This window comes from Dermacentor silvarum, unplaced genomic scaffold (genome assembly GCF_013339745.2).
Source record: "Dermacentor silvarum isolate Dsil-2018 unplaced genomic scaffold, BIME_Dsil_1.4 Seq633, whole genome shotgun sequence".
NCBI lineage: Eukaryota > Metazoa > Arthropoda > Arachnida > Ixodida > Ixodidae > Dermacentor > Dermacentor silvarum.
In genome coordinates, this window is record NW_023606551.1 from 1 (window position 1) to 60,001 (window position 60,001).

The 60,001-nt window shown below is 44.7% G+C and overlaps 2 protein-coding genes, 1 long non-coding RNA gene, 1 other non-coding gene and 1 pseudogene across 5 annotated transcripts; 3 read left to right on the top strand and 2 right to left on the bottom strand.

Moving 5' to 3' along the window:
* Window positions 1-6: 6 nt before the first annotated feature.
* LOC125941924 (uncharacterized) lies at window positions 7-5,230 on the top strand. The gene is made up of 3 exons (XR_007464681.1): window positions 7-645; window positions 3,710-3,801; window positions 4,918-5,230. It is a non-coding gene; the product is annotated as an uncharacterized LOC125941924 (long non-coding RNA).
* A 4,681-nt stretch (window positions 5,231-9,911) lies between these two features.
* Window positions 9,912-9,983, top strand: Trnat-cgu (transfer RNA threonine (anticodon CGU)). Its single transcript has one exon. It is a non-coding gene; the product is annotated as a tRNA-Thr (tRNA).
* Window positions 9,984-17,670: 7,687 nt separating this feature from the next.
* On the bottom strand, window positions 17,671-21,533 carry LOC125939674 (uncharacterized). 2 transcript variants are annotated; one of them, XM_049659801.1, is made up of 5 exons: window positions 21,428-21,533; window positions 20,379-20,581; window positions 20,016-20,175; window positions 18,023-18,160; window positions 17,671-17,788 (listed from the first exon to the last, which is right to left on the bottom strand). In XM_049659801.1, exons 1-5 carry the CDS (start codon window positions 21,531-21,533, stop codon window positions 17,778-17,780), a joined length of 618 nt encoding a protein of 205 aa, XP_049515758.1. In that variant the 3' UTR covers window positions 17,671-17,777. The 2 variants fall into 2 exon arrangements, with proteins under 2 accessions (XP_049515758.1, XP_049515757.1); XM_049659800.1 differs by having other exon boundaries at window positions 17,694-18,160.
* Window positions 21,534-21,637: 104 nt separating this feature from the next.
* LOC119435330 (uncharacterized) lies at window positions 21,638-23,312 on the bottom strand. Its single transcript, XM_049659802.1, has 4 exons — window positions 23,062-23,312; window positions 22,780-22,986; window positions 22,299-22,361; window positions 21,638-21,826 (listed from the first exon to the last, which is right to left on the bottom strand). Exons 1-4 carry the CDS (start codon window positions 23,249-23,251, stop codon window positions 21,750-21,752), a joined length of 537 nt encoding a protein of 178 aa, XP_049515759.1. The 5' UTR covers window positions 23,252-23,312; the 3' UTR covers window positions 21,638-21,749.
* A 13,079-nt stretch (window positions 23,313-36,391) lies between these two features.
* LOC125941925 (uncharacterized) lies at window positions 36,392-37,032 on the top strand (annotated as a pseudogene).
* The last annotated feature ends 22,969 nt before the right edge of the window (window positions 37,033-60,001 follow it).

A 60,001-nucleotide genomic window follows, 5' to 3' on the forward strand; every position in this document is an offset into this window, starting at 1 on the left:
GTTTCAAGATGCACTGATGTTGCTGACAATTTAGTTGGTCTTCTATTGGCCCTTGCAGGACATGCAGCACAGGATGAGCTTTGCAAAATTTAGGTGTGAGACTGAGCTAGGTAGGAAGGGGGGATTGGGAGTGTTGCAATACAGTCTCGGCCTACAAGGTTGCAAACAGTTCCTTTCATGACTGACAGCAATGGAAGCAAGCTAGTATAGTCCTTCGACTTTCACTTGAGCCGAACATGAAGTTCTTTACCTGACCAAGTGCACAAAAGTAGAGATGTCCTTGAAAGTTTGAAGCCCATTCCTTGGCCATGTTCAGTGTTGGGTCATGTATGAAATAACATACAGCACCAGTGTCAACTTCTAAGGGGCTCCCTCACATCACATCTAGTAGCAGGGCTCTCTTGTTGAAGTGAGGTCACTCGCAGATAGTGCATCGACTCTATGCATGCATGTATTAAGTGTGTGTCCTTGTTCTTTTAGGAGATACAGGCACCTTCTACATCGTGCTCATATGAGCAGAAATGGCACCCTCACTTTTTGAACTTGCAACTGGATGGTTCGTGCAAGCTCTCACATCAAAAGAAGCATTGTGGCGAGGCTACTGTCTTTGTGTTTCATGCTCAATTCCTTGTTAATTTGACCAGAGTATGTCCATTGTTTAATTACTTGCTGTTGTTTTGAAGCACTTTCCATTGACAGGGGCTAGGTCTAAAATGCATTTAAATAGGTTAGCTTCGCTTCAGCAAACATCCTCTGTTGAAGCTTGTGTTTCTTGTAGATGTCGCAGAGAAACCTGTCGCAGACCATCACAGCCTGTGGCATGATTTTAAGGTTTGCTCACGAAGCAGGCAGTCGGCCACCTTATGATGTACATCTGATACAGCGAACACTTTTTTTCTGCAACCTGCAATATACAGTAGACTCCTGTTAAAATGAACCCATTCAGTTAAGCCAAATATTTAGGTATGAGGAACAATTTGTGAGCATCTGGTTGGCTTTCCATAGAACCAGTGTAAAAAAATCTGCTTAACACAAACCGCTAATTTGGTGAAGCCAAACTTTGGCAGCCACCATTACACCGCTACTCGGCTTGGCAAGAGGCAGACTTAGAGGACACGACTTGGCTAGCTACACAAGAAACGAGTGATGTTTCTGTGGACGTAAACAGATAGTTACACTAATGTCGACGATGACGTGGAAACCTGCTGAGCTGACACCATCAAAATAATAATTGGCAAGGTCCTAGATGCGCTCCTACAGGGTGGTACTTAGGTGCATGAGGGCACTGCTCAGGAGCCACAAGGACCTGCTTCACACATGATGCAGCTGATGATATTTAGAGTACTTTTGTGCATGTTTCTCAGCATGAGGGCAGTGCTGAATTTTTTTTGCAAGCTAGGTGAAATTTCAGCTTCTGTGACAGCACATACATTTGCACAGCACTGGTTTAAAGCAGTACTTTCTGTAATGCATATTCAATAAATGTCTTTTATTTTAATGTCTGCCTTTCATTTTATTGGTGTTTCCTTTATTACTTGGTGTCATGCATATTTGGGTGCTGCAGTTCTGAGTTCCTTGGATCAATTCTGATAAGATTAACAGATTTTCACAGTCCCTTCGAGTTCATCTTAACAAAAGGCTACTGTATTTCATATTGTAATGCACAAGTTATTACCTAAGACAATGCACTGCTGATATGCAAGCAAATCCATGAGCACCACTGCTTTTATATGGAAGGTGCTGCAGTTTGGAAATGTAATGCTCAAATATTAGTGTGTGATGCCTTTGGTGATCAACATTGTGTCCTTGCATGTTTTCAACTGTAAACAGAATAGTAATGTGTGACAGTGCACTTTACATGGCTGGTGCATGTAAACAAATGGAAGCTTTCAAATGAACACTGTTCACATGGACAGAATAATCCTTTGGATGGCTTCAGACTCTCAGCCTGTGCAAAATCTTAGTCGGAGAATACTTGCAACTTTACATGATGTCGAGCACTGCATCTACAAAACACTGTTTAGTGAAATGGCAATGTGGGTAACTATCACGCAGAGGCGTCATGCCATGTTTGAATATCATCTGAGGTCTACTAGTAAGATGGCCACATGGAAAGCTCCAGGAAGTGCGCATATGCACAGTAGGTACGATGAGATCGGTCTACATGTCAATTCAAGAAAGAGGACGGAGGTGTCATTTTAAAAATACAAGAGCCAGAGAACTTATTAGACAGGTAAAGAGAAGGAACAAGAACAAGATGCAGAATCAAAATGTATCGCAAAAAGGCACATTGCAAAAATACACCATTGTGTGAGACAGATAGTCGGAACATGTGAAAAAACCAGAAGCAGGAATAGTTGTAGTCTAACGAGGTTTACCAATATTTTCATTGACGCCTGCTGATACTGCGTTGCGTTTTTAAATCAAGAATGGCTTGCAAATACGAATTTCGCGATTGCAATGGGATGTATATATATATATATATTTGCAATGCCTGGGTGGCTTGTTAAACAGGTTATAAATTATACACTCTGGAATATGTGTTGAAATTACAAAATGGAAGCCAAGAAGTAAAGAAGTTGTGTCTGCTTAGCAGAAGTCCTAAGACTATAGCACCAATTTCAAAATATCTGCCCTTGACATGTGCTATGAAAAGCATTGAAATTTCATTTAACAGCTTCCCAAAAGCCTCCCTCCCGCAGTTTGGGATGATCTTAACTGGAACGCCAATGCATATTTTAGCAGGTTTTGGGGACAGAAATGCTGAAAGTGGTGCTAACTTATTATTTCTGCTAAGCAGACATTAGCTTCTTTACTTCTCAGCTTCACGTATATGGCAAAACAATGCTGGTAACATTTTTTGGAAAAAGTCGCCACGTGGTGGCCCAAAACGCTCCATTTTTAGCAAAAAGTTGTGACGACTATACTCCGTTTCATACATCAGGTGCAACGCTGTGGAGGTATGAGAGACTTTTTGCAGTGTCTGCGTTCGCACTTGAATATAGTTTGATGTTTTTTAACCGCAATTGTGCGCAACCGTTTTTATATAGGCTCAGTATTAAATGAAGCAAGTTTTAGCCCCTGTGGTATACACGTTGTGGTATACGGCTGCTAATGTGTTGTTTTAGAACATTCTGATTTTTGTGGTTCTTTTCAGGGTTTTTTATTTGCAGCTCGTTGAGGGGAGGCTCACGCGCATGCTCGCACAAGCGAACTCTGTTAGCGTGCAGTGAAGCATGCACGGAACGCCCGGAGTAATAAATTTTTGTGACCGAACTTCTTGCATATCTTCCATAGCGTTGCAACTTATGTCTGAAACAAAGTATAGCTAGGGACCAGATGTGTAGGTACTAAAAAATGCTGTTTTAGGTCTTATAACAGGCATTAATTTAAAGCATATATATGCACCAAAAGCTGTTCTTTAGGCATGCATAGGCTCAATTAATAAAAACTTCCACTGTGCATCTAAAGATAAATTATGATTTTCTAAGGAATACAACCCACTAAACCCTGGCTTTATGAAATTCATTTTATTTTCTTCATAGAATGAAATGAGAGTTGCATAAGTTACAAGATTTATTTGAAATCTAGTGTGACTAGACACCACCAGAAAAGTTGTGAAAGCAGCACTTGACAAAGATGCGCCATCTCAAAATGTTCGGGCTTCATGTTGAGCTTTCTTTTGCTGAGTATATCAGTTCGTATGCAGAAAAGAAGCACGCTCAACAACCAATGAAGCTATTGGCACATACTTGTACTTCGGAACATTCAGTGCCCTCTGGAATTGCAGAATGTTTGCCGGTTAGAACTTTTCACAGTTTTTTTAGTAGTGAGAGCCCAGGATTTTCGTCCGAGACCAATTGAAGTTTTGAACTAACTCTTAGCAACAGGTCAATTGCGGGTGGGGACGAACCTTTCCTTAACGTCCTAAATGAACCCCACATTCTGCTTCAGGCTTGCACCCGAGAATTGGAGTTTCTCTGTGATGGCTAAAGATGTGAAGTGAGCGTGCACAAGTATGCTAAGTCACCTTGTGTCACGTCGCGCAAGTCACATCGCGTAGCTCAAATTGAGCCCTTCTCGCAGCGATACTCTCGTCTGCTGCAAGGCTGTTAATAACAGACTTTACATCGGCAAAGTGTCTGTTTAATAACCTGGTGCCTTCAGCCAAGTCCTGCAGTAGGTGATACCATTATAAACAAGATGAGGCTATGGCAGAACATGGAAAAGGGTGTGTTTAGGTCCTTAAAATCTAATATAGGCTCGATAAAGGTGCAACTAAAGTGTTTCTAGATCCATGGTTCATGCTTATATATTAAAAAGGCACGATAAGGACATAAGAAAAAAATGGGCATTTTGCCTAAAGTTCCGGTCTCTACTGATAATGATTATTACTTGCCCTGAATTCTGTTTTTTTATGTTTTAATGTCTTTATTATTATTTTTTAATATAGCTTTAAGTTACCTCTTGCGGTGGCGAGTCACCGGTCAGAATGTAAAAAGGAAAACAGTTGCCCTCAATTTTTTTAAACTATACCCCATCTCAAGGCTATGCTTCGTCTAGAAAAGAAGCTGTGATGCCGCCCACATGGCTCACCAATAAGAATGTCTTTAGAAGCAGTGACAAATGAAAGCGCATATATCCCCCGTAGAATAAAATGGAGGCAAGGCATTGAACTTAGCCAAAATCTCTCGAGAAATTTTACCAAGGCAATTTACATAAATAAAAAAGCCACTAAAAAAAAGAAGCTAGGACTGCAAAAACACAAAGTTGCCGTTAAGGTGACTAATACTTCGCTAAATTTAATGACTTTCTCACTAAGTTATCAACACTGTGGCAAATATGCCAACACACTCCATACTTAGTGGAAATGCCCTACAACACTCTCTTCAACTCCACATTTATTAATCCACTCAGACATCCTCTTCTCTGCACTTGGGAGAGCTGGACTGCTCCACCACAAGACCCGCTCTGCTCTATATCCACTGCCGGTGGGCCACACAAAACACGTTGATGAGTCCAGACAGATGAACTCAGCATCATGACCGGGAACTCAGCTGGACTCCAACATCAACAAGTCAACTCAGAAATAAAGTTTCTTTATTTTCCTCTTGGCTTCAGTTTTGCACTCTAAACATGTCTTAAAGTGAATAATGAAAAAACTAATGGCTTTTCATAATTAACTACCTGGACATTGCAATATCTCATGCAGGTAATGTCTGCCTCTTCCAGTAATCCACCTGGAATCAAAGGTGGAAAAGCACTGTCATAAGCGATATTTTAAAAATCTGTGTGAACTTTAAAATAAGGAGGTATTCCTCACTGATTTGACTGTGTCAAAAATATGTGACTCACAGTCTGTTACCACTTTTGACAGGAAGTTAGTGGTTGGCTGTGGAGCAAAAGAAAAGAAAGCTTTTGTAATAATAAAATGTAAACTTTGTGAGACCAACCAAAAGGAGCAACAGATTGAAGATACCAGGCATGAGGGAGAAGTACAGGAAAGGAAGAACAAGGAATGCATGACTTGCCAGATGTTGCTTAGCTGCGCCGCAAAAGGGTGGATGATGTAGTAGTACGCAATTGGAGAAGCCATATTCTTCATTTCTCAAAATCTTCCCAATCCACTTGTGTGCCCAAGGTGACGGAAATTGTAGATTGACGAGTTGTTGGGAACAAATGCGTGTGTATTGAACAAGGTTTGAGACTGGGCTAGTATGTGTTCCATGTTACTGTGAATTACAGTGCACACTGAGACAAGGACCGGAAATGAACGAGAAGAAGGAAAGCTTGTTGCACAGCGTCTTCATCGTTTCCTGTCCTTGTCCCGGCGTGTGCTGTAATTCACAGTAACGTGTATTAAAGCTTGCTAAATGCCTTTGGTCTGTCAACCTTATGTTTTATTTATCAGTCAATTTAACCACTGAAATGTGCGCCAACTACACTAGCTTGCTGTATGCTTTCAGGGTTCATTTATTTCCGCGTGCGAGTTGTTTGAAATGAAAATCGTGCTGCCGATCGAGCTTAGCACATGAGAAAAAAAAAATAATAATAAAACAGAGCAGCCAAACGTGCCACCCTACGTTCTTGCAAAGAGCTCGTGTGGGTTGGCATCTGCCATCAGCTTCAACACTGGCAGAATTCCGCGCTCCAAAACAGCAAATCACGGTGATTATTTCAAAAGTTTTGCCAAGGCTAGATTGGTGAGGATCCCATCTACAGGGTGTTCATTTTTAAGTTTTACAGAATTTTTTAATATCGCCTGTGGCAGGTATCATAGTTATTGTCATTGAGCTGGGTTATTCGAAGAGGCGGACATTAGTAGCACGAGAAACCGAAACACATATTCAACTAATTAAGAAAAATTGAATTGAAATCAACTGCTTAGTTAATTACTTTACGACACATTGCAATTTACGAATTGTAACTGGTGAGTTTGCAAGACGCATCCACTTGAAATGAATTTCCAGGATGACACCAGTTTCGAGATATTATTTCCCGAAGTGTGGGATGAAGTAGATGGGCATTCCAGTTACTTTTGTGCTCCAGTGTATAAAACAGCATTTTGGTAAAAAATAAGTGGAACAACAGTACATTTTTATGGCAAGTTTGATGGCGCATATCTCCCAACTGGTGTCATTCTGTAAAGTCATTCCAAGTGGATACGCCTGACAAGCTCACCGGATACAATTCGCATTTTGCAGTATGTGTTATAAAGTAATTACCGTACTTTCCGGTGTATAACACGCGTTTTTTCTCAATTTTTCGGCGGTGCGTCTTAGAACGGTGCGACTTATGTACGTTTTTTTTTTTTTTCCGGAAAAACTGCCATCAAAATCGTATTCGATGTTATGGCCACGCGAAGCTCACTGCTTGACTTAATTGCTACAGGTTCTGTGCACGCTATCGAGGTGGCGGGTACGTTCTTCTCGTGATCCGAGTTCCCGAGCATCGTGCGAGAAAGACGGAGCAGCAACGCAAGCGGCGGCAGGCCGACCCCGAATTCGTCGCATCTGCAGATCGCTGTCAAGATACGGCGCGCGCCGCTGCGCAAACTACGCAGTTGCTACCAGAGTACAAGCCCCCCACTCCCTCCCTCCCGCGCTGCCTTCCCGCTTTCCTCCCTTGTGCGCGATTCCGCTCACCGTCGGACGCTCTCATGCACTCGCACATACAGCATATGGCGCGCGAGGACGATGTTATCGCCCGGAACATCGCGGCAACCACGACGGCAGAAATGCGCCTGGAGTGGAAATATATGGCCCCGGCGTTCACGGAGTGAAGCGTCACTGTAACAGTTTTTTTTTTTTTTTTTTTTTGTATCGCCGAACGAACAGGTGCTTCTTATACGTTTTTTTTTTTTTTCGGAAAAACTGCTGTTTTGAGGGGGGTGCGTCTTATACAAAGGTGCGACTTATAGACCAGAAAATACGGTATATAGAAGTTAATTAGTGAATTTTTTATTAGTTTAATATGTGTTTCGATTTCTCGTGCTACTAATGTCCGCCTCATCGAATAACCCAGCTCAATGATAAGAATTATGCTTCCTGAGACGGGTGATTTCTAAAGATTCCGTGAAACTTAAAAATGTACACCCTGTATATGCGAGCATGCAAAACCTGTCTTTGATAGATGAGTTGTAGATTAATTGAGTACAAATCTTTTATAGAAGCTAGTTGGACATATGGTGTGTTAGATGTCTACAATAGTAGCTGGGAGTTTCATCGGTAACAGTAGTGCACCCAGGATCTCTGCCAGGGGGGGTTGACAGTTTGTCTTAGTTTGCCAATACCATCTAAATAGCACTAATTTCAATTTCTTCACGGGAAATTGTAAAAAGCAAATGCGCTTTTTGCGCAAGTTTGCGAGTGAGCAAACGATTGCGCGTCCTACATCTTAGTTGTAGTACTCAAAGGCGCAAGGAAAGAAAAGGGGTTAAACAAAAGGGGGAGTCAAGTCGGCCTCAGGGGGGGGGGGGGGGGTGTTACAACTCCCCCCGTCGGTGCGCCACTGATCGGTAATATCTATAGTCTATACTAACCAAGCGGTATTATTGTGTAACAGAACGCCGTACAGAGGTTGTACTTCTGGGCCCCCGTGTACTTATCTGTTTTATATCGTCTGCATGTATAGGGGAACCATATCAAATTTATGTACTCTTGTGTGAAAAAATGGACCTCTAATGCGGGCGCAATGAAATCCTAGACAATTAAGTGAAATATTCAGCTGAAAGCATGCACACATATGTATGGAATGCCGGTAGCCTTTGTTCGGCTACCGCTATCGAGAAACACGTACGGCTTCACGCATTGTGTAACGCAACCAGACGAGCCCGTTGCGCCCGTCTGAGTGCACAAAGAGAGGCACGTGCAGAGGCTTAGCTCTCGTATGAGATGGAGGCATGTGCGCATTCTTCGCTGTCTTCGACGTCCAGAAACGATGGCTCGATAGCACAGCTACGCTGTCGGCAGAGGATCCAGAGGACAGACAACGCGTCTTGTGGCGGTGCCGACGGGACCGTGAGACCCCGCGCGCGCCGAGTGTTCCTTGCGTGGGGTGTCGGTTGACCCTCGATCGTTTGTCGGCTCACATACCGTCGGGAAGGGAGAACAAAGGCTCGGAACGGCCAAATCGCCCACCTCGTGTCTCCTATGTCGCATGTACCTGCTCATGTACGAGCGTCCATGTGCGCGCTGCAGCTTCCTCTGTAGGCGCCCTAACTGTGTCAGCTATCCCGTACGCAAGCGTACCTTCTGACGCCCGCAGTAGGCGCAGGTTCGATCCAACTATTGCGAAATTCCCTTTAGGAACATGTGTCCATCTTCGATGTGCATGGCTGCTGTGAAAACATATATTTATTGACAGAGTTGACCTCGCAATATATGGGCTAAGTATCGCACGTCTCTCAAAGAGTCTAAATTTAGCTTTGATTTATATATGTGTGAGAGAGAACCGAGCACATCGAGAAATTGGGCTGGTAGGTATTCATTCATCTTGCAATATGCGCACTGAGGCTACTATGAACCTATATATGAAGGGAAAGCTACGGGCACGTGGCTGCTGCATGTGTGTTACCGCGCCAAGTAGTCCGGCAGCATTTGACAGTGCTTTTGGTAGCTCGGAGCAGACGCTAGCTGAATCGACGCAGCTACCACGTGCGACGGTTTCACGTTTGCCCAGACGGGGAAGGCAAAATAAGTAAGATTTTACACGCAGTTGTGTGTTCTATCTTATTTAACTGTTGCTAATAAGATGTTTATGTTTTCTCTCCCCCCAGCCTAAACTGACGTGGATTAAAACGCGGGATTCTTTTCAGAAGCACTCTCACTTAATTGTGGGCGCTTTGCCTCCGTAGCTTTCCCTTCATAGCCACAGAAAGTTTTACACGCACAGACACACGCATGTCGTCCTTGTCTGGTGTGTGCAGCTGTTGTGGTTATTATTGTACTCGAAGAAACGTGCAAAAAAAAAAAAGAAAAAAAAAAACAGAATGCACTGTTTTTTTTTGTTTTTTTTTTGTGTATGAAATAGTGTTCTGTTGTTGTTGAAGGTTTACAAATAATTTTGCCGCGCGCAGGCGCTACTCTAAAAAAAAAAAAAAAAAAAAAAAAAAAAAAAAAAAAAAAGCGAGGCGTTTCGCCATTGCCGTGTGATATCACGCGCAAGCCATTTCCAAGGTTTTGCACTTGCTCGCCACGTTACACCGCTCGACGAATCCCGTTTCATCACCAAAAAGAGAGGGCAAAGCAGGCACCAATCCTAACATACGCTGCAGTGATACGTTATCCGCTGCAAGTTGTCGTGAGCTGCAAGAAGTCGTAGTAAAAAAAAAAAAAAAAAAAAAAAAAAAAAAAAAAAAAAACACCGGCCTGCTTGTTTTCCTTTGGCACGGAAAGGTACGTGGCGTGTGTGCCGCTATAGCTCAGTGGTAGAGCACTGGTCTCGTAAACCAGGGGTCGTGAGTTCAAACCTCACTGGCGGCAGTGCTTTTTTTTTTTGTTGTCTTTATTCCTTTATTTTTTAAGTGCGTAGACAATCAAACGTAAATTCAATATTTAAAAATGCTAAATATTTGCTATAGCAATGAATAAACCTAGTAAACAGGGCAACTATAGTCCCCGATCGACATACCGTCTTCTGACACGCTCTAAGCGATGTGGCCGTATCACAGTGAAGACAGTGGCAGTTTTTGTAATGTTTCTTGGAATTGGGCAACACAGTCGAACCCTGACGTGCTGGTGATATTTGCATCACAGTCCAACACTGCCTGAAGCAGGGCAGTCATTGTGTTGTGCGGTGAAGTGACGGTACGGAACCATGCCAAGCGTACGATGCAGAGGACAAATTTACAAATTGATACCTTATTGCTAGATACGAAAAAATTAAATGAGATAACAACGGAAATGGAACGCTCACAAATATGGTATCTAATGCACTTTGTGTCATAGTTTTACTTTTCAGAAAATACCTGCAATGTCGTGCACGACGCGCACAAACATTTCATTGGGAAGGCCCTGCGTCCAGCTCTATGGCGCAGATTAGTAACAAAACATAAAAAAGGAGAAGAAAGAAAAGGTAATTGTTTTGCAAGGAAAAAACGAAGAAAAAAAACCGTTAATTTGGAAACTTTTTGTCCGATATTTTCGCTCTTTACGAACCAATTTGTCTTTCCGTCTAATATAAAGGCCGCACGTGTGAGGCCGCACGCGTGATTCAGTTACATAGCAAAGTTGGCAAAGTTAAGCTTTACGGAATTTTTAAAAATCGTTTGTGGCAGGTAGCATAATTCTTATCGTTGCGAAGCGGAAATGCTGAATTGCAAGAGGATCGTGTGTACAGTCGCTGGACAGAGGACTTCGTAAAACTGACTTGCTGGCACCTAATACAATGCGCTCTTTAGCGAGGTCTTGTTAGCTTGACGGATGCATGGTAGCGGTCATTATTTTCACAAATAAAGAAAACAACGCAATAATGTTGACTCCTAAAATAATTTAAAATGATTCTCACCATTTTTATCCACGTAATCACGAAAAACACCCTTGTGCTAAAATGCTACGTTATTACTGTTACCACGAAAAAAAAAAAAAAAAAAGCATGTGAAGCCACACGGTGATCCTGTTGCTGCGCTGTCACTCATTGTGCCGTACTAAGTAACTTCATTTTATTCGACCGATATTCGAAAAAGAAGTAAAATGTAGTTATGTATGCGTACAAGCGGTGAAATAGAGTCACAAAAATTAGTTACTTTAACTTCAGTGTACATGAATGCAGGCATTTTTATCACCAGTGCAAGAATAGAAGAAAATTGAGTTCCACAACAGCAGCGCCAACAGAATAAGCTGAACAATCTAGTACACTCTAGCTGAACGCAAGCCGAACACCTACAAAAAGCACCATGAATGTACCGGAAGAGAAACTGCGTTTTGCGCTCCTTTCATGTATAATAGGAATGTCCTGTGCATCTCGTGCAAAAACGTAACATTGGAGGGCAATATATCATTACCGAATTGCTCACAGCAAAGCGACGCCGAGTACACTTCAATACGCGCCGCCTTCCTCCATGCGCACCGCCGACCGTCCATCTACACTAACGTCATAGTTGAATTCCTTTCTCTATGCTAACGTGGTGAGGGTGCTGCCACGTATAGCCCGAACTCGCAGCCAATTGACGCTTTTCGCGGAGCAGTTTGTTCTAGAGAAACGAGATGGCCCTTTTGGCGGCGCGCCGCCGATAGCGCGGAGATTTGAACGCGCACTTGGACGATTTAGACGGATATTGACCCTTTTCGCGGAGCAGTTAGTAAGTAAGTAAGTGAGTGGTCCTGATACCTTTTGACGCAGGGCAGGCGTTTGTCAACGCCACAGGAGATGTAGAAAAACAAGAAAGGAAATAAAGTGAGGCGTATAAAGTAAAGAGAGGAAAAACATAAAACACAGTTCGTCACGTACAGTGCACTAGTAGTCACAGTCTTTGAGGCCGTCTGGTTGGCCCGGTTCACTGTTCACCAGTCGTCTCGGATATCACCAAAGCCAGCACAATCCGATTTTGCTTTAGAGAAACGAGATGGCGCTCACGGTGGCGCGCCATTAGAGTCACTGGAAAATTTATAGAGTATCGCATTTGTTTTCCGCGCGCCGCCGCCTGCCGCGGCCACCGGTGATTGGGGCGCACCTGTCCCGTCACAGTGACGTCAGTGGTTTACAGGGTGGTGATGCAGATTATAAAGGACAGACTGCAGGCATGGATGGAGAGCGAGGAGGTGCTGGGGGAACTACAAAATGGGTTCCGGAAACAAAGAAGGCTAGAAGATAATCTGTTCTCATTGACGTAGTGTATTGAAATAGCAGAAAAGGAACACAGGCCCCTATGGCTCGCATTTCTGGATATCAAGGGAGCCTATGACAGTGTAATCCAAAAGGATTTGTGGGACATACTGGGCACTCTAGATGTGGAAGATGGAGTAAGTAATCTTTTAAAAGATATCTATAAAAGTAATAAGGTGCTTATAAAATGTGAAAACAAGGTATCCGGGCCTATAGAGATACAGCAGGGGCTTAGGCATGGGTGCCCTGTGTCATCTCTGTTGTTCATGCTGTATTTACAAGGATTAGAGAAAAAATTAGAGAGGAGCGGACTTGGCTTCAACCTTTCCTTTTTCAAGCAAGGAGAATGGATTAAACAGTCATTACCAGGACTGATGTACGCGGATGACATTGTACTTATGGATGACAGCAAGGAAGACTTGCAGAGATTAATGGACATCTCTGGTAAAGAGGGAGATAGCTTAGGTTTGAAGTTTAGTAAAGAAAAATCGGCAGTCATGATTTTTAATGATAATCAGGGCAGCGAGCATAGGATACATGAGGTTACGCTGGAGGTGGTGGATAAGTACAAATATCTTGGAGTGTGGATAAACAATGGGGCTGAGTACCTAACGGAACATGAAAAATATGTAACGGCTAAAGGTAGCAGAAATGCAGCCGTGATGAAAAATAGGGCACTGTGGAATTACAATAGGTACGAAGTGGTGAGAGGGATTTGGAAAGGGGTGATGGTCCCTAGTTTGACTTTCGGCAACGCGGTCCTGTGCATGAGATCAGAGGTTCGAGCAAGGTTGGAAGTTAAGCAGCGAGGGGTAGGTAGACTGGCTCTGGGAGCACACGGAAATGCACCAAATCAGGGGGTACAGGGTGTCATGGGATGGACGTCATTTGAGGGCAGGGAAGCCAGCAGCAAGATAGAATTTGAGGAGCGATTGAGAGAAATGGCAGAAAAGCGGTGGGCAAGGAGAGTTTTCAGTTATTTGTACATGAGGAATGTTGACACAAAATGGAGGAATGATGACTCCTGATGAAAAATGACCAGAAAATTGTCAATCAAATATTTGGACTGCAGGAGGGGTGGAAACCAGGAAACAACGGTTAAGAAAAAGGTTAAAGAAACAGAGAGGGGTCTGTGGAAAACAGGGATACAGACGAAATCAGCACTGGGAATATACAGAACTTTCAAGCAAGAAATTGCCAAAGAAAATATCTGTGATAATTGTAGGGGAAGCTCTTTGTTGTTTGAAGCCAGGACGGGAGTATTGCGGACTAAGATGTACTTAGTCAAGTACCAAGTATAGACACGTTGTGCTGTGCGTGTGGAGAAGAAGAGGAAACGGCTGAACACCTCATACTTTTCTGTAAAGGCCTTAACCCTACAGTGCAAAGCAACGGGGCTGATTTTTTCAAAGCATTGGGGTTTAGGGACAGTGAAGGCAAATTAGACTTTAAGCGGGTAGAAATAGCGAAACGGAGGTTATCTGATTGGTGGATAAAATCAAGGCAGGGGTGAAATTTCACCCACCACAAAGTACAAAATATGTTAATAGCCATGGCTAGGTGGCGTATGCCACCGCCCGATGTAAAGGGTTCAGCCTCATCCATCCATCCATCCATCCATCCATCCATCCTTTTGCCGCCATATCCCTTCCAAGCCCTTTCAGTTGGCATGTCGAACCCGTAGCGTACGCACCGCGCACGGGGAGCTCTTGGCCGTTTCGTTCAACGCTTGCGCTGCGCTTGCGAAAACAGTAGTCAGAAATAACCCATCATCATGCCTGCCCAATGGGCAACGAAAGTCCGGTGGACATCCACTGGTCAGCCAGTTTTGGACATATGGATGTCCGTCGGAGATCCACAGAAATCCACCGGATGTACTACGGACGTCCATAGGACGCTTATGCGCAAGAAAATTGGCAGTCCGTCGTACGTCCGACGGCTGCCAGAACCGTACATTCGGACGTTACAGGGACATGCAAAATCATGCAGTTGGGCCTTTTAGTACATCCATCGGACATCCCCAGGAACACAGTTATTGAAACTTGGGGATGTTCATAGGACATGCTTTGTTTTAATTGCTTTAGCAGAGGTTTATATACAGGGTGTTTCATTTTAGCTGCACCAATTTTCTTTTTAATTGCATGTGGCAGATAGCACAATTATAATCCTTGATCTAAACTACTTGATGAGACGGCCATTACTTCCACGAGAAATCAAAATGCCTAATTCAATAATTAACCTAATTACACTAATTACCTTTTAAATTATTTTACGGCACATCTTTCAATCTACGAATTATAGCTGCTGAGTTCGCAAGGCGTATCTACTTTGCAAATTATTATCTTGAAACTGGTTCAGTCCTGAGAATTCGTTCCAAGTGGATACGCCTTGTGAACCCAGCGGCTATAATTTGTAGATTGAAAGATGCGCTGTAAAATAATTAATTAAAGTTAATTAGCGTAATTATGTTTATTTTTGAGTGAGGCGATTTGATTTCTCGTGGAAATAAAGGCCGCCTCATCGAGTAGTTTAGATTAAGATTAGAATTGTGTTATCTGCCACAGGCAATTTTTAAAAACTTGGTGCAGCTAAAATGAAACACCCTCTGTATAGTTTGCACCACACCATATTGCACCCTTTTGTACCTGCCTGGATTAATACTGTTGCAGCATTCATTTGGCTGACTTCTCTTACAATTTACATATGTTGCAACTAAGATATTACAGGCAAAAAAAGTGTCACAGTATATGAGGCAGTGATCTATATATATTTTTTTTCATTGCAATGCACTTTTCTAATATGAACAAACACTTTCTTGACACGAAATTACATACACAATGACGATCACCATCAACCTCAATAATTACTTCAGTTAACTTAGTTATCACAGTACACTGATGTCCAGCTTTTTAATTTTAAATCTGGGAACCTACATTGAATTGGTAGACGTTTTGTAACATGAATACAAACTTTATTAACACAATATCTGTAAAATGATTTCAGTTAAGAACAATATCATATGCACAATGACAATCAGAGCAGTAGCTTGCTTTGCTATCACAGAAAGCTACACACATGTTTCTTATATTAAAGAATAGGAACTTCCATCAAAATGGTACTGTACAGCCATGACATCTTCACAGCACTAAAGCAAAACCGGCAAAGACTAGCCACACTACATCCAAAATATTACAAAAATCAGTCCGTTTAAGTGTCAACCATACCTGACAAGACTACATCTCAAAGAACATGTGCACGTAGTATATTTGTCTACCACTAGCTGTAGCACTTGTATACTGCAGATACAGCTGAACATTATACAAACAAAAAGATGAGATTATTGTCATATCACAAATATGTATCAGCACTAACTTAAATGTTTTGACTAGATGACAACGTACATGTGAGCACTAGGGTATTTAACATATTCCAACAAGGTCACTAAGTGCGAACTAGCTGCGCAACCTGTTACTCGGACTTTTGATAAGTCATGAAATGCTGTACAAGAATAGAATCGAGATGCATTACCACCACAAGCACTTGTGTTGTCACTTGATAACTTAGCAAATATTAAGTGTACATTATGACCGAACAACACGAAAACATCGAATAACTCCTTATGGTTGGCTTTGCATTCAGATTTTTTAAGGCAAGCCTGAAGCAGGGAATACAGAATGCTATACTATGTCCAGAAACCAAACTAGTTTACTAAGCTGGAGCAAAAACATTGAAAAGTTAGCTCCTGAGGTTACAAAGTTGGCTAATGAGTAATACTGATTCTTGCTTCTCTGTCATGTTCAGGAAATTTTTAATGAAGCATCAGTCGCTGAACTATATGAAAAGCTTAATTTAAACATCTAAAAAGTACAATGTGCAACTATATGGCAAGCAGCAACCGTTGATTTGACTTATATTGATGACATCAGTATTTTGAGTATTCTTGGAAGCATCCGGGGGCAGTTAATTTGTACCTGTGTAGCATCATTTCACGTGTTTGTTTTTTGTAAAAATGCAGTAGTTTCAATACACTTTGAGAGGAGCCCGCACAATTGGGCTGGTTGCAGATGAAAAACAAATTGAATGCTTTCACAAGAACTGGAAATAAACACTACAATAGGGAGCAATACACAAAATAATACAATACTAGTAAGGGCACAGACGGTACTTCAGTTGACAGATTGCACAAGCCGTGGATTTCGGCCAAATTTTGGCAATGTAAGCTATGATACATTCGTTTATTGTAACAAAGATTAGACAGAAAAAGAAATGACAAATTACCCTCCTTAAAATAGCTTAACAAGCAACCTGAATGCTGACTGTAGTTTTGCTCATACCAGTCACTTGCTCTGCAAGCACAAATGACAAACAGGAAGCATAAAAGCTGCATAAACCTAAAAGGCACAGTTGATGACAAAAAAAGCACATGGCCTCAAATATTTTGACACTGAGACATAAGTTAAAAATTAAAGAAACATATTGTGGTCAACTTCTACTGAATTGCTGAAAATGCAGAGGTACCTAATACGAAAAAATGAAACTTAATAAGAAACCTGAATGCTTTGTACTTTTGCACATACATGATTACAGAACTAGAAGTGTGCTGGCTCCTTGATCTGCACACACAAAAGGAAAACATGAATTCTAAAAGCTGAAAACATTCCGACACTGACACACAACTTAAAAGTAAAAGAAGCAAACATACCATGGTCAGCCTCTACCAGAACTGTTGAAAATACAGATATGCCTAAATTACCGAACTGCAGAAAAAAAAGATACATCAAAAGTGCCATAGCAGTGAAACCGAACAAGAATTAACTATGGCTTTACAATTTGAGTAAGTGGGAGGCTTCTGATGAATTTCAAGCTTTGTCAACAACACCAATGTGACTGTTTCATACTTATGTGCTTAGCATGGCAAGGGTATATATCTCATACTAAAACTATTGTGCAAAACGAAGGGACAGGACTGGAGTGAGAAAACAAAACACCACATTGAGCGCTCGGTGTTTTGTTTTCTCGCTCCAGCCCTGTCCCTTTGTTGCCTTCGGCAATAGCTTTAGTATATCTAACCAACCACAGAATTTTGCTCAAGTCACTAACAATTAGGTAAAAAGCAGATAGTGAAACTGCCAGTAAAAACACTAAGACACCATTACTTCCAGTAAGCTATAAATGGGCCAAATGCCCCTCAGATGAAAAAAGTGCTGGACAAGTGGCTGAAAAAACATACCACATCCCAGCAGTAGGAGTGCACATCAGTTCTTAGAAAAATAAAGGTATGGGACCTAGAGCTCATCAGCAGTTATTAATAAATACAAAACACACAGAACGTCAACTTCTGCCAGTCAGTTGTACAGAGGTGTCTAGAAGTTGGCGGCACCAAACTAAAGCGGCAACCTGTAGAGGCTTTCTCGGAGAGGAAGATGGAGCTAGAGTTGGGCAAACCCCTTCACTCAGTTGGAATCTGAAACACCAAAGATTTCAGGTTTAAGACCACTGTAAGTACAGCAAGATTCTACCGAGACTGAATCACAAAATTATGCAGTTTGTACAGCATGCTTGGTGGATGAAAGTGAATGATAATGATTTTACATCCTCATCCCAATGCTTCCCTTGGTGCGACCTCGAGGTATGCCTACAAGACAAGCACTTATGACTGTTGGACTTTTACTATGAATTATGTTTTCAAATAAATCACCTGATGTCTGCTGTGGTTCCCAGTGCTCAGGCGTCTTGGGCGCCTTCGCAAGGAGGCGCTCCGGTGCGTGGCGTAACCATGACTTAATAGCCTCTTCAACATCTGCTGCAGTGCCTTTTGGAGCTTTGCGTGCAGCATCTGAAATTGTTTTTCAACATTTACTAAAATTGCCAAAGTAAATCAGGCTATTAATGGCATCTTGGAATGCTGTCTCTCAAACCCCAAAATACAATGAAAGACAATAAGGTGTTCCGTAGTGCACATTAGAAATTATTTTTTTCAAAAGAATAACTTTGGTCACTGCTAGTCCCTCATTCGTGTTTGTGCCCTCATTTAATTTTCCTTCCAAATTAACTTAGAAAATACACATCAAAAACTCATCAGCAAACCTTTACAAAATGTAACTGCACAGTTCATTTAGACGTAACTTGAATTCCTTGTGTACCTGCACATACAAAGAATTAAATCTGTGGTGCATCTCGCTGAGCGGCTTCATTTGGCATGGTCGCAGCAGTGGGCAGCAATGGCTTTGAAGTTCCCGTTTTCAAGGTTACTCAGCACATCCACAAAATCATATGGGGGTAATTTAATAAAGTTATGCAAGTGGTAAAAAAAAGCTCGTAATCAATCCTAGATCTGGGCAGTGCCACCACAATCTATTTGAGCACTAATGCAATGACAGGGCTGTAATCTTTTCCACTACACATGTAATATCTACTTTAATTTTCTCACTCTTCCATCCCTGTGCAAAAATTCTGATGCCGGTTCAATAGTATTTTAGTAATCAATTACTTGTTACCATACTGTGAGATTTTACACAAACTTTAGTAAAGAGCTGCTGTTCAAAGAATCGCTTCAGATCGAGCTACGTTGCTTAACTGGCCTTTATACCTACCAAAACTGAAAAATTTCTGAGTTGCTTTTTCCTTAATCTGTTTGCTGGCAACATGTATGCAAATCACTATTACTAAGCTACATTCTTAGTTTGAATGTTGCAAGGTCCAGCAATTTATCAAGTATTTTACACAGTAACCAAAGAGTACCACAAACTTCACACTGACAATATGCAGTGGTTATGTGTAGTGCCCATGCTGCATTGTTCGCTGTCCTTTGTGTGCTATTTCCAGTCTTAGGAAAGTGTACCAACTCACCTAACTTTCGATTCTTGTGAGAGAATTTTATATACCACATTGCTTTGTGTATGGTCACAAAAATGATCAAAGTACTTTACCGATATATCTTTTTACTCATGGCTAATAATCTGCATGCAGTATGGGCACATTCTACACTTTTGTTGCGCCGCCATACTTTTGACTTACACAAACCATTAGAGGAGGCTGTGCAGTGCTACGTCAGCCATGCAACTTCTAATGGTTTGCTCAGTGCAACTATTTTTCATGACACACAGGCAGAATAAACTTTGAAGTAAGCTCCCTTGTTACTTTCAAGGATTTTTTGCAAAAGAGATTTTGACCTCCGATACACAGATGCTATTTATCAGCTATAGTCGGATACAACATAATTCTGCAGTGAAGCGCTGCCCACGCCCTCATAACCGCCAGCCACTGTTTCATTGCCAGGCTGCAAATAGCTAATATTTCAAGCTTTCCCTGTTACCTAAAAAGGTGGTAACAAAAAAAATACAGCGCGTAATTTTATACGTTTTCACTAGTCTATTATAGTGGAACATACAAGTACGACAAGTACAAGTCGTTTCAAGTATGACACCATTTTGAAAAGGCCGCATAACGATTTTGTTCGCTTCTGTGATAGTGCTGCAGGAAAAATGGTAGCACTATTTAGACAAAAAGTTGGTTGTGTTTTTGGCAAGTTGTTCTGAAAAAAAAAATACAGTAAATTGTAAATACTTGTGGCATTTTACTGCAAATAATGTAAAATGCCAACCATGATTAGTTCCCAGTAGAGCGTATGCCTTATGTCGCTAAAAAAAGAATTTTAAACCACAATAAACAACTGTAAGTTTTTGTCATACCTGCTACTGCTTTGGCAATATTTAGGGCTGAAAAGCTATGCTTCCCCTTCCGACCAAGCCAAGAAAATTGTGCAGCAAGCTCGTCAGTCAAACAGTATCCAAGAATTCTTTTCGTCGCCCAGTTTGCGTCTTTCCCGCCAAGCTGCATAAATTCACGAACCTGCAGGGAGATCACAAAAAGCATGTGTTAGACGCATGTACATAGTGTGCAAGGTGTAGAAATGAGTAAAGAAAGTTATGGGCAAATTCAGCCCCACAAATAATTAACATATTTATACTGCAAGCAGTGCTCTCGTAAACATCTTGCCTGGAACAAAGCCTATATAGAGCCATATAAAAATACAAAAACAATCCATAGCATACCAAAGTACTGGTGGTTTCACGTGTCAGCTTTGCATCAAAATCAAGCAGCTCTTGCAGGCAATTGAACGGTTGATTGACTAGTGGTGTGCATGTTGTCACTGCTGCGGATGGTAGCATTTCACAAAGTTTGTTGATACTCTCTGCTTGTTGCTGTAGCATAAAGCGTATAGTGTTGAGGAGACGCAGCATATGCTGGAGTACATCTGCAAAATAATAATAATAATAACTGCACAATGTGTAACCTTGGAGGTCACAGTAGCCAACAATAAAGAAATATATACCGGGTGTTTCAGCAAACATTTAAAAAAATTTTTAAAGGTTGCCTGCGGCAGATAGCACAATTCAAGTTCATGAGCTTGTCCACTCGAAGAGGTGGACATTACTAGCACAAAAAAATTGATATGCATAATCGACTAATTAAAAAAATCACTAATTCAGTTTTCAACTAATTACCGTACGGCCCCCATATTGCAATTTACAAATTCTAGCTGTGCAGTTAACTAGGCGGATCTACTTGGAACGAATTCTCAGGATGACGGCAGTTTCGAAATATTAATTCCCAAACTTTGTGGAGAAATGCATTGGCATTCCAGTTACTTTTGTGCTTCATGTGTAAAATGATGTTTTGTTCAGAAAGTAACTGGAATGCCAATGCATTTCTCCGCAAAGTTTGGGAATTAATATTTCGAAACTGCCGTCATCCTGAGAATTTGTTCCAAATGGATCTTCCTTGTGAACTGCACAGCTGGAATTTGTAAATTGCAGTACGGGGACCATAAGGTAATTAGTTAAAACTTGATTAGTGATTTTTTGTTAATTAGCCGATTATGCATTTCATTTTTGTTCAAGTAATGTCCGCCTCTTCAAGCAGACCAGCTCGTAAATTAGAACTGTGCTATCTGCCACAGGCAACCTTTAAAAAGTTTTGAGTGTTCTCTGAAACACCCTGTGTACATGTGCCATTCTAAAATAACTCCCAAGTGATCGTTACGCTTATGAAATCAATTTGCGAAAGAATTTATAAAAGCCATAATTTTAAATCTGCATACACTGGTCACTGCCATGTTCAGTAGGTGCGCTTTGTGGCTTCTCCACTTCCACTGGTTGACCTGGAAAGCATAAATGTAATAAATTAGCATTACAGGATAATCTCATTGGTCAGAATTGCATACAAAGGACTTGGTTTCTGAAATGTTGTCTCCTTTGTTTGCATTACCTGTAAACAATAATTGCAGTTGTGCCCACATATGTGAGACGGATCTGGCATTAGCTAAGAGTGCTTAGAAACTATGGTAAACCACTCAGAAACCCAAGCCCTTTTCACAGTTACATTATTGATCAGCTAAATATTGACCTAAAATAAGAAATAGACTAGACTGTACTGTACTTGCCTGCATCAACAGTGTTATCACGCTCACTGCATGATGAATTTGAACGTGACAGCAAGCCTGAAATTATAAAAGGTGTTCAATGAGCAAAAAACAGTATTCTTCTGTATAGTTTTGATATGGAAGAGAAACTGAACCTGTTGAAATGAATGCTAATCATTGCCAATGAAGTACAAAAATACTGCTAGTCTCCTCGTTTTACCAAGTACAGAATTGTATTTCCAAGATCGATATGCCTTTCCTTTACATTTTGTTTCCAGTGTGCTTCCATACCAAATATGTCCCTACCATCTGGGATCTATACTAAAGCCACCTCATCTAGGAAGTTAAAACAGTGCAAAGTTGTGTTGTTCATTTTATTTACTGATTAACACCTGCTTCTGCAGGAAAAAACCCCCATGCCCAGATTGAATCACATTTATAACAACTTTACGTAGACCATGGCTCCAGACTTCTTTTGCACAGAAAGGATAGTTTGTATAAAAATAAATAGTGGCTGCATAGCTATGTAGAAAAATATGTGCTAACATACCTGTTCTTGGTATTTCTCTCTCACTGCCGGTAGCTCCACTTGACATTTGACTTGAAGTCAGGCCTAAAAAGTAACATGCATATTACACATTCAATCAAATGCCAGTGAGCACAGTGTACAATCAGATCCTATGCTTTTAAAAGTTTGTGTATATCCCAGATCTTTTACAATTGAACTGCACAGACCTTTCATAACTGAACCGATTTGCGAGTTAAAATTTACCCCTTTTTTCTATGTCATGGAGCTAAGATAGCATTGTTTCAATAGTGACATAAATGTTTCCACTTGCATTATATCTGGTGGTAACATATTCTAGCTTGAGCATTTCAGGAAAGTTAAGTGCCTGTCATCAGTGCATCTCACCACAAAATAATTGCAGAAAGCCATAAGCAAAGCACAAAAGGCCATACAAGAGACAAAAAGAAGAAGAAAAAACAAAAACAGGTGTATCTGTTAGGCAATGAAGATAACACAAAATTACCTTGAGGGAAATTTTTCGGAATGGCGGGGAGTGTCAGTGGACATGTCTTTGCAGTGGCCTCTTCTGTCCCACTCGCATTAGAGTCAGAGTCTGTCCAGTTCCGTGGTGGCCTTCGGCATCGCTTCCTTGGAACCACTTCAGAATCACTGCCCAGGTCAGAGTGGAACTGGCTACGGTTCAGATTTTTTCGTGCACTATCATAAGTACCTGTATAAAAAGTAAATAATGAGAACTAATCCTATGCTTTGCATGAGAAACCAGCTTGCTGAAACATGAACTTACCAAACAGTCCTTTGACAGCAATGTCAAAGCGTTTCCACGCCGCCTGCGGAGGAGTCTGTTTCTTCACCATTCTACTGGCTTTTTCAGCCTTTACATGGTCAGGCCAGCGGCACTGCCTATCCGACACCCACGAAACTGGCACAACTTCAACTTCTTTTGACTTCACAAATTCGACAATGGCATAACTCATCTAAAGTAGAAAGAAATAAAATGCACTATCAACATCCAAAGTTTACATCAGGTACATACATACATACTATACATGGGCCGAAATATTTTCACCTTATTAGCCAGTAGTAATATGTATGCCCGGATTCTGAATATAAGTGCACTTTTAAATGAACAAGCAAAAGTAAGATTTTCCCCAATATAGAGGAGCTGAGACAAACCTTGTCTTGCTTTCTCTGCAGAAGGGTGCAGACAGCATACATAATATATTTAAGATACATAAATACAGCTAGACATATTTTGTCAACTGAACCATATGCTAAATATGCTAAACTAAGTTTCACACATCACAATCAAGCAGTTGGTGAACAAAAATACAGACATTAAAATGATTGTGAAGCACACCAACCTTACATAAGCCATCTATTAACTCGGAGAAAAAAATCCCTGTCACAAATGGATCACTTAACATTCACTGTCAGACATGTTTCCTTTGCAATATGTAAAGTAGCCATCCAACAATAATTGTCGTGGACACAGTGAGCCCCCCGGAAATAAATGTTTGAGCAAAGGATATTGCTCATGTTAAACAGAAGCCAGCAAAAAAAATTGAAACATGGTATGAAACCTAAAACTCAAGTGCATAGCTTACACGCTGGGCTATCAAAACACTACATCACAATTGGAACTTTCCATGCGGCATACACAGCCCTTTTTACAACTATCAGCTTCAAAGTATTGACGCTGACTATTCACATGGGTCTACTGTTACAAAGAACTCCTAATGATTAATTAGGCAGAGTACAGCTCGCAACACAACGACCTCTAGGTATGCCTGTATTGTTTACAGTGTTTCAGTAAAGTTGAAGGTATCTTGCAGTTATATTAGGTTGAATACCAAGTGTGTAAATATTATGGACCAGTACTGTACCATTATCTACACATTTTCTAAAACTTGCAATTACGGCTCACAGATAAACAAAAACTGTGGGGCCACTTACCTCACAGAAATAAAATGGTTACTCCCCAATGTTTCCTTAAAGCAGCTCTCAGTGTGGAAAGCTGGACACTTCTCTGCACTATTTGTCGAATGTCACTGAATGTCATGAACTTGTAGCAGCCGCAAAGATTCCAATTCAAACACATCCACAAGCATTATGGTGCTCCCATAATTTTTGTGCCAAAGCACTAACACTCATGAACACAGCTTCACAAACAAGGCTTCACACTACCAGAATGACAAGAAAGCTTGGAAAAACCCTAACTAACAGTATGCCCTTCCGGCATGACAACGTGCTGCCCCTTCCATGACAGCATGACCATTTTCTGGACATTACTTATGGGCCATACTTTAAGTGCCGAAAGGTGTGACACAACAAAAATTTGAAGTCTTGAGGACTCGAAAGGCTGCTTATACATGTCTTCCTTGTGAAGAAATTCTTGGCCAATAATGCACAATTCATTCGTAGAACTCATGGTGGCAATATTCTTAACAACAATTATGTGCTCGCCTTGCATGCAGCAACTGTCCTTCTCATCCAAGCTCAGCACAAAATTGTCAAATCTCAGAGTTTTATAGCACGGAAGGCTGCATGAGGGCAGGAGTGGACCATTGTCATGGGAGTGACAAGCTGACTCGATATCTTCTCTGGGGCGCTCTTTGGAAGTGCTTGATAGCAACTCTGCTATTCTGTTTCCGAGTTGTTGCAGTGGCTTTCCATGCCTCCGAAGGTGCTTCTTTAGCTGTCTCATATTATTCTCGAAAGGAAAAGCACTGAAGCAGTCAAGAGCACCATGGTGTTTTACATCATCTGGCAAGTGCAACAAACAATGAACATTAAAAGACATATGTTCTTCTCCATACAAATTTCCATAACCAGCCACAAAATGCTTCAGTAATTCCCCTGCGTAGTCAGCATGATGAATGCATAACTGCCTATTAACCAGTATTTAGAGTGCGGCACGAAGAAGCAAGAAATTTTGATAGAGGTCATCTGCAAGAGTGAGGTTGAGCAGAAGTGGTCCGGTGTAGAACAAGAACAGTCTGAATTCCACAGCCTTCCAACGATCTAACTCGTCGAGGCCCCTCGGTTTACGTGCAAACTCACACGGAATGTAAGGCCGCAAGGCACTGCTTTGTTCATGAAAATTACGGCGCTGAAGCGGCCCGAGACGAACATGCAAAGGACCTGTAACCCATAGGGAGAGCAGCTTCCTGACAACACCTAGAAGAACCACATGCATGTAATCCAATGGCACATCGCGCACAGTATCAAGAGGTAACTCGAGAAGAATGGATGTTCCTCTGTGGTGCTCAAGATCATACTGCTGCCTGAAGCTGATATCTGTACGAAGGGAGCAGTTTGCATCAAGGAATACAACCTTGCCTCCAATGTATGCACCCTCAACTGTGCATTTTGGACAACCACTATACCAACTGTGGCCTTTTGTCATCATTATGAACGACCGTGCAGGTGCGTCACAAACAATTGCCTTCAGTTGGACCTGAATTAGTTGATCACAGACAGTTAGACCATGAGACATCAAGTGCTGGAGCTCATCGACAAAAGGTCGCAAGAAGTCATTTGAAGAATGTGGCTTTGATGGCCCTGCAAATGCTCCAACAACAAATGGCGCAGTGCGACCATCCCCAGAAAAGCTAGCCTGGCATTGTATGGGCCACAGCTGCATCTTAGAACTTTTCGCAAGTGGCAGACCATCCACATTCACTGTGAGAGAAACAACATCTGGAATGGTTTTCACAAACCTCAATGAATGTTTTAGTCCGGCTGCAAGGCCGAAGTGACAATAGTCACCTGGGCTCAAAGCCGTTACGGCATACTTATTTTTTCGTCGTGGAGTTTTCAGGAGTGTCCGCGCGTCATCTGGGATATCAAGTGCATAAAGGCTGCCATGACGTTTGAGCAGCTGTAGCAAGTCTGTTAGCGCATTTCTCCTTATGTTGTTCTCAACTGCCCACCTTCTAAGGCCCTCTTGAAAATTCTCTTCTGGAGCTTCTTCAACTTCTGCAATTGAGCCCTCAGTATCCTGACAGCGGGTACTTGACTGGCAGATGCGTGACAAACTATCCCCCGGCCGCACGGAATTATCCAGGTCAGAGAAATGTGCGTCTTCAGAAAGGCTTTCAGATTATTCAACTACAGCTTCTTCGTGAGCATCGGAGACAGCATTTGTGTTGTCCCGCGAGCATTCCGGCATAACACGCAGAGGGTCAATTAGTTCAAGCACTCTTCTCGTCTCCCGCGACGCCTTCTCTGCAATACGTCCTTCGCGAGCACTCTCCATATTTACAGAGACTCTACAAGAAACCATAAGCCGATTACATCGCCTATGAAAGCTTGCGCATCTTCCCGCCACTTCCCGAAACCACAAGTGCAGTCCTGAAATAGGAATTTCCCGCCACTTCCCGTAACCAAGCGCAGCCCTGAAGTACAAGTTTTCCTCACCTTTGTTTCTTGCTCTAACGTCTGCAAGATGCATAAACAAGGCCCAGATGTTCAAACGGAGACTTAGCGCACGCACTTGCACGCATTCAGAGGTCCTTTGGCATGGAGGAATAAAACATAGAATAAAGAACCAACAAAACGCGACCTTTGGTTGCTTTTGGCGCGAATGAGCAAGCTGATGATGTTGATAACTAGGCGGCTACGTGTTTCTAGAGTGCCTCGATGCCAGCGCCGCCGCTCGCATCGAGGCACCCTACGTGCTTCTGTCTCTCTCACCGTGGCTGCAGGTGGGGGTGGATATTATCACCACCTATGTTCAAGATACGAATAAAATAAATTAATAACTTTCACTGAGAGCAGTTACTTATGTAACGATATATGTTTTCGTAAATTACTGAGTTTGTATTGGTTTTTGGTAGACTCTTGTTGTAATGCTGGCAACTATGGTGCGTCAATGTAGCTCGTTTTTGGCGGCGCCGGCGTTTTGTAAACAAACGAACGGTTGATCGGTGCGAAACATATTTTTTATGCGTTGGCGAAAAATGTGCTGCGATGTACAGTAGTACACCTTTGTAGAACTTTCATGGCTGGTGTTGCGGACATATGTGCGCAAGTTGATGGTGTAAAAGATAATTCCGTCGGTGGATCGCGAGGTGAGGAATACGTCAGCGTTTGGGCCAAGGCCGTCACGCTTACGACACGTACATAGAAACGGCACATTTAGCGAAGTCCACGATTTAAGCGTGCTCGGGCAGGTGGAACTTATTCACATTTTCCACTCCTGCAGCGGCGTAGTTGCAAATTCGGGGCGCTTGAACTGTGTGTATTGTTATTTAGCTTTTTTTTGTGGAAGCGTGCAATTTTGCCACGAAAAACTCTGTTGCGAATTCACGATCGAGAATTTATGCGATGTCCATTGCAGATGTCGCTTGAACTATACGCAGTGCAGAAACTGTTGAGAAATAATCAAATAGATGATGTCCCATGGATGTCCCTCTGCCGTCTGAAGCATGACGTCCGCGTAAAATCCAGTGCAGATGTCCTTAGGACGTTCGAGATTAAAAACAAAACGGACGTTCAAAACATCCGGAACACAACGTCCCTGGGTAATCCTGGGGATAACCGGCTCTGGACGTGGACGTTCGGATATAATTCGGACGTCCACAGGATTTTTGTGGCCCATTGGGTTAGCGATCCTGCCGAAGGAACACTGCGGCGCCACCCATATCGTCTTGCTGTTTCCTTCGTGGGAGCGCGTACACCGACTGCATCGTACTGCGCCTGCGTGGTTTCCAGCGTGGCCGTTAAAAGCTCGTCGAAGACCCAGGAACACTCCATTTGGCAGCAGGAGCTTGCGGCAGCCTATATACCTGTCTGACACTTGAAACTTTTACCGTACAGACTGCCGGTTACCGATCCTGCCGAAGGAACACTACGGCGCCACCCATATCGTCCTGCTGTTTCCTTCGTGGGAGCGCGTACACCGACTGCATCGTACTGCGCCTGCGTGGTTTCCAGCGTGGCCGTTAAAAGCTCGTCGAAGACCCAGGAACACTCCATTTGGCAGCAGCAGCTTGCGGCAGCCTATATACCTGTCTGACACTTGAAATTTTTACCGTACAGACTGCCGGTTACCGATCCTGCCGAAGGAACACTGCGGCGCCACCCATATCGTCCTGCTGTTTCCTTCGTGGGAGCGCGTACACCGACTGCATCGTACTGCGCCTGCGTGGTTTCCAGCGTGGCCGTTAAAAGCTCGTCGAAGACCCAGGAACACTCCATTTGGCAGCAGCAGCTTGCGGCAGCGTATATACCTGTCTGACACTTGAAATTTTTACCGTACAGACTGCCGGTTACCGATCCTGCCGAAGGAACACTGCGGCGCCACCCATATCGTCCTGCTGTTTCCTTCGTGGGAGCGCGTACACCGACTGCATCGTACTGCGCCTGCGTGGTTTCCAGCGTGGCCGTTAAAAGCTCGTCGAAGACCCAGGAACACTCCATTTGGCAGCAGCAGCTTGCGGCAGCCTATATACCTGTCTGACACTTGAAATTTTTACCGTACAGACTGACGGTTACCGATCCTGCCGAAGGAACACTGCGGCGCCACCCATATCGTCCTGCTGTTTCCTTCGTGGGAGCGCGTACACCGACTGCATCGTACTGCGCCTGCGTGGTTTCCAGCGTGGCCGTTAAAAGCTCGTCGAAGACCCAGGAACACTCCATTTGGCAGCAGCAGCTTGCGGCAGCCGTGTATACCTGTCTGACACTTGAAATTTTACCGTACAGACTGCCGGTTACCGATCCTGCCGAAGGAACACTGCGGCGCCACCCATATCGTCCTGCTGTTTCCTTCGTGGGAGCGCGTACACCGACTGCATCGTACTGCGCCTGCGTGGTTTCCAGCGTGGCCGTTAAAAGCTCGTCGAAGACCCAGGAACACTCCATTTGGCAGCAGCAGCTTGCGGCAGCGTGTATACCTGTCTGACACTTGAAATTTTTACCGTACAGACTGCCGGTTACCGATCCTGCCGAAGGAACACTGCGGCGCCACACATATCGTCCTGCTGTTTCCTTCGTGGGAGCGCGTACACCGACTGCATCGTACTGCGCCTGCGTGGTTTCCAGCGTGGCCGTTAAAAGCTCGTCGAAGACCCAGGAACACTCCATTTGGCAGCAGCAGCTTGCGGCAGCCTATATACCTGTCTGACACTTGAAATTTTTACCGTACAGACTGCCGGTTACCGATCCTGCCGAAGGAACACTGCGGCGCCACCCATATCGTCCTGCTGTTTCCTTCGTGGGAGCGCGTACACCGACTGCATCGTACTGCGCCTGCGTGGTTTCCAGCGTGGCCGTTAAAAGCTCGTCGAAGACCCAGGAACACTCCATTTGGCAGCAGCAGCTTGCGGCAGCGTGTATACCTGTCTGACACTTGAAATTTTTACCGTACAGACTGCCGGTTACCGATCCTGCCGAAGGAACACTGCGGCGCCACACATATCGTCCTGCTGTTTCCTTCGTGGGAGCGCGTACACCGACTGCATCGTACTGCGCCTGCGTGGTTTCCAGCGTGGCCGTTAAAAGCTCGTCGAAGACCCAGGAACACTCCATTTGGCAGCAGCAGCTTGCGGCAGCCTATATACCTGTCTGACACTTGAAATTTTTACCGTACAGACTGCCGGTTACCGATCCTGCCGAAGGAACACTGCGGCGCCACCCATATCGTCCTGCTGTTTCCTTCGTGGGAGCGCGTACACCGACTGCATCGTACTGCGCCTGCGTGGTTTCCAGCGTGGCCGTTAAAAGCTCGTCGAAGACCCAGGAACACTCCATTTGGCAGCAGCAGCTTGCGGCAGCCTATATACCTGTCTGACACTTGAAATTTTTACCGTACAGACTGCCGGTTACCGATCCTGCCGAAGGAACACTGCGGCGCCACCCATATCGTCCTGCTGTTTCCTTCGTGGGAGCGCGTACACCGACTGCATCGTACTGCGCCTGCGTGGTTTCCAGCGTGGCCGTTAAAAGCTCGTCGAAGACCCAGGAACACTCCATTTGGCAGCAGCAGCTTGCGGCAGCCTATATACCTGTCTGACACTTGAAATTTTTACCGTACAGACTGCCGGTTACCGATCCTGCCGAAGGAACACTGCGGCGCCACCCATATCGTCCTGCTGTTTCCTTCGTGGGAGCGCGTACACCGACTGCATCGTACTGCGCCTGCGTGGTTTCCAGCGTGGCCGTTAAAAGCTCGTCGAAGACCCAGGAACACTCCATTTGGCAGCAGCAGCTTGCGGCAGCCTATATACCTGTCTGACACTTGAAATTTTTACCGTACAGACTGCCGGTTACCGATCCTGCCGAAGGAACACTGCGGCGCCACCCATATCGTCCTGCTGTTTCCTTCGTGGGAGCGCGTACACCGACTGCATCGTACTGCGCCTGCGTGGTTTCCAGCGTGGCCGTTAAAAGCTCGTCGAAGACCCAGGAACACTCCATTTGGCAGCAGCAGCTTGCGGCAGCGTGTATACCTGTCTGACACTTGAAATTTTTACCGTACAGACTGCCGGTTACCGATCCTGCCGAAGGAACACTGCGGCGCCACCCATATCGTCCTGCTGTTTCCTTCGTGGGAGCGCGTACACCGACTGCATCGTACTGCGCCTGCGTGGTTTCCAGCGTGGCCGTTAAAAGCTCGTCGAAGACCCAGGAACACTCCATTTGGCAGCAGCAGCTTGCGGCAGCGTGTATACCTGTCTGACACTTGAAATTTTTACCGTACAGACTGCCGGTTACCGATCCTGCCGAAGGAACACTGCGGCGCCACCCATATCGTCCTGCTGTTTCCTTCGTGGGAGCGCGTACACCGACTGCATCGTACTGCGCCTGCGTGGTTTCCAGCGTGGCCGTTAAAAGCTCGTCGAAGACCCAGGAACACTCCATTTGGCAGCAGCAGCTTGCGGCAGCCTATATACCTGTCTGACACTTGAAATTTTTACCGTACAGACTGCCGGTTACCGATCCTGCCGAAGGAACACTGCGGCGCCACACATATCGTCCTGCTGTTTCCTTCGTGGGAGCGCGTACACCGACTGCATCGTACTGCGCCTGCGTGGTTTCCAGCGTGGCCGTTAAAAGCTCGTCGAAGACCCAGGAACACTCCATTTGGCAGCAGCAGCTTGCGGCAGCCTATATACCTGTCTGACACTTGAAATTTTTACCGTACAGACTGCCGGTTACCGATCCTGCCGAAGGAACACTGCGGCGCCACCCATATCGTCCTGCTGTTTCCTTCGTGGGAGCGCGTACACCGACTGCATCGTACTGCGCCTGCGTGGTTTCCAGCGTGGCCGTTAAAAGCTCGTCGAAGACCCAGGAACACTCCATTTGGCAGCAGCAGCTTGCGGCAGCCTATATACCTGTCTGACACTTGAAATTTTTACCGTACAGACTGCCGGTTACCGATCCTGCCGAAGGAACACTGCGGCGCCACACATATCGTCCTGCTGTTTCCTTCGTGGGAGCGCGTACACCGACTGCATCGTACTGCGCCTGCGTGGTTTCCAGCGTGGCCGTTAAAAGCTCGTCGAAGACCCAGGAACACTCCATTTGGCAGCAGCAGCTTGCGGCAGCCTATATACCTGTCTGACACTTGAAATTTTTACCGTACAGACTGCCGGTTACCGATCCTGCCGAAGGAACACTGCGGCGCCACCCATATCGTCCTGCTGTTTCCTTCGTGGGAGCGCGTACACCGACTGCATCGTACTGCGCCTGCGTGGTTTCCAGCGTGGCCGTTAAAAGCTCGTCGAAGACCCAGGAACACTCCATTTGGCAGCAGCAGCTTGCGGCAGCCTATATACCTGTCTGACACTTGAAATTTTTACCGTACAGACTGCCGGTTACCGATCCTGCCGAAGGAACACTGCGGCGCCACCCATATCGTCCTGCTGTTTCCTTCGTGGGAGCGCGTACACCGACTGCATCGTACTGCGCCTGCGTGGTTTCCAGCGTGGCCGTTAAAAGCTCGTCGAAGACCCAGGAACACTCCATTTGGCAGCAGCAGCTTGCGGCAGCCTATATACCTGTCTGACACTTGAAATTTTTACCGTACAGACTGCCGGTTACCGATCCTGCCGAAGGAACACTGCGGCGCCACCCATATCGTCCTGCTGTTTCCTTCGTGGGAGCGCGTACACCGACTGCATCGTACTGCGCCTGCGTGGTTTCCAGCGTGGCCGTTAAAAGCTCGTCGAAGACCCAGGAACACTCCATTTGGCAGCAGCAGCTTGCGGCAGCCTATATACCTGTCTGACACTTGAAATTTTTACCGTACAGACTGCCGGTTACCGATCCTGCCGAAGGAACACTGCGGCGCCACACATATCGTCCTGCTGTTTCCTTCGTGGGAGCGCGTACACCGACTGCATCGTACTGCGCCTGCGTGGTTTCCAGCGTGGCCGTTAAAAGCTCGTCGAAGACCCAGGAACACTCCATTTGGCAGCAGCAGCTTGCGGCAGCCTATATACCTGTCTGACACTTGAAATTTTTACCGTACAGACTGCCGGTTACCGATCCTGCCGAAGGAACACTGCGGCGCCACACATATCGTCCTGCTGTTTCCTTCGTGGGAGCGCGTACACCGACTGCATCGTACTGCGCCTGCGTGGTTTCCAGCGTGGCCGTTAAAAGCTCGTCGAAGACCCAGGAACACTCCATTTGGCAGCAGCAGCTTGCGGCAGCCTATATACCTGTCTGACACTTGAAATTTTTACCGTACAGACTGCCGGTTACCGATCCTGCCGAAGGAACACTGCGGCGCCACACATATCGTCCTGCTGTTTCCTTCGTGGGAGCGCGTACACCGACTGCATCGTACTGCGCCTGCGTGGTTTCCAGCGTGGCCGTTAAAAGCTCGTCGAAGACCCAGGAACACTCCATTTGGCAGCAGCAGCTTGCGGCAGCGTGTATACCTGTCGGACACTTGAAATTTTTACCGTACAGGTCAGCGTGTTTCTACCATGTTTTGTTGTATCTATCACACGTTCTCCTGCCGTTTCTGCTGCTGCTGTTGCTGTTATAGTGCCTACTTTTTCTTAAGCTGTGCATTACTGCCTCTCTGTATCTACTTGTAGTGTTGTACTTAATCTTGCTACTTTGAATTTCGCACTACTTGCATAGCATGACAAAGGAAATGAATAAGTTGTTTGAGGATTTCAAGTGCACAATGATGCAGGAATTTCGTGATTTTCGAGAAAGCCTTGAGAGGGATTTAAGAAAGGACATCAGGGAAATAAAGGCTAGCCTGAACTTCATAAACGAAGGATACGAGTCAATGAAGGTATCCGTAGATCGAGTCGAAACAGAAAATCAAGCTTTAAAAGAAAGTGTTAGGGTGTTGGAGGGTAAGCATGATGCTCTGTGTGAGGAGCTGAAACAACATGAGACTAGACTTCTGCAAAGTGAACAGCACTCGAGATGCAATAACGTAGAAGTCAAGGGCGTGCCACATGCTTCGAACGAAAACATCAAAGAAATCGCCAAAAAACTAGGACAAGCTGTAGGCATACCTCTTGAGGACCCTGACATTGCAATCTGCCATCGTGTTAAAACATCAGGCAATACTACGGCCCCTAACATTGTCATTCAGTTTGCCCGAAGATCATCGCGAGACTCCTTCCTAGACAAGGCTAGGAAACAAAAGCTATCTTCCGATGCATTGGGATTTTCACTAAAAGTGCCCGTTTATGTAAACGAGCATTTGTGCCCTGCCATGAAGCGGCTATTCGGTGCCGCGAATGAAAAGAGAAAAGATTGTAAATGGCAGTATGCGTGGACAAGAAATGGCAAGATATTCGTTCGCAAATCGGCTGGGACGCCTGCTGTTCCCATAAATAGCCTGGATGACTTAAGGAACATCGTGTAAGAAAAGCTCAGTTGTTTTATGTTTCCTTTTTGTGTGTTTATGTTCAGTTATGGGTTTTTTATTAGATGATGTTAACATACTGATGAAAGCAAAAAGACCATCACTGTCATTTTTTCACCAAAATGTTCGTTCATTAGTAAATAAAACTGATGAAATGGAAATGCTCCTGGAAAGCATAAACGTGCCTTTCACGGTTATACTTCTTACGGAAACGTGGTACACTAACACGTCACAAGTGTTTTGTCCCCCCGGCTATCAAAGCTTCTATCGAAATCGGCAAGGAAAATGCGGAGGCGGTGTTGCTATTTTTGTAAAGGAGGGCATCACATGTGAAATTGTGGACGATTTCTGCGCTATCAGTTCTGATATTGAAGTACTTACACTCCGAAACCGCGACAATCTTTTTTGTGTCACCTACCGGCCACCCTCCGGTGATTTTATTCGATTTTTGAGTTTCACCGGAAAGCTTTTCAGTCATGTTGCGGAAGAAAATTTTAAACTTTTTCTAGGAGGTGACTGCAATGTAGACAGGCTTACGCACACGCACCATAAGCAACACTTTCAGGACCTGACGATCGCGAACAGTTTGAGCAATGTAATTGCAGCGCCAACACGTGTTACTCAAGGAACTGCCACACTGTTAGATATTTTTATCACGAACACTTACTTTGATGATGTAATAGCGGATATTATTTATACACATATCAGTGACCATTTAGGTATTGTTATGTTAATCAACAGTAATTTTCGTTTAGTAAAAAAGAGCACACCAATTCGCTATGTTCAAGACATAACAGCGCGTTGTCTGGAGGATTTTCGCAGCTCCACCAATTCGCAGCAGTGGGACAATGTTTTAAATTCAACCAATAGTGAGAGTGCATACTCCGCTTTCATCATTACATTTAAAAAAATATACCATGACCATTTTCGCCTAAAAAAGTTAGAAAAAGTTTCGAAAGCTCGTAAACCTTGGGTTACTTATGAATTATTAAACATGATCAAGCATAAGAATGCGCTGTACGCCCATTTTGTTAAACATAAAAATCCAGCTAGTTTGGAAGAATATAGGTCGTACCGAAATAAACTTACAAGTACACTGAAAACAGCTAAAAATTTATATCTACAAAACTTATTTTCAGAACCGGCGCCTACGCGATCCGATGCGACATGGAGAAATTTAAACTTTATGCTAGGCCCTGATAAACCTCACATTATTCCTGATAACTTTATACATCAAGGTAAACAGCTATCTGGCACAGCACTATCAGATGCTTTTAACGATTTTTTTGTTCAACAAGTTAATCCCTGTAGTGATTTACAGAGTAGTCATTATGATGCTTTGCCCATTAAAAACATGAGTGCGAAGTCATTTTTCTTCACTCCTACGAATTGTGCTGAGGTTTTCTCTTTTATAAGCTCTGTTAAAAGTAGTGAATCCCAGGACACAGATGGTATTGAAATTGGACCTGTAAAGCATGTCCTTGACATCATTTTTCCTGTCCTTACTCACATTTACAACTTGATTCTATCATCTGGTCAATTTCCGAAAGACATGCAAATTGCTCGAGTGCAGCCTGTGTTTAAAAAAGGCGACAAAACTTGCTGGGCAATTATCGTCCAATTTCGATCCTACCAGTATTTTCAAAAGACATTGAAAAAATAATTCACGCTAGAATAGTATCATATCTTGACAACAATAATTTGTTAGGCGATTTCCAACATGGCTTTAGGAAGCATCGTTCCACAGAAACAGCTCTTTTAATTGATAAAGAAACAATTCTACAGGCGTTCACCGATAAAATATTACTGATGGGAATATACACAGATTTTTCTAAAGCATTCGATCTTGTCAATCATAAAATTTTACTCGCTAAGCTGCTAGCTTATGGTATCCGTGGTATCGCCTTGGAGCTCTTTGAATCTTATTTATCGCATCGAGCACAATATGTCGAGTTGGAAAGGGAAAAGTCCAGTCTTCGGGCTGTAAGAGTTGGAGTTCCGCAGGGAAGCATCCTTGGACCACTCCTGTTCATAATGTTTGTAAATGATATGCCAGCAAGTTCAGTACGGGCAAAATTGATTTCTTATGCTGATGATACAGCAATGTTTATTACTGCTACGTCAGAAACTGAACTACAGCTTCAGGGGAACAGAGCGTTAAGAGAACTTAAAGATTGGGCTGATGCAAACTGTCTGCGAATGAATGCCAGCAAGACAAAAGTTGTTGTCTATATGCAGAGGCAAAAAATTACGAAGTTCAATAAACATGAAAATAGGTACGGATCAATTAGAAATTGTTAACACGGTCTCTGTCTTAGGGGTAACATTCGCTAAAGATTTAAGTTGGAATGATCACGTAGAACATGTAAGTAAAAAGCTATCATCTGCTGTAGGGACAATAGGTCGATTGAAATCCTTTCTTCCTGTTAAAATAAAATTTTACTTTATAATACTTTAGCATTGTCAGTTCTGCAATGCTGTAACCTCGTTTGGGGCACTACTAGCAAGGTAAACCTTATGAAATTGCATTTGCTCCAGAAAAGAGCAGTGCGATACATTGCCAATGTCCCTCGTTTATTTTTTACGACAAATCTGTTCTCAAAGTTTGAAATCTCGCCTGTATTCTTTTTATACAACTATCGTTTAATTTTGAGCTACAGGTCATATTTGAAGTCTAATAAATCTATTGTGTTTTCTCTGGCCGATTTAAAAGCAAACTGTAGCATCCGTGATACTGGGCATAAAGAGGAATGGCACGTCCGCACACCTCGGACCAATTACGATAAACAATCATTAACACATACAGTACCCATTCTACTTAATCAACTCGCACAGGAAGACTTTGATCCTTTATGCATTTCCAATAACGAAATAAGACTATTCAGTCAGTTATGCCAAATCGACTAGTATGTCATAAAAGTTTTGTTTACATATTGCAGTCATGAGTGCGTGATAGCACACCTGTACATACGTGTATATAGATCTGTGTGCATTGCTTGTGCATATGATCTGTATCTGCATGCGTGTATATAGGTATAAATGCGAAATTCTATGTGTATATAAGTATATATGTCTTTGTGTAATTTTATACTAGATTCTTTTTGTTGAAAGTGCATTTTGTTTCCAATATTACTTTGTTGCAAGTGTTGCATTTTTCGTAATGTTTCTGCAGTGCTCTGCTGTCAAACGTATAAGGGGGCGGGACCCTCGTCAAGCTGTACCTCAGCTTTTAGTCCTGTCTCCTCTTTTGTAATGTGAAAAGAAATAAAAACCATTCATTCATTCATTTTGCGGCAATTATTCCACTCCTTCAGTTACGCACTGAAAAAAATGTCAGTTGGCAGTGTCAGGTCGTATAGTGAATCCGACGACATTCACAGCTGCGCTACCGGCACCACTGTGGTTGTTCGCACTTGAATTGCAGAATTTAGGCAACAAACCTCAACACGGCAGCGTTCATCGTCTTGCCATAAAATTAGTGGGTTGTTTTCCTATCAGCTTTAGTAAAAGCGATGTAATTTCCCTGAGCATATCAGTATCCTCTTCTTTCGACAGCTAACCTGGGTAGCCTAAAGGATGCATGTTAGCGGGACCACTAAACGCCGACCTAAAATGGAAGTAGTAGAAACAGCGCGGGTGCTTGGGGGTGTAGCCTTGGTGATCCGTAACTGGTGCAGCAAGCATTTTGAATGGGGTATTTTTTTCTGCCTCAGCAAACCACATTACTATGAGGCACGCCATGTTTGGGTACTCCGTATTTGTTTTGAGCATCTCGGCTTCTTTAACGTGTACTTAGACCTACGTAGAAGTGTTTCGCTGCATTTTGCGCTTATCGAAAATCCGCTGCCGTGTACGGGGTCGAACTTTCGACCTCAAGCTCAGTAGCGAAAGGATTGGCCACCATGTGCACGAATAGCACGGACGCTTGTCGCGGCAGCACCAGCTCCCGACAAGTACGGTGGAAAACCAATGACCATGAAGGTTGATACAGGCGAAGGTGCATCTAATAATGTCCTACATCGCTACGTTACCTGCACCTTTTATTGTCATTCTGATATGCTCTCAGGGATAAAGGATCTAATGTTAGGTGCACCTTACCCTAAATGGGCCCTGCTACCTGAACATTGCGCGAAAAATAGGACGAACATTACTAGTTTCCTTAACGCAAGTTAGTTCTCATTATAATGACGAGCGGAAATAGAACACTAAGTAAACAACATTCCGTATACATTATATAAGCTCGTAGCTAATCAGCAGTCAAACTAGAAAATAACAACCACCATTTACAGTAAACAAATAACACAGGCAAGATAGTTGGCAGTCTGTACGAGAAGCAGTACACCACTCGGCTGTTCAATATTATTATACAATATATGGCTAGATGCAGTTTTTACTAGCTGCAATGGTGATTCTTCCCTGATCAATGCGGCAGCACAGTCTCGATTGTAAGGGTGAAATGATGACACGCAGGAAATGCATAGAACTCGAGGTTATTCCACATTTCTTCTATGCAAACCAACAAGAAAGTGATGACGTCCGTGCAACGATGTAGTGACTCTTGGTAAATGTCGGTTCAGTCAGGTTTAAATAATTAACGGAATTTCGACAGCGTGTGCACGATGTACCCAATCGGACAGCATTTCGATGTCTCAAGAATGAGAAAATTGTCATGCTCATGAGAATTGCACTAAGCTACGAAGCTACGGGCTTTTATGTAGGTTCGTGCTAATGTCACGTACATTCCAACTTTACCTTCCTTAAAAATCATGTAATATGAAATTGAATCCTCTAGAGCTCAAATTTTTCGATGTCAGACAATTTCTTTATGGCAAGAAACGACACCTTTGATATGACTCTTCAGTATACTACGTACCAATAGGGCGTTCTCTTTCCATTAAAAACCTGCACGGGCATCGTTGTAGTGTTAATAATGAGGCCCAGCAGCGCACAACGTGTTAAGCGCAGTTTCCTTTTCAACAGTAAGATACATATTGATGTTATGAAAGAGTTTGAACGCCTCACGTCTGCACCGGGCTTGGCAAATGCACCTAATGTGTGGCTCCGAATTAGCTTTTAGAATGCTGGTATGTTCAATGTGCATCGGAATATGAGTATACAGACATTTATGTCGTTCCGCAACTTAAGCATCAGAACTTGGCAGCGTCTGTGGCGTGTCAATCTCCCAAACTAGGACTGAGAAGTTGAATGCCAAAACCAGCCGGACACGGGAACGTCGGACTGCACTTTCTAAGGCGAAAGGGAAAAATAAGAATAACCTGCCCGTTACGCATCGCTGCCTTTGGCGCAATACTTCTGATGTCACCGGATCATGGTTCACCGCTCATGTAGAACACCCCTCGTTTATTTGCCACAGTAACACGCCTGCAATAATGTCAATTGTTCGCGATGACTGTCATTCCCGCAGCCACGAGTGAGCAACGTTGATTGCAGTGGTTCGCGTGGTTCAGGAATCTCAAAGGTCTGTCTCCAACACGCCGCTGCCCATTTCACCGCTGACTGCATGCGTGCAATTTGCGCACGGTCTTCGTCAGGAACCGAGAATCGAATGAGGCCAGTTTGATTCTCACCCTCTTCATTTGATATACTCTGATTCCTGTCTCATATCAGAGCATTTGTGCGAGAAAGCCTGTTTTAGTCAGTGTTTCATTTTGTTTTAGTTGGTCACAGTTTCGTGGTACACTTACCGCTTTTGTTTAGAGTATATAAGGCTCTCGCGAGTCAGGCTACAATATCCTTTGCACTTCACGTACTCTAGGAAGAGAGAACATCAGCGACGATGAAGTCACTCGTAAGTGGTTGGTTAGATAGTGTAGAAATGCCGGGTTCTTCCATGCGATTTGCAGAATGCGTAGTCGAAACAACTCCGGAAACAATAAAGGACGAGGCAGGATGAAAGGTTTTCCATTACAACTTCCTTGCGTTCGTCGCGCTTGCTCTAAATGCTGCTTTGCTTTGCAGGAATTGTGTAGCTATTCCGGCCAGGGCACTTTTGACATTTAACACTGTCATGTACTTCTTCCTTATCTGTTGTTAGTATTTCGACTATTACTGAAAGTTTAACATATTGTACATATATCTGGTGATTGATCTTATTATTCTAGAATTGCTTGCTATTTTCTTCCCACCCGCCACGGTGGCTTAGCGGCTATGGTGTTGCGCTGCTAATCACGAGGCCGCGGGATCAAATCCCGGCTGCTGCGGCCGCATTTAGATGGGGGCAAAATGCAAAAACGCCCGTGTCTCGTTTATTGGACGCGCGTTAAAGATGGCAAAAAGGCGGCAAAAATTAATCCGGAGTCGCCCACTACGGCGTTCCTCATAATCTAATCGTTGTTTTGGCACGTAAAATCCCACAATTCAGTTCAATTTTCTTCCCGTGATGCCTGGTTAGCATTCGTGGTGCTTAATCAAACTATAAAAATGTGAGACGATAATGTACAGCGTGCCAGTACTTCATGGTCTCGAAGAATTATGTAGATTGTAGGTGAATTTAAGATTAATTTAATGGGGTAAGATTTCCTTGTTTTACCTTGCAGCTTGGGCGAGTAATTTTTTTAAATGTGCTGCTCAAATAACTCAAACTATTAGTAGGTTCGAGATGACTGTTTCGTAGCATCAAAAACAATAAAATGTCTAACCAGAAGCCTTATCTATTACTGACCAGGCACTATGGGTCAATGTTTTCATAACAGCGCAACAAACCACCGCAATTGGCGCACTTGTGGAATCTAGTCACAGCGTTTGCTCTCACTGTTTTGCAGTTCGCATTCTGCTCGTCGTTTCCTTGGTACTAATGACTGCGAACGCCGGGTACCATCATTATGGTCATCACGGCCACCACTATGGTCATCACGGCCATCATCATGGTCATCACGGGGGCCATGGTCACGGTTACCACAAGAAAATATACGTCATTCACAGTCATGGGCACGGACATGGCTGGCATGGCGGGCATGGCTGGTGGCGATAACGTCACAAAGGAGAACCTACTGAATTTCGGCTAAATTATGTATCCTCAAAATATTTATTCTGCAATACCGCAGTTAATAAATGTGTGACTCCATCCTTGGTACATTTTTGATAATAAACGAAAATGTTTTGACTGCTTCTCAGGTGTAATGACTAACCAAAACCAAAACAGGACGGCATATACTACGCAAGCTAGGAATGAATTACCACAATCACTACGGGGAAAATATGACGATAACGAGAGAAATTCACGACAAACTCCTAGTAACAAATGTACCCAAGAACATGCATCCAGTTTACAACAAGGGCAGACGCACGAGTAGAGAAGAGAAAATGATCCGAAGCTATGGATCAGACGACAGAGCAGCCTTCGTAGATGCGGCTGAATACCCGTACAGAAATAGCTACGTGACAACAGTCGTAGATCACACCCAAAAACCCCTTAAAAGTGTGTCAGTTAATATCAAACATTCCGAGACAGCAAAGGAGGTAGCCATTGCACTAGCATTGATCACCACGAATGCTCAATACATAATTAGCGATTCTCAAGTGGCCATTAGAAACTATGCCAAGGGTAGGATCTCTCCTGGGCGTGGCACATCATCATAGTCAACACAGCGAAAATCTCTAACGCAGAAAAGAACGGCAGGCAATTGCTCTGGTTCCCAGCGCATACGACTCCAGGCACTCACGCAATCAACGCCAACGAGGTAGCACACCGCGAAGCTCGAGGTTTAACTCGCCAAGCTGAGCAAGGACAGACTTGCATTGGTCAGGGGAATGTGGAGGAGGAGATCTGGAAAGAAAAAGACAGATTAACAAGATTTAGCGATGTTACCAAATTCTATCAAAATCAGAGGTGAATATTACCACCACCTCACGTTAAACTGAACAGAGCTGAGTCCGTTGCTTGGAGGCGATTACAAACAGAAAGAAACTATGCGAGTCCGGTGCTGTTAAAGACTTTCTACCGCGAGATATACGCCATTGAGAAGAGGTTTATTGACGGTGTCCTTCAAGGACGCTACGAGTTCCAAGAACGGCGAGGCAGCGTGGAGCACCGTCTCCAAAAACACCAGCGACCAACAGCGCGAGCACAGCGGGCCGAGCGTTGGCTATGCCGCTGGACGGAGGCGCGTCTTCTTCACAATCGCCCCCGCAGAAAAAGAGCCATCCTGGCGACCTAAGAGGTTGTTGGCAGAGGGTCATGGTAGGGCTTGAGACGCGCCACGTGGACGAGGTCACGTCCACACAGGCACATGTCGTCAGGTGGAGAAAGTGGCTCGATGAGAAAATTCACCGGGGACGTCCGCTCCAAGACGCGGTAAAGCCCTTCGTACTTTGGAACGAGTTTTGAGGAAAGGCCTGGAGTTTGGCACGGAGCAGCCAGCCATACAAGAGACCCTGGATCATACGTGGGACTGGGCAGTGAGTCGGCGCGTCCTTCCTTCTGGCGCTGTTGTTCTTGTGACGTAAAGGTGCGCGCGAGCTGGCGGCACTCTTCGGCTTGTCGGGGAGCTTCGTACACAGGTGGGCACTCGGAAGCGGCAGGAAGGTATGGAAGGAGAGTGTCGATGGTACGCAATGGCTCCCGTCCATATAGGAGGAAGAAAGGTGAAAATCCCGTAGTAGCTTGTATCGCGGTGTTGTATGCGAACGTTACAAACGGTAGTACGCGGTCCCAGTTGCCATGATCAGATGCCACGTACATCGCGAGCATATCACCGAGAGGGCGGTTAAACCGTTCCATGAGCCCGTTAGTTTGCGGATGGTAAGCCATGCTAGTTCGATGAATAATGTGGCATTCCGAAAGCAGAGCTTCGACGACCTCGGAGAGGAAGGCGCGACCTATATCACTGAGAAGTTCTCGAGGTGCGCCATGTCGAAGCACGAAGCGATGCAGGACGAAAGAGGCTATATCCCGCGCTGTAGCATTCGGTAGAGCAGCAGTTTCGGCGTAGCGTGTCAAATGGCCCACAGCAACTATGATCCACCGATTGCCATCCGGTGTCATGGGAGCGGGCCGTAGAGGTCAATGCCTACGCGATCGAAGGGTTTGGCAGGGCACGGAAGCGGCTGCAAGGCGCCAGACGCACGTAAAGGTGGTAACTTGTGACGTTGACACTCAGGGCAGCACTGAACAAACTTTCGTACAAAAGTGTACATTCCCCGCCAGTAATAGCGATGGCTTATACGTTCGTAAGTCTTAAACACTCCGGCGTGGCCACATTGCGGATCGTCGTGAAAAGAGGCATAGATTTGGGATCTTAAGCTGCGGGAATTGACTAGTAGCCATCTACGGTCTTCGGGAGCGTAGTTGCGTCGGTGAAGCAGCTGATCACGAATGGCGAAATGAACAGCTTGGCGTCGGAGGGATCGGGATACAGGAGTCGTCGATGATCCAGAAAGATAGGCTAAAAGAGAAGCGATCTACGGGTCACGGCGTTGTTCGGTGCCAATCGAGTTAAGGTCAAGAGATGCAGGGGGTGAGCGCAAGTGGTTCCGCAGGCCGAGTCGGGAGGTAGAGGTGAACGGGACAGGACATCTGCGTCAGTGTGCTTGCGTCCACAGCGGTAGACGACTCGAATATCGTACTCCTGGATTCGGAGTGCCCAGCGTGCTAAGCGGCCAGATGGATCTTTCAACGTGGCGAGCCAACAAAGCGCGTGGTTATCCGTTACCAGATCAAATGGGCGGCCGTATAAGTATGGGCGAAACTTGCCAAGCGCCCATACTAGAGCCAAGCACTCTTTTTCAGTTACGCTGTAATTGGCCTCTGCTTTTGTCAGCGTACGACTCGCATAGGCAACCACGTATTCATGATTACCACAGTCATGATGGGCGGAAGCGTTCGGGTTCGAAGCTCCAGGGTGCAAGCGGCGGGGGAAATCCAGCAACCTCCACCAATCAAGAAGAGGTTTATTGACGGTGTCCTTCAAGGATGCTACGAGTTCCAAGAACGGCGAGGCAGCGTGAAGCACCGCCTCCAATAACACCAGCGACCAACAGGCGCGAACGCGAGCAGAGCGGGCCGAGCGTTGGCGATGCCGCTGGACGGAGGCGCGTCTTCTTCACATTGCGATATATGCAAGCTATGCAAGTCTGCTAGAGCCACCCTTCAACACATGTTGTGGGGATGTAAAATATATCAAGAAAAAAATGGCAGTCTCCCGGAAAATATATGGGCGCGGTGGTCGGCCACGCTGCTCTATAATAAAGTTCTTTGCCTGCCTGCCTGCCGCGCGCTCAGCTCAGAACTCCAAGACCAACTTTGGGCCGTCCAGCGAGCCATGGATGCCGTGCGGGAGCAACAACAGGCCCGGGCTTCCCAATCGCCGCATTTCATATAAAGTTATGTCGCTCGCTCGTTCACTTACCAAAATGATGAATTCTCGCTCTTATCATGCCAGCGTTGTGGCCTGCAAATCGACTTAATATTCCGCAACAGTTTGTTATGCAGCCGACCAAATGATCATCGTTGTCTCGATCAGAGTACTGCAGAAACTTCTGCTTGGACCACGTATCATACAGAGCAAGCCGTTATCTCCCTCCAAGCACATGTTACGTTCATTTCGTGCGCCGATATGCCGCACAAAAAAGGATGTTTCAGCCTGTCATGTACAACTTGGACATACGCATCCTAACATTATAAGGTTTTGCTTGATATTCTTGTAAAACGTACGATCAGCTGTCTCACATGAACAACGCAGTGTACTTCTGCCCGTTCCAGAGTCAATTCGCTCTCACAAATAGGTTAGCATGTGCGCAACATGTCAATTGCAGGCAGCACCGCAGGTGAAGCTTAAAGTATGCCCTTCGCCAAAGTATACGGGTTAATATCGGGTGTTGGTAAGAAGACATTAAGTAATATTTAAAAATGCCGTTTTTAAAAAAAAGGACGGTTGCTTGAGAAACGTGTCGTCAGTGGAGGCGACCACGAGGTGACGGGAGATACGGTGTTTTTTGTCGCTACTTATCATGAATCAATTAAATTTTTAACCGTTAGTTTGAGCGGGCTCATCGTAACTGGGAAATTGAAGGTAGCTCTCCGTACAAGCCATATGAACTATATATGTATATATATATATATATATATATATATATATATATATATATATATATATATATATATATATATATATATATATATAGTTCAAAAAATAGAAGCACGTAGGAAAAACATAACAAGACTTTACTGACGTTTCGGCCGGGGTCCGGCCTTCATCAAGAGTGCGTGTACAAGCATACAGAGCTCAATTTATACCTTTTTGCCATAAGGGTGAAAAGAGACAAGAAAAAAATACAAAGTGGAAAGAAAAAATATATATACAAAGTAAAAAAGAATACAACGAACACGTAAATGGAAAACTGCGCGTGCACAGAGTGGAATTATTAAAAAAAGTGAATACAACAAGGCTGTGAAAACAAGCTCCTAAATCGTGAGTAGCCCATGACCACAGGTGTGCACAGATTTCGCGTCGTCATGGATGTAACATGTGCAATGACCCATGTCAAAATCATCAAAAAGATGGGCATGTACAGTGGTGCTATACAGGGGTACAAAGTTGGGCGTGTATGGAGTGGGAATATTGAAAACGTATTAACAAAGAGCATGCGGGCATCACTGACAGGATTTAGTGGCGTCGTGAGTGTCTACACATCTGATGGCTCATGTCAAGGTATATCAGAAACGACGGGCATGTACAGGGGTACAAAGTTGGGGCGTGCAGGGAGTGGGATTTGAAAACGTATTAACAAAAAGCATGCGGGCGTGACTGACGGGATTTAGTGGCGTCGTGAGTGTCGACACATCTGATGGCTCATGTCAAGGTATATCAGAAACGACGGGCATGTACAGGGGTACAAAGTTGGGCGTGCATGGAGTGGGATTTGAAAACGTATTAACAAAAAGCATGCGGGCGTGACTGACGGGATTTAGTGGCGTCGTGAGTGTCGACACATCTGATGGCTCATGTACAGGTATCAGAAACGGCGGGCATGTACAGGGGTACAAAGTTGGGCGCGCATGGAGTGGGATTTGAAAACGTATTAACAAAAAGCATGCGGGCGTGACTGACGGGATTTAGTGGCGTCGTGAGTGTCGACACATCTGATGGCTCATGTACAGGTATCAGAAACGGTGGGCATGTACAGGGGTACAAAGTTGGGCGCGCATGGAGTGGGATTTGAAAACGTATTAACAAAAAGCATGCGGGCGTGACTGACGGGATTTAGTGGCGTCGTGAGTGTCGACACATCTGATGGCTCATGTACAGGTATCAGAAACGGCGGGCATGTACAGGGGTACAAAGTTGGGCGCTGCATGGAGTGGGATTTGAAAACGTATTAACAAAAAGCATGCGGGCGTGACTGACGGGATTTAGTGGCGTCGTGAGTGTCGACACATCTGATGGCTCATGTCAAGGTATCTCAGAAACGACGGGCATGTACAGGGGTACAAAGTTGGGCGCGCATGGAGTGGGATTTGAACACGTATTAACAAAAAGCATGCGGGCGTGACTGACGGGATTTAGTGGCGTCGTGAGTGTCGACACATCTGATGGCTCATGTACAGGTATCAGAAACGGCGGGCATGTACAGGGGTACAAAGTTGGGCGTGCATGGAGTGGGATTTGAAAACGTATTAACAAAAAGCATGCGGGCGTGACTGACGGGATTTAGTGGCGTCGTGAGTGTCGACACATCTGATGGCTCATGTCAAGATACATCAAAAGCGACAGGCGTGTAGAGTGGTGCCATAAAGGGGTACAAAGCTGCGTGTACATACAGTGGCATTGTGAAAAAACATATTAACAAAAGGGATGCGAGCGGTCGCTGCTGTCAGGTGAGTATTTGACCACAAAGACAGTCATACACCCTCCTGGCTTAAAGGACTCCTGCACTGTGACCTGCACTAACCTCCGAGTTGAACGAACTGCGATTCATTGAGTTCTTTGCACACGTGGTATTCTTTGTGGTTGTCGGCAGGCGTATTTTATACAAATTCTATGAGTGTGTGAAAAAAATGAAATAAAATATAAAATAAATGAAAGATTTAATGACAAGATGAAGTAATACACAGTAATATAATTTCGAATGAATGCTGCGGAAATATGCATATCCATATAATATGTGTTATGGAACCGTCACGAAATACATGTTCATATGTATAACTATACATGTGCACTCACACACACACACCATATATATATATATATATATATATATATATAGTTCAAAGGACAGGGGAACGAAGTAAAAAAAGAGAAAAAAAAGAGAAAAACACAATTACACGGCTTTACTGACGTTTCAGCCGCACAGTCAAATGTCAAAGAAGAATGACAGCCGGAAATGCAGGCGCACACCTTTTTTACCTCAAAGAAACCAAAATTGATAGGGATAAAAGTATATGTGCAATGATAAGGGGCTACGAACTTGCAAGGTGTAAAAACGCGGATAAAACACTAAACGGGTAAAAAATAAAGTTTGCCAGCACTTTCATTGATTCCACAAGTGACCGCTTTAAATTTATGAATCAGATAGGATTCTCGAAGCTCTCTTTCGTGGTGGGAATGAAAACCAGATTGAAGGATTGTTGCGGTGATTTTGTCAAATGAGTGGCCTGGAATGAGCACGTGTTTTGATAGTGGAAGATGAGGAAGAGTAGCTGCGTGGCACTTGTGGTTGTTAAAGCGATACCGGAACGGCGTTTCAGTTTGTCCAATGTACTGTAATTTGCAAACAGAACATTCGAGCAAATAGATACAGTTGCTAGTGTCGCACGTAAAATTACCTTTAATTTTAATTTGGAAATCGGAGGCAGTGCTTTTGGCAATACATGATGTTGTCATATGTGCACAAACCTTGCACCGTGTTTTCTTGCATGGTTGGCAACCCGCAGTCTCAGGAATCCTTGTTTTAGATGATGTTAAGATGTCATGCAGATTACTAGACCGTCTGAAGACTACCCGTGGGGGCTCTGGAAAGATAACTTTAAGGTGATCACTCTGTGCTAGTATGTTGAAATGTTTTTTAAGGATTGACGAGACATTTGGAACCGATGCTGAGTGGGTTAGAACGAGGGCACTTTGTGTCAGAATGGGCGATTGTTTTTTTGCACGGAACAAATCCTTCCGATTTAGCGCATCGGCCCTTTACACGGCATCATCCACAATATGACATGGGTATTCCTGCTGAATTAAAGCTTCGCGAAGTTGTTCACAGTTTTCATAGAAGTCCGACTGTTCCGAGCAAAGTTTTTTAAAACGGAGCGCCTGACTATATGGTACACTGGTTTTCCAGTGTTTTACGTGAGAACTTTTAAAGTGAAGATAACGATGCCTGTCCGTTGGTTTTCTGTAAAGTTTAGTGGTTAGTTTGTTGTTAGATAGGGAAACTGTAACGTCCAGAAAGTTAATCGTAGAACGAGAGTATTCATGCGAAAAAGAAATGGATGGGTGGGCGGTATTGAAATCGGCTATAAACGATAACAGTTCATTTTCACCATGAGGCCAGATCAGAAAAATGTCATCTATAAACCGCTTATAATAAAGAGGTTTTAGTTCGCGCTTGCCAAGAAAGTCATTCTCTAGAACAGACATAAAAATGCTAGCATAATTAGGTCCAATGCGAGTGCCCATTGATGTGCCGCTTATTTGAAGGTAGTGCGAACCATCAAATTCAAAATTATTGAGCTGTAAAATTAATTTCAATAATGTAGACAGTGTGTCACTACCAATGGTTTTCTGATCATCAGACGATCTGTCATAGGCATGAACAACTGCCTGAATGCCATCATTATGGGGGATGTTTGTATAGAGTGAGACCGCATCTAATGTAACGAGCAGGGAATTTTCTGGTATAAGGAGGTCATCGATGTCCAACAAAAAATGGTTCGTATCTTTAAGATAAGATGAGAAGGTACATGGAATACTGCTGATTATTACATCAACGTAGCGCGAAAGTTGCTCCGTGACAGTGCCAATGCCTGAAACAATAGGGCGTCCGGGACAGTTTTCTTTGTGTATTTTAGGTAGTAAGTAAAACCTGCCCGGGATGGGACTGAGTGGGACGAGTGAACCTACTGCGTTATCGCTTAATTGCTTCGCTTTTACGAGACCTTTAATGGTGTCTTGGACTATTGTTTTAAAATTTGTGGTAGGATCCCCGTCTAGACGCTTATAGAAATTCTGATCATTTAGCTGTCTCTGGGCTTCGTTTATATAGTCCATTGTGCTCATGATCACCACGGCACCTCCTTTGTCCGCTGGTTTTATCACAATGTCACTGCGTTTGGCCAATGATGCGATAGCTTTCCTTTCCTCTAATGAAATATTTGGCTTAAATGAATTTTGGTTTTCGTAAGCTTTAAGGACAACACGTTGGACGGCGGCAATGTACATGTCTAGGCATTTATCACGCTGGGCCGGAGGGGTCCAACGTTTGCTAGAAGGCATAACTGGTGGCGTGTCAGAAGTGGATGGGCGGTCGTGGAAATATTCCCGTAGGCGCATGTTGCGTGAAAAGTTTTCCAAATCTTTAGCCAATTGAAAGTCGTCATATCCGCCGGTTGCAGGACAAAAGGTTAGACCCCGTGACAAAATGCTAAGTTCATCCCCAGTTAGGCTCTCATGGGAGAGGTTAACCACGTTAGAAAGGGGCGGCGGGCTGTGCTCTAGCCCAGGAAAGGATTTTATCGGAACCGCCGTTATTACCTGCCTTGGAAACAACGAGCGGTCCACACCATCACGGAGCAACTTTTTACACTTTTTTTCGTGAATCTCACTTAGCTTTTTTGATTTATAAGCTTCTAATTCGGCGATTTCGTGCGTGCTGAAATCACTACTGGCGCACAATTGTCGTTCCGTATTAAGCGAGTCCTTAAAAGCCTGCTGATAATGATTTTGAACAATACGGGTAAGATCTAAAGAGGTTGTTCTAAGGGTTTCACGCCATCTAGCTGTATTCTTATCGGACATTTGACTGGTGGCTGCTGTTACGGAAAGGCTGAGTCCCCTAGGTGGAACCTGAGCCGCCAAGTATGAGCTCAGAGTGGATACATGTAGTTCGTTCCGGATCCGCTTTTCCACCACTTTCCTAAGCTTCAAAAAGGCGGCAGAGGCACTATCGGTGTTTGCCCTATGGGCACAAGGCTCACCTAGTCAGTTTCTAGGGTTGTTTCCCTTCCGCCTAGCTTTCCTTGAATTGGTCCGAACGGTGTTCTGCGTTATCGATGGGGGTCTGGGTCGCAGTCTTGTTGCTGGGGCTCCGTTGTCTATATTTCGCTGCGGAGACTGGCTGGGTCCGCAGTCTTGTTCATTTGCGCTAGCGTATTCCAACTTGCGCTTGCGAATTTCCTAACTTCATTATCCCATCTGGTTTTCTGCCGACCTCGACTGCGCTTCCCTTCTCTTGGTATCCATTCTGTAACCCTAATGGTCCACCGGTTATCCATCCTACGCATTACATGGCCTGCCCAGCTCCATTTCTTCCGCTTAATGTCAACTAGAATATCGACTATCCCCGTTTGTTCTCTGACCCACGCCGCTCTCTTCCTGTCTCTTAACGTTAGTCCTAATATTTTTCGTTCCATCGCTCTTTGTGCGGTCCTTAACTTGTTCTCGAGCTTCTTTGTTAACCTCCAAGTTTCTGCCGCATATGTTAGCACCGGTAGAATGCAATGATTGTACACTTTTCTTTTCAACGACAGTGGTAAGCTCATTGTCAGGATTTGGCAATGCCTGCCGTATGCACTCCAACCCAATCTTATTCTTCTGTAAATTTCTTTTTCGTGATCAGGGTCCCCTGTGAGTAATTGACCTAGATAAACGTACTCCTTTACAGACTCTAGAGGCTGACTGGCGTCCTCAATTCTTGTTCCCTTGCCAGGCTATTGAACATTATCTTTGTCTTCTGCATATTCATCTTCAACTCAATTCTTACACTTTCTCGATTAAGGTCCTCAATCATTTGCTGTAATTCGTCTGCATTGTTGCTGAATAGGACAATGTCATCTGCAAACCGAAGGTTGCTAAGATATTCGCCGTTGATCCTCACTCCTAAGCCTTCCCAGTCTAAGAGCTTGAATACTTCTTCTAAGCATGCAGTGAATAGCACTGGAGAGATTGTGTCTCCTTGCCTGACCCCTTTCTTGATAGGTAACTTTCTACTTTTCTTGTGGAGAACCAAGGTAGCTGTGGAATTCTTGTAGATGTTTGCTAAGATATTCACGTATGCCTCCTGTACTGCTTGATTACGCAATGCCTCTATGACTGCTGTTATCTTTACTGAATCAAATGCCTTTTCATAATCTATGAAGGCCATATACAAAGGTTGATTGTACTGCGCAGATTTCTCAATTACCTGATTGATGACATGTATATGATCCATCGTAGAATATGCCTTCCTGAAGCCAGCCTGTTCTCTTGGTTGGCTTAAGTCAAGGGTTGCCCTGATTCTATTGGAAATTATCTTGGTGAATATTTTATACAATACTGAAAGCTAGCTAATTGGTCTATAATTCTTCAATTCTTTAACGTCTCCCTTCTTATGGATTAGTATAATGTTGGCGTTCTTCCAGCTCTCTGGTACACTTGAAGTTGTGAGGCATTGCGTATAAAGGGCCGCATGCTTTTCAGGCATGATATCTCCTCCATCTGTGATTAAAGCTACTGTTATTCCATCTTCTCCAGCAGCTTTCCCCTGGTCATGTCTTTCAAGGCCCTTCTAACTTCATCGCTAGTTATAGAAGGAGCCTCTGTATCCGGTTCATCACTATTTCGAATGAAAGTAGCTTGGCTGTCTTGGGCACTGTACAGGTCAGTGTAGAATTCTTCCGTTGCTTTTACTATGTCATCGAAATTGCTGATGATATTACCATGCTTATCTTTCAGTGCATACATCTTGCCTTGTCCTATGCCACGTTTGCTTCTTACTGATTTAATCCTGCGTCCATATTTTATGGCTTCCTCAATCTTTCCCACGTTATAATTTCGAATATCCCTTACTTTTTTCTTGTTGATCAGTTTTGACAGTGCACGAATTCTATCTGATCTCTTGAGTTGGACATTTTCATGCTTTGTCGTTTCTTTATTAGGTCCTTTGTTTCTTGGGACAGCTTACCTACTGGCTGCCTTGGTGCCTTACCTCCTACTTCAATTGATGCTTCTGAGATCAACCTAGTTACGGTTTCATCCATGACCTCTATGCTGTCTTTATCTTCATTTTCTAAAGCTGCATATTTGTTTGCGAGCACCAGCCTGAATTGGTCTGCTTTTACCCTTACTGCGTCTAGGTTGGCCTGTTTCCTCTAGATTAATTTCACTCTTTCTTCAAACTGAGAGAAATCCTAGACCTCACTAACCTATGGTCACTGCACTTTACCTTACCTAACACTTCTACATCCTGCACTATGCATGGATTGGCAGAGAGTATGAAACCTTTTCATTCCTTGTTTCTCCATTAGGGCTTTTCCAGGTCCACTTCCTGTTGCTGCGCTTCCTGAAGAAGGTGTTCATTATTCAGAGCCTATTCCTTTCCGCGATTTCTACTAACATCTCTCCTCTTGCATTCCTAGAATCGATGCCGTAGTTGCCAATTGCTTGCTCAGCAACCTGCTTTTTCCCCACTTTTGCATTGAAGTCGCCCATGACTACAGTAAACTGAGTTTGCACCTTTCTCATTGCTAATTCAACATCTTCATGAAACTGTTCTATTTCTTCATCATCGTGACTAGAGGTTGGGGCGTAGGCTTGTACTACCTTCATTTTGTACCTCCTATTCAGCTTTATTACGACGACTGCTACCCTCTCATTAATGCTGCAGAATTCATCAATGTTGCCCGCTATGTTGTTATGGACTAGAAATCCTACTCCGAGTTCCCTCTTATCTGGAAGACCTCTGTAGCAGAGGACGTGGCCGTTAGTAAGCACTGCGTAAGCCTGACCAGTTCTTCTAACCTCACTAAGGCCAAAAATATCCCAGGCAATGCCTGATATTTCATCAAATAGTTCTGCTAAGCTAGCCTCACTCGAGAGGGTGCGCGTGTTGAACGTTGCCAGGTTCAGTTTCCATTGGCGGCCTGTCCGGGCCCAGAGATTCTTAGCACCCTCTACCGCGTAGCAGGTCTGACCGCCGCCTTGGTCAGGTGCTCCGCAGCCACTGGGGACTGAGGGCCATGGGTTAATTGTCGGAGTCATAAGGGAGGTAGTGGCCGAGTACTGCACCAGGGAGGCCAATTCCTGTTCTGGTGAGGGAGTGACATTGATGAAGCTTAGTGGGTCTTCCTAGTTTGGTTGCACCTGAACTAGTATAGCACCACTAGCGCTCGGCAGTATATTTTTTATTGCGATAGCAATTATATGGACTCTTCAACCGGATTTCTGCCGCCAGCGTCGCCGTCGCCGTGAGGTTCCGTATAGATAAAATCTTCGCCGGGCGCCTTATGCCCGAGCGGAAACGTGCGGGGACGCGCGCTATCACGGAGAGCGAATGCACTCAATCTCCCACGCGCAAGCAACGAAGCGGGAAGCCAGCGCCGGAGGGAGCGGGGGGGGGGGGGGCGCACTTCTACTCTGCCAACAACAGCGCTCGTCGCTCGCCCGCACCGTCTCTTATCTCCAAAGGGCTCTGACCTTTGTATGCGCTGTGCATTTGTTTCCTCAAAGTTTCCGCTGAAGCGATAGACCGCACGTACCTTCGCCCGCTGCGGCGTATGCGCTTGCTGCCAGCGTTTTGACAGTCGTTGTCTGCTGTCATTCAGTTTGATCTATTCATGTTTGTTTGTGCGCGCTCACACCACGCTTGTTCCTTCAGTTAGTATATGCATGTCGGGCCACATTTCCCAACGCACGCTACCCATGCAATGCTGCCCGGATCGGCAGTGCAGCGCTACAGGTGTGTCCCTTCGCACGCACTGCCCACGGGACGCGCTTCTCATCAACACCACCGTTTCACACGCGCCTTCTCGTGGTCAACGAGTCTCTCTTCATGTCGGTCTACTTACGCCGCAGCACACCTGCTTACTTAATCAGCTCATGTTTACTACAATTCATATTGCTACCAAGGCCGCTCACCTTACTTCGTATGACATTGCTGTGTTGCTATCGCATTCATTGCTTCGCCCTTAGGGCGAAACTGTGACATTTTTTTTCTTGCCGGTGTCAGGCACCACTCCATGCCTGAAATTGTGGTGGACTGGAGTAGGATTCGAACTTACGACCTTCAGATGTGAAGCCGGGTATTCTACCTCTGCTCCACGCCAAAATTAATTATAGCAATCATAATAATAAGAGAGACCGCACACTTGTGCGCCCTTGCAGAATGAGGACTCATTTCAAGCGAACCTGTTTCTATCGAGCCCTTTCATTAGGAATTTCCCCCAAATGCCTGTAATTACACCACACTGCCCGCATGGAACGTGGCCCCCTGCTGACGCTTTCGAGCACTTGCTTAAGCAATCGCTACCACAAACCGTGCATCACGCACGCAGCTTTACCTACACAAGCATGTCCGTCGTTTATAGTTTATAGAATTTATAGTTCTTTATGCTAGTTTACCGCTTTATAGTTCTTCCAGTTCAGTTAGCGAAATTATAGGGCGCTTCAATAGCGCTTTGGAGAGCTTTCTCAAGTAATTTACTACAAAGGCCGTAATCACGCACACTCCGACCTTTCATTTGCTTACAAATCGCACAAGACTTGTTTCCTATTTCCAGTGCACAAAAACGAAGTTGATTCGTATACTTCACTGAAGACATTGTGGGCGCCTAGTGAAAAGCAAGAAAATTGGGGGAAAACGAGAGTTCAGTAAATATTCGCAAAACTTATGAAACAGGCAAGAATGCTAAAATTTCACTGCACATTACAATTAAGTGCAACCAATCTTCATGAAGTGTAAACTCGGTGTGACGAAGAGTACTTTCGGAACACTAGAAGAAGAATCCAGGGGAGGCCACGTCATGGTTTCGAGCGCTTTATAGAGGAAGTTTGTATAAAACCTGTACTTTATCAGCCCAACCAGAACTTCCCATGTACTTTTTTCAGAATGTTTCCGTGATGATCACTAAATTTTCTGCCGTGGCTGTCGGAGTTTTCACAGTACAGTGGGCTCTTAGTAAAACACACTCATAAGGCTTCTCTGTGCGATGAACTGCAAGATCACTAATTAAGGAACAGAATTTTAACTTCACCAGCATACCTCTCATACTCTTACCAATGTTTTAACCAAATGTGTTTAATGTGTTTAACCAAATGTGTTTTAATCAAAAGGTACCTTGATTAGTTCACCAAGGCAACGTGCGAAACCTATACTAAGAGCCTCACAAAACGCATGAAATGATAAGAAAGACGAGGTTTCAGCAATTTTTTACGAAACTCTTCTTTCAGCAGGATACGCTAAACTTTCCCCACGCATTGCCCCTCACATTTCTCCTATGGCTCCTTTTTTTAACCGAATGTGAGCTCGGTGTCACAGTTATCTCGGCACAGTTGAGTAACATAGCATTTATTGGCTGTATAACGTGCGCTTGGAGCACTTTCTTAACAATTTAAAAAATATCATAATCGACTGACGCTCTTGAAACGTTTCCCATGACTGACCTTGAAACGGAAATTTAGAACTTTTTAATACATCGCTTTTTTTTCGGGACATTAGGTAATATCCTACGTGGTTCCTAAAATATGATTGTAAAGCTCCGCAACGTCAGTAGATTGCGACAATGGTAGTAGTCTGCCTATACTGTTCAAACTTTCTGCGCTGTTCTCCCATAACATGCCCCGTATGCTCTCCGATATGCGAATCACTGGCCCTTTTGGCGCTCCCAGGGCAGGAGGTAAACTTCGTATATATTGCCTCTAACACTGAAGAAAACGGGAATTTCGCAAATTTTCATTTGGCCCATAAAACTTCCCCTCCGCATCAAAGATTGGCTTGATATTGCCCCTCACATGCCCCTCATTTGCTCTAAATAAAACCTCATTGAATATTATAGTTCTTTCAATAATTTCAAGCTTGATGCCTTTATTCGTGAGGCATCTGCGCAGTTCTGCAGATTCCAACAGCAAATCGACAGATGGGCAAGACGCTCCGCGACGTCAGAAGCTCCCATCCTTCACAACAACGACAATTATAATGAAGCCAGCGCGTAGCCTGATCATCTGTTAGTGGAACTGCAGGGAGTTCCGCAACAAGTGCGCCAGTCTACAGAATCCAGTCCACAGTCTACTATTTCTGCAGAATTATTACAATTTCCCTGACATTATAGCCCTGCAGGAAACACACGGGAAAGTCACTCTATCTGGGTACAACACGTTTCAAGACCCTCACATCGACGAGCCCAACACTTCCGTAATTGTAAGACGACACCCCCCACGATTTCATAAAAATTCTACCTCAAAGCCTCAAATAACCCACCCTATACGTGTTGAATGTTCACAGCCCTACCTATGCTCTACAACACCGTTTTGAGCACATGCTTGCTCAAGCGAAAGCTAACGCCAATAAACAGCCAGTAGTCGTAATGGGCGATTTCAATGATCCCCCATCAAATGTGGGGCCACTCCGCATCCACCCCTAAAGGAAGAGCTCTGTGGCAGCACATACAGAATCAAGGTTTTACCATCCACAATGACTTTACTCTTTCTACCCGGCAAGGAAATAGCACCAGTAGGGATACATCCCCCGGCCTCACGCTAACTCACCGCATCATTCAGGCGACGTGGCAAAACTTCCATAACAATTTAGGAAGCGACCAACTGCTCGTAGATTTTAAGCACAGACCACTGGCCACGAAACCACTAAGGCTCACCAATTAAACGAATTCAGAAAATCTCCCTCCAACACTAACGAAGAAGACATTACCGACATAGAGCCATGGGCAAACGCCTGACAAGCAGATGTAGAGGTTCATACAACCACTCTCCCGCTAGATACACCCTTGGCCATAATTGATTAGAAGCTCCTACACATGTGGGAACTGAAGCAAACGTTACTCAGGAAATGGCAATGGCTAACAGTCTGTTACAATCACAAACACCGAATCAGAATCACCAAATTGAACTCTCAGATGAAACAATATGCTATCAAATTGGTGGCACAGCAATGGACTATGGTTTTCGAAGAAGCGCATGGTCATCTTAGCGCTAAAGAGACCTGGCCATTGCTACGGCACCTGATCGACACCACCACGTCTAGGATGCGTAATACCCACGAGATCAGTAAACTGCCACATGAACTTGCCGCAGACCTACCAACCATGTTCAGCAAGCTGGCCTCCAAACAAACACCCCCTCCTACGCAAATCGCCATGCCCGACTATGCGGGTGCACCCAATCAGGAACTTCAAATCATCAAATCAGGTTTATTTTTCTATAAAGAAATGGAGGGAGGCCTGAGCAAAAAGTGAAAACTAGTTCACTTAACAAAGGCTCAGGCCGCCCCATCACAGAAACGGGGGTTCGACATGCCCTCAACCAATTGCGAAACACTGCGGCACCAGGCCCAGATTCTTCGCAAGACGCTTCGCAATCTCGATGAGCAATCCATACGCAAACTTACCGAGTTTTACAACCACTGTCTCGAAGAAGGCGAGATAACCCAACAATGGAAAGCAGCCAAGGTGATATTCTCAAGCCTAATAAGCAAATTCACATTGATAACTTCCGTCCCATCTCTCTCACCCACGGAGTAAGATAAGACAGGAGCGCCGACTCCGCTAATCTGGAAAGGACACATTCTGAAACACCGGTTCCTGCTTCACAGGAGAGGCGCTGGCGTCGCCGTTGAGAGTAGTCGCACTTCGCGTCGGATCCACCAATTTTCGGCGCTCGTGCCGGTTCTTTTGGCCCTATCCGGATACTTTCTTCATGAGTGGGTGAAACAAGTCGTCAGGGCCATTTCTATACCTATCTCATCCCGATACTCGCCCGGGGTGGCCCAGGAGAGTTTTGGGAACCACTTCACCACGCCGTGCGCCGACCTATAGGCACATCCGGCCTGGATCGAGTGCAGCCGCCCGCACGCCAGCCCGCAAACGACGGGGCGCCCGCCGCTATCTCGTCGCCCATCTCCCGTAGGGCGTATTTCCAATTGCTAGTAGGTACAGCGTTTGACCGCTGGCGCCACGCTGCGCCGCTCGCGCGTACCATGTTTCTAGCCGCCGCCGTTGGAACGGAGGAGGCGTTGACGGAGAAAACGCTGGGCTGGTGGTTGGGATCGGTGGTATTATAAACACATCACTGTTTTGATGATCCAAATATAATCTCACTATCAGGGAGGGAGCAGTCTACCTGACTGGAGCAGTATTTTTTTATTTGGGGTGTTGCTACGCTGCGCTCCGCAACAAACCAACGACCGCCGCTTCGCGTCGGTGCCCGGCACCACGGCTGCCGCCGTGGCACCGGGGTTCAAGCGACCGCAATGGCAAACAGAGAGGAAAAAAAATTGCCCCCACCTCCCCGAAGGGAATCGTGAGGAAATGCGAATGCATTTCTTGCGCCGAGAGTACACGGCGTAGTAATTTTAATGGCGTAAATTAATGACGAGACGAGGATTTGTACCGTAACCATTTATTTACACATTCATCAGCACGTGTTTGTGTTGTCATTGTACCTGACGGCCATAATCACAGCCTTGTGGTGGCTAAGTGTACAGTCAAAGGGTCTTTGAGAAGCATGCGCACGTCACAGTTTCGGGTAAAGGCGAGATCAATGCAACTTCCGTGAATGGTAGTCGGACACTTGTCGGACTCGGCGGAGGCACACTGCATAGAGTACTTTGCCCGCATGTACTCCACCAACCACTCGCCGCTCTTTTTTCTCACGTCCACGTTAAAGTCACCAACCAAGACGACGGGGTCAGATACTTTGGAGCGCACACCACACTTTCCATAGCCGCGTCCAGTTGCGCGGCAACGGCGTCACGAGCGAGGTTGGGCGCGAGGTACACGGTCACCACAAAGACTCCGTCTCCGGTGTAGACAAGGGTGTGGAAGTCTTTGTACGGAGACGTGTCTCGAACGGGCGAGGTGGCAACGGCATGCGATATGAGGTTCCCATACACGTTAGCAACGAGATTAACGCCGCAGTATTCGCCGTCCTTGCCGCTTCGAACGGGAGAGTGGGGCGCAGGGAGGAGAGAGAGTGAACGGCGAGAGGAGCGGTGAAGCACATCACCTACCCTCTCCTACACTCTCTCCACAGACGCGGGAGCTCCGCCAAGTTCCCGCGATACGAGCGCCCCCACACGCCAGAGCGCGCTCCTCCTTCCACTCACTCTCCGCTACTCCGCCCGCAGCACTTGCTCCGGTTGCTAGGGGCGAGGATAAGCACGCGCGCCCGCAGCTGTTGCTATGGGAGAGGGAGTGAGAGCGGAGAGATCACACCTGCCAGCGCGCGGACACCGACAGACGCCTGACATGCCCCGACTAAGAAATGCATTCGCATTAAAAAAAAAGAAAAGCGTGATAACAGAAAAAAAAATTTAGCCCGGGCGGGATTCGAACCAGCTTACGCATGATCCCAAAGCGAGCGCCGTAGCCACTCAGCCATACAGCCACTTTTTTTTTTCTTTATTGCCGGTCTTTGGCACACACCGAAATATTAAATTCACAGAGAATAACAAAACAGAATCACAATCACAATATTCGTTAAATACGACCGCTCAACTTGTGCGGACGCGTACACGCTAAAATTGTCTCATCGTCAGTAATAATTCCACCCGAGGCAACCATTCTGGGATACATTCTAGCAACTTTTGTTCTTCCACAAAGTCCCTTATGCTTTCTTTAAAATACTGGTGAGCCGCTCTTGCGTCGAGATCAGCGTGCCTTACTGCCATTCTGCATTTCCAAATGCTATGCAGGGCCATGAGCATTACCATATCGAATGGG

Excerpts from the sequence above, each read along its gene's own strand:
- LOC125939674 (XM_049659800.1), bottom strand. The coding sequence starts at position 21,533 with ATGAGATTATCCTGTAATGCTAATTTATTACATTTATGCTTTCCAGGT. Across the intron at positions 20,582-21,427 it reads TGAACATGGCAGTGACCAGT|ATGTACTCCAGCATATGCTG; the intron begins GTATGCAGATTT and ends ATTATTTTGCAG. Across the intron at positions 20,176-20,378 it reads GTGAAACCACCAGTACTTTG|GTTCGTGAATTTATGCAGCT; the intron begins GTATGCTATGGA and ends ATCTCCCTGCAG.
- LOC119435330 (XM_049659802.1), bottom strand. The coding sequence starts at position 23,251 with ATGAGTTATGCCATTGTCGAATTTGTGAAGTCAAAAGAAGTTGAAGTT. Across the intron at positions 22,987-23,061 it reads TGCTGTCAAAGGACTGTTTG|GTACTTATGATAGTGCACGA; the intron begins GTAAGTTCATGT and ends CTTTTTATACAG. Across the intron at positions 22,362-22,779 it reads TCCGAAAAATTTCCCTCAAG|GCCTGACTTCAAGTCAAATG; the intron begins GTAATTTTGTGT and ends GTTACTTTTTAG.